The sequence below is a fragment of the Hemitrygon akajei genome, unplaced genomic scaffold (assembly GCF_048418815.1).
Source record: "Hemitrygon akajei unplaced genomic scaffold, sHemAka1.3 Scf000133, whole genome shotgun sequence".
NCBI classification, from domain to species: domain Eukaryota; kingdom Metazoa; phylum Chordata; class Chondrichthyes; order Myliobatiformes; family Dasyatidae; genus Hemitrygon; species Hemitrygon akajei.
In genome coordinates, this window is record NW_027332019.1 from 682,444 (window position 1) to 754,532 (window position 72,089).

A 72,089-nucleotide genomic window follows, 5' to 3' on the forward strand; every position below is an offset into this window, starting at 1 on the left:
CAAGTGTCTTCTTCATCTGCACCGTCCGCACGATCCTGCCACCCGTTCTGGGTTCTTCGTCGGGACCCGAACTCCATCTCCTCACTACTGGTTCTCTGTGCACACTCTCACTTTCCCCCAGTCCCTTTAAAGAGTCAATTGCGCTCCCTATTCATCAGAATTTATGTCATCCTGGGGCCAGGTCTGACACAGCGAATTGAGATTAGTTAACTTAAAGGAGTGGGCAGGCTTGGGTCTGAGACAGTTTAGAAAAGTTTGCACTGCCAGCTGGACACACTGATCTGTCCAGGGGTTTGCCGGCATTGGACTCTCACGTATCCTTAAAACGGCTATAAAGTACGCAAGGGATTCTCCTTTTTCCTGTAGTTATCGGGTAAATTCATCAAAATCCGCGTGCAGTCGGGCTGTCATTCAAATGGGTTCCCTTACCTCAGTGACCCACCGTGCCATGGCTTGTATTACATCAGCCCCTCTGGTGGCTCCCGGTCACCTTCGGGCATCTGCCTGGGAAAGGGGAACCCACACCCTATCCCTGTCCGAGAGGTTCCATATATAACCCTGAGGAGTGGCAAAAGTCCCCGGGCAGGGTCTGGAAAGGGGATCCCACTCCCTGTCCCTGTCCGAGAGGTTCCATATATAACCCTGAGGAGTGCAGGCAAGTCCCCGGGCAGGGTCTGGAAAGGGGAACCCACTTCCTTTTTCAATGTATTCAGGTAAAGCCCCTGATCTGGACAGTTATACTGCTGAATATTTTAAATCGTTTTCTTTTATACTCGCTCCTTGGCTTTGTAAAATTTTTAAAGATGCATTAACTGTAGGTAAATAACCACAATCTTTTTATGATGCCTCTATTTCTCCAATTCTTAAAAAAGATAAAGACTCCACTGAATGTGCATCCTATCGGCCAATATCCTTGCTGAATACGGATTCTAAGATTTTTACCAAAATTTTGGCCACTACATTAGAAAATGTATTACCTCAAATTATCTCTGAAGATCAGACTGGATTTATTAAAACCTGTTATTCATCTTTTAACATTAGAAAATTAATTAATATAATTGATAATTCTTCATCTAAAATAACAGAATGTCATTTCCTTAGATGCTGAAAAAGCGTTCGATAGAGTTGAATGGCTATATTTATTTAATACGTTGCAGAATTTTAATTTTAGCTTGAAATTTATATCATGTAGTAAATTAATGTATTATGAACCTTTGGCTTCGGTTCTTAACAATAATCAAAGATCTCCTTTTTTTCAGTTGTCCCGTGGTACGAGGCCAGTCTGCCCTTTAAGTCCTCTATTATTTGACATTGCTTTGGAACCTTTAACCGTTGCCATTTGTGAATCACCTAATATTTTTGGAATTACCTGTAGGGAAGGGACTTATAAGTTATCATTATATGCTGATGATTTGTTACTATACATATCTGACCCTGAGAGATCTATTCCTGCTATTTCATCCTTGCTTGCTCAGTTTAGTAGCTTTTCTGGCTACAAACTGAATTTTAATAAGAGTGAGTTATTTCCATCAAATATGCAAGTTGCAATTTATAAACACTTACCATTTAAAGTTGTCACAGATCATTTTACTTATTTGGGTACTAAAATTACCAAGAAACATAAGGGTTTATTTAAAGTTATTTTTTTACCTTTAATTGAACAAATCAAGCAACTTGTTACCAGGTGGTCCCCATTATCTCTGTCATTGGTTGGTCGAATTAATACTATCAAGATGATAGTATTACCCAAATTTTTATATTTATTCCAAGCATTACCAATTTTTATTCCTAAATCTTTTTTTGATATTATTGTCTCCAAAATATCCTCGTATGTGTGGCAGAAGAAAAATCCTAGATTAAGTAATAAAATATTTACAGTAGCCTAAGAAGGAAAGTGGTTTTGTTTTGCCAAACCTGAGATTTTACTATTGGGCAGTTAATATTCAATATTTAATATTTTGGACACAAGAATCGGTCATAGTACCTTGGCCACAATGGGTAAATTTGGAGTGTAAACCTGTACGAGACTTCTCATTGTTTTCTATTTTAGGATCTTCGCTTCCTTTTGCTTTTTCTAAACCGAATAAACAAATAACTAATCCTATAGTTAAAAATACATTAAGAAGATGGTTTAAATTTCGTAAATTCTTTGGCTTGAATAATCAAGCCCTATTATATCTAACTTCTTTTTCTAGCCCTCTTTTATGGACCAAGCCTTTGTGTTATGGAAAACAAAAGATATAACATGTTTTCGTGATCTATATTTAGATAACAGTTTTATGTCCTTTGAACAGCTATCCAGCCTAAAACTCATTTTTTTAGATACTTGTAAGTTAGAAATTTCTTGAATGTTATATTTTCTGAAATTATGTCCAATGGACATTAAAGAAAAAATTCTAGCTCTGAATCCTTGCCAGAAGGGGTAAGTAGCCATCATTTATCATATGATCATGAAAATACAGCCAGGAGTATCAGAAATAATGAAGAAGGAATGGGAAAAAGAACTTCACTGTCTTATACCCACAGAGCAGTGGGAGAAAATTTTACAATTAGTCAATTCTTCTTCTATTTGTGCTAAACATGCCTAATACAATTTAAGGTTGTTCATAGGGCTCACATGTCCAAGGATAAACTCGCTCGATTTTATTCTTATGTTAATCCAACCAGTGACAGATGTCATTCTGAAGTCGCTTCATTGACCCACATGTTCTGGTCTTGCCCCTGTTTGCAAAATTATTGGAAAGATATTTTTGGTATTATTTCAGCAGTTCTGAATATCAAATTGCAACTCCATCCTATTACTGCAATTTTCGGTTTACCAATGGTGGATAATAGTCGTTTATCCCCCCCCCCCCACAGCCCGGCGGATGATTGCATTTGTTACATTAATGGCTAGAAGATCTATCCTCTTGAACTGGAAAGAAATTAATCCTCCAACTATATTTCAGTGGTTTTCTCAAACTATTTCTTGTTCGAGTTTAGAAAAAATTACAAGTGTTGTCTTTGACCCTTCAGTTAAATATGAAGAAACTTGGAGACCATTTATTCAACATTTTCATATGAGCTAAACTGACTTTTCCTAAACCTTACTTTTATTGTCCTTGATTATTTGGATGGAGGTGCGGAGTTACTGACGCTACTGTCTATAATTGATATAATACAATGTCCCATGTCGGTTAGGAATTTTTTCATTTTTTTGAGGGGGAGGGTTTCTTATTTTCCCCATTTTTTGTAACCACTATGAGTTTGGGAGGTTATTATCATGTATTTGTATTTATACCTTAACCTATTGATTATGTACTCTCAAGCTCTTTGTATTCATGTTTCATTTATGTTTGTTTGAAATCAATAAAAAGATTTAAAAAGAAAGGACTATTCTGAGGAAAGGGTGGAATAGGCGCAACGGGCCGAGTGGCCAGGCATGCTCCTGTTACTTATTTTCTAAAGCACGAGTTTACCTTTGCGCCTTGTTCTCCCTTGGTTTTCAGCCGTTCGGATTGCACAGGGGAGCGGTGAGAGCTCCGGAGATCCATCGGCAGCCGCTGCGGGGCAGCTCCCGTCTCCCAGCAGGAAGGGACGGGTCTGGGAGACAACTCCAGACAACAGGGCCCGATCCTCGGCGGGGAAAGGCCGGGCGCCCTCCGTGTAGCTGAAACATCTCACGGAATCACCGCCAGTCTCTTCAGCTCTGCCTTCGAAAGGATTCGAGACCCGCCGGTGGTGCAGCCGAAACCCGAGGCGCAGCTCCCGGTCTCCGGCCTCACTCGGTCCCGGTTCCAAACTCCGGCCCGGCCGGGCGCTCAGCGTCCCGCCCACTGACAGCTCGTAGCCAGTGAGAGCATCTCTCTCCCAGCGGTGATCGCTGATTGGCTGCGGGTGTGTGAGGACGGGCTGCTACTGGGAGCTGGAGATGTCAGTCACAGCTTGTTCTCAGAATTAAAGGAAAATCCTCGAAACTCAAATTTCGAAATAAATTTTATTATCAGAGTACAGATAAGTTAGCACATACAACCCCGAGAAGCATTTTCATGCGGACATACTTAGAAAAAGTATCGAATAGTAACCATAACAGAAGCAGGCAGTGAAAGATCAGCCAGAGTGCTGAAGGTAACAAACTGTGCAAATGCAAATACGGAGAAACAGGATAAATAACAAGAGCATGAAATAACCACAACGGCTGCTGATGGATCTCCGGAGCTCTCACCGCTCCCCTGCGTAATCCGACAGGCTGAAGGCCAAGGGAGAACAAGGCGCAAAGGTAAACTCGTGATTTAGAAAATAAGAAACAGGAGCATTCCTGGCCATTCGGCCCGTTGCGTTGTTCTGTTCCTCACTCAGAACATGGCCAATCTTTGATCTCAGCGCCACTTTCCTGCAACATTCCCAACATCGCCGAGCCCCAAAATATGTCCGTTTAATTTAGGAAACTTGTGGAGAAAACTCCAAATATGCACCGCACTGTGTTGGGGAAATTTCTCCTCATCTCAGTCCTGCTGAGGTGACCTCGGATTTTGAGTCTGTGACCCCTGGTTCCACTACCCAGCCAGGAGAATAATAATTCCTGCCCCTACCCTGTAAATACCCTGTGAGACTGTGTCTGTCTCCATCAGGAAGTTTCTCCATGTGAACCTTGTGTTAATGAAATTGGTGACAGTTCTTTCAGACCAGCAGATTTGACCACAAGAACACCAGACAGTGGTCAGCACGGAATGTCCTGCAGTTGCTGCAGGAGAAGGACTGGATGGACACAGTGGAGTGGTTCCCTGAGCAGACAGTCCAGACCATCTGGCCGAATGCCTCATCACCAGATCTCACCAACAGGCAGCAAAACCTCACCTGTCTGGCCGTGAGAGGGGCCCTCCCAGTCTGATCCTTGCTGCATGCCCGGAGATAACTCCCACAGCGCGCTGCCCCGAGATTACTGCAGTGGAGACGATACGGTCACTCACCTCTTTGCGGACTGTGGGCTGACGAAGATATGTGGAGGAACATTCAAGGGCCTGTGCCACAGCAGCTGCGTGACAGAAGGCTCACTGATCCTCGGGCTGTTCCCAGGACACGCAGGAAAACGGACAGCGAGTGCTGCTGGAAGATCATCAGCTCGGGGAAAGACGCTCGAAACTTGTTGGCCTGCCATCACACCGAGATGTCCGGAGAGCAGCGGTTCCCAACCTGGGGTCCACGGTTACTGGTGTTGGTCTTTGGCATTAAAAAAGGTTGGGAACTGCTTTCGTACAGGAATACTGCCGACTGACACATTCCAGTCTACAGGGACAACACTGGGACTACAGGGATCCTCTACACTGGACAGGGAGTGGCCGGGTTGGCTGAGGACGCCTCACAGTTATTGTAGTAGTGAACCACCCCAGGGGGACACATGGCTTCTCCTTTCAGCGCAGGACTTCAATCGTCTTCCAAGGGAAGGTCCTTCCGAACGCAGGGATGAGGCCTTTGGAGATTCAGCTGACGTTTTTGTCACACTGCGTTTTTAAGAGATGGGTTGGTCGCCATACGGTCAACCCTCCTCCGCTCGTACCCGGGCTTAGACAGTCCATGGCCGCGTTTTCTTATCTGTTGCCTGTTTAATGTGTTTTTGATCCCACACTCAACATAGAAATGCCCAAAATTTGCACTGAACACATCCAGCAAAACCATGTTCATTCCCTGAGACTGCAGCGCGCGTAGTGGACAATCGCGGTACTGCAGGGGATCAGCAGCTCCCCGAAAGTGAAAGCATTCTGAATCAGGAAGTGCCGGGAGTTAACATGGCTTCGAAAGGAACGGCCGAGAGTTGGACCGAGGAGACAATTTGCGCCATCTGCCTGGATTTCTTCACCGATCCGTTATCACTGGAGTGCGGACACAACTTCTGTCGCTCTTGTATCATACGGTGTTGGAAAAGGGAGGAGAGAAACTCCTGCCCGGAATGTAGAGAGGTGTTTGCTGACCGCACCCTCAGGGTGAATCGGGCCTTAGCAAATCTGGCTGAAAAAGCTCGAAATCTAAACCGGAATCCGAAAGGGAAGGAAAGTAAACTTCACTGCGAGGAACATGAGGAAGAACTGAAGCTGTTTTGTGAAGCGGACAAGACACTGATCTGTGTGATCTGTAGAGACGCGCAGGAACACAGAGAGCACCGCGTCATGCCGATTAAAGAAGCTGTTAAAAACTACATGGTAAAAACTAACGTTAATTTAATGCTTCACACATTTCCTTTGTCCTACATAGCATCACACGAGCCTCCATAACCAACTCATTATTCTTTGCAACTTTCGCCTTCTCCAACGGGATTCTAGCATCTCTCCGTCCCACAGCCCACCTCCGCACCCCGCAACTCTCCGCTCTCTATTCGGGTCGTGGTCCACGTCCTGTATCGCCCTGATCCACTCGCTCCTCCCCACTGATCTCCCTCCGGGCACCGACACCTGCAAGCGGGACAAGTGCTACACCTGACTCCTAACCTCCTCCCTCCTCACCATTCAGGGCCGCAAACAGCCCAGTTCCTCCCGTTTCTTCCATGGTCGATTGTCCTCTCGTATTAGATTCCTTCTTCTCCAGCTCTTTACCTCTTCCACCTGTCCCCTCTCAGCTTCTCACTTCATCACCCTTCCCCACGTTCCCCCTCACGTTGTCTCACCCATCACCTGTCAGCTGGTTCTCATCCCCAACCTTTTCATTCTGGTTTCTGTCCCATTCCTTCCCAGTCCTAATAATGGGTCTCATCCCGAAACACCGACTGTTTATTTCCCCTGAATAGATGTTGCCTGACTCACTGAGTTCCCCCGGCATTTTGTGTGATAATCGGGTTTGATCACCTGTTTCTTTTGATGCATCTTTGTTTCTATTTCCTTCACTCTCTGACTTCCAGGATCAGCTAAAATCTTCCTTAGACTCTCTCACAAAAAAGAAATCAGACTTCCAGGAAAAGGAGCAGCAACAGAAAGAGAAGATTTCCGGAGTTCGGGTGAGGCTTCCTGAGCAGAATTTCTGATATTACTGTCGAGTTTTGCTCCATTTAATGCAGAATTGCCGAGTATCGCAGCTCCAGTGACCTGGGTTCGATCCTGACTTCTGCTGCTGTCTGTGTGGAGTTTGCATGCTCTCCCTGTGGCCATGACAGTTTCAGACACATTCCAGAGATATGCTGGATGAATGGTTAATTACAATTAACCCTGTGAAGGTGGGGAGCGTGTATGTGAATCAGGTGGGTGTTAATGGGTCAATGGGGAGAATAGGTTTCAGGAGGGAATGGGGTTGATGGGAATGTTTCAGAGCTAGCATGGACATTAATGGACCAAATGGTCTCCTTAATGTCATAAGGAAATACACACAGCAATACAGTAAATTAATCTTCACTTTTCATTCGACAGGAACAGTCACACAGCGTTCAGACCCACATCACATCCCAGTTTGCTGAACTGCGCCAGATTATCACTGAGAAAGAGCAGAGCTTACTCAGGGATCTCAGGAAGGAAGAGGCGAGGATTCTAAATCCAATGGAGAAAAATCTTCGAGAGATTCAAGAGAATATAAGGTTTATTCAGGAGAAAATCACTAAGTTAAAGGAACAGATGGATCAAAAAGACAGTGTGATATTTCTCAAGGTGAGGAATTATATTTCAATTTGTTTCTGTCAAAGGGCACTGAATGAACAGCGGTATATTTCTCTGAAATTATTTACTCTGATCATAACACAGAGCTGCTTACTGTTTCCTTAATTACCGCATTAAATATCCTCTAAAACTCCCATCAACACCCAGTTCCAGTCCCAGGCTGTGAGTGTGTCTGGTGCGGTGGGTGTGAGTTCTCTCTGTCAATCAGTGAGAACCAAGAAAGTGACCCACACATCAGACTTAACCTCCATATCCAGTTTCCATCAGATGGGAATCTTTCACTGTCTCTTTATTTTTTGGATACATTTCACATGGGATTATATCCCATTCTCTATCATAAACAGGCCATTAGATCCATCTTCTATCAGTTCCCCTGCTTCACAATCCTCCTGCCACCTACTCACCGCATCCAGCAACAGTGCACCGAACTCCCTGGTCCCTCACGTGTTTATCCAGCCTCCCCATTACATTCAATCTCTGCTGTTCCATTTCAGCCACTCCTGTGGCACTGAGTTCCACATCCTCTTCACTAAATTTCTTGTGGAATTTGTTAAAATCCATCTGGAATTACATCTCCCCACAAGTCTCCCCATAAATAGTCTCCACCCGCACACAATCACATACATCACTGATCTTAGATTCCTCCATCCTATCAGCCTGACGTCATATCCAGATGATAATGCACACCCTGTCCTGTCTTCCCTGTAAGTTTCATCCTCTCAGTAATGGTCTGACATTCAGAAACGTTCCCAGTAATTTACCCCGTGGTTCTGTATTGTCCGTGTGTGTGAGTGATTGCGGGAGTGGGAATTTTCAACACCTTGTAATGATTTGGATGAAATTCAGGATGTGGACAGTAAGTCCAAGTCTAATCGGATTTGTGTTTTATTTATTTCAGGAGGAAGCTCGTCGGAACAGAAGGTAGGATAGGCTCTTTACTGAAACCCTGAATGGATTTGTAAAATAGTTCAGAATAGCAATTATAGCAATTTATAACCAGCAGTTTAATATTTACAGGATTAACGACGCTGTCCAGGAATTGTCAGTGACAGATGAGACCCTACCGGTTGAAAAATTCGATCACCCCTATTTGTTCAACACAGTGCTGAGAGAAACGCTTGATGCTATTAATCGAGGTAAAACTTACAAAGATTCTTTCCTCCCCATTCATTAGTTCCAATTTGAGGCAAAGATTGTCTGTAATACTGGGCTGAAGGGGAACTGAAGTTTATTCCACATCAACCCCACCGACTGGGAGGCATCACTGTCACATCGTCAGCTGGAGATGTCAGACCCCTGAACACACCAGCACAGGGTCACAATACAACCAATACACGGGACTGTCAAATGAACCACTGTGTTCCGATCCCAGGCAAATGCACTAACACACCAGGGCATGAGTTTGGATCTACCAGAGGAGCTGGGAATTTAATACTGACAATAATATTGTAGGGAATAAAAGCGGGTATCAGTGTGGTGACAGGGATTGTCAGGAAAATACACAAGTCCTTCATGTGCCCTGTGAGTGCAGACTCTGACTGACACAGGTCTTCCCCCTTCCGGATCAGCATCTCTCACTGTTGTTAGAGGCAGAAGAGGGGAGTGGTCGTGATCGGGGACTGAATCGTCAGGGGAAAAGACAGGAGAATCTATTGATGTGAACGGGACACCCGAATGGTATGTTGCCTCCTGGGTGCCAGGGTCAGGGATGCCTCGAATCGTGTCCGCAGCATTTTAGAGAGGGAGGGAAAAGAGCCAGATTTCTTGGTAAATTTTGGGACAATGACATTGGAAGTAAAAGCAATTAGGACCTTAAAATAGAATTTGGAGAGCTTGGTCGAAAGCTCAGAAGCAGTACCTCCAGGGTTGTGATTTCTGGATTGCTGCCTGTGCCACGTGCTGGTGAGGGTAGAAACAGGATAATTTGACAGATAAACATGGCTGAGAAGGTGGTGCAGGGGACAGGGATTCAGGTTCTTGGATCATTGGGATCTCATTTGGTGGAGGAATGACCTGCTCAAAAGGGATGGGTCGCACCTCGACCCGAGGGAGAACAATATTCTCACAGAGAGGTTTGATAGAGCTGTCGGGGAGGGTCTGAACTAATTTGGTGGGGTGGGGGTTGGAAGTGGAGTGAAGGGATAGGACTGATGGTAAAAATGCAAAGATAGCGTACAGTCAGACTGTCAGATAGGGCGGACAGATCCGAGGACAAAATTGCAGCCAGCAGGGTGAGTATCAGTGCATTAGGGATGCAGAATTAAAAAGGGTAGCAGATACAGTACACAAAGCGTATTATCTCAATGCAGGGAGTATGAGAAATAAGGTGGATGATCTTGTTACTCTATTACAGATTGTCAGGTATGATGTTGTGGCCATCACGGAATCGTGGCTGAAGGATGGTTGTAGTTGGGAGCTGAATGTCCAAGGTTACACAATGTATCGGAGGAAGGAAGGAAGGCTGATGGGGTGGTGTGGCTCTGCTGGTAAATCAATAGCAAGATGTGACCTAGGATTGGAAGATGTTGAATCCTTGTGGGTTGAGGTAAGGAACTGCAAAAGTAAAAATGACACTGACACCAGTGATATACAGGCCTTCCAACAGTCAGTGGGTCGTGACCCACAGATTACAACTGGAAATAGAAAAGGCTGATGAAAAGGACAATGTTATGATAATCATGGGAGATTTCAACATGCAGGGCCGTTGGGAAAATCAGTTTGGTAAAGGATCTCAAGAGCGTGAGTTTGTTGAATGCAATGTGATGGCTTTCTAGAGCAGTTAGTCGTTGAGCCTATTCGGGGAACAGCTCTACTGTATTGGGTGTTATGTATTGAACCAGAGGTGAGTAGTTAAAAGAAACCTTAGGAAGCAGTGCTCACAACGTCACTGAGTTCAACTTGGAATCTGATAAGGAGGAAGTAAAGTCTGATATTGTAGTATTTCAGAGAAGTGAAAGAAATTACAGTAGTCTGAGAGAGGAGTTGGCCAAAGCAAATTGGAAGGAGATGCTGGCAGGGATGAGAGCAGAGCAGAAATGGTGTCAGTTTCTGGGAAAGTGAGAAAGGTGAAGGATAGATGTATTCCATAAATAAATAAATACTCAAATGGCAAAATAGTAAAACCGTGGCTGACAAGGGAAGACAAGTTACTGTAAAGGCAAAAGAGAGGGTATACAACAAAACAAAAGTTAGTAGGAAGACAGAGGATTGGGAAGCTTTTAAATATCTACAGAGAGGAAATAAAAGGATGATTGGGTGGGAAAAAATCAACAAGAAATTGATTTGAATTGAATTGACTTTATTACTTACATCCTTCATATACATGAGGATTAAAAATCTTTACATTACGTCTCCATCTAAATGTGCAATGTGCAATTTATAGTAATTTATGATGAATTATATGTATAACATACTGATCAATATAACATAGAAATACAGTTGTCTCAGCACGAGTTAATCAGTCTGATGGCCTGGTTGAAGAAGCTGTCCCTGGAGCCTGTTGCTCCTGGCTTTTATGCTGCGGTACCGTATCCTGGATGGTAGCAACTGGTACAGTTTGTGGTTGGACTGACTCTGGTCTTCAATGATCCTTCAGGCCCTTTTTACACACCGGTCTTTTGTAAAACAAGTTAGCAAACAATATCAAATTGTTTTTCAGGTATTGTAAAAAAAAACAGAGATGAGACTGGATATAGGACCGCTAGAAAATGAGAATGGATATATAATAACACAGAATAAAGAGATGGCAGATAAACCAAATATTTTGCACCAGTCTTCACCGTGGAAGACACTAGCACTGTGCCCGGTGTTGAAGAGTGTGAGGGAAGAGAAGTGAGTGCAGTTACTGTTACAAGGGAGAAGGTGCTCAAAAAGCTGAAAGACCTAAAGGTACATAAGTCACCCGGACCAGATGAACTGCACCCTAGTGTCCTGAAAGAGGTCGCAGTAGAAATTATGGAGGCATTTGAAATGATCTTTCAAAAATCACTGGAACCTGGCATGGTGCCAGAGGACTGGAAAATGGCAAATGTCACTTAGCCCTTTAAGTAAGGAGGAAGACAGCAGAAAGGAAATTATAGACCAGTTAACAATCACCCCTGTGGTTGGGAAGAAATTGGAGTCAGTTGTTAAGTATGAGGTTATGGAATACTTGGTGACACTGGACAAGACAGGGCAAGTTAGCATGGCTTTGTTAAGGGAATATCCTGCCTGACAAACCTGTTGGGATTCTTTGAGGAGATTACAAGCAGGATAGATAAAGGGGATGCAGTGGATGTTGTATATTTGGAATCTCGGAAGGCCTTTGACAAGGTGCCACACATGAAGGTGGTAACCAGGTTAAGAGGCCATGGTATTACAGAAAAGTTACAGGCATGGTTAGAACATTGGCTGATTGGTAGGAAACAGCGAATGAGAGTAAAGTGATCCTTTTCTGGTTGGCTGCCAGTGACTCGTGTTCCACAGGGGTCAGTGTTAGGACACCTTCATTTTACGCTGAATATCAAGATTTAGCTGATGGAATAGACCATAAGATGTTGGAGCAGAAGTAGGCCATTCGGCCCATCGAGTCTGCTCCACCATTCAGTCATGGGCTGAGCCAATTCTTCCAGTCATCCCCACTCCCCTGCTTTCACCCTATACCCTTTGATGCCCTGGCTAATCAAAAACCTATCTATCTCTGCCTTAAATATGCCTTGGCCTCAACGGCCACTTGTGGCAACAAATTCCACAGATTTTCCACCCACTGACTAAAGTAATTTCTCCGCATCTCAGTTCTAAAAGGACGTCCTTCAATCCTGAAGTCATACCCTCTTGTCCTAGAGTAGATGGCTTTGTTTCCAAGTTTGCAGATGATACAAAGATTGGTGGAGGGGCCGGTAGTGTTGAGGAAACAGTTAGGCTGGACAAGGACTTGAATGAGGAGAATAGGAAAGAAAGTGGCAAATGATATACAATGTTGGAAAATGCATGGCCATGCACTTTGGTCGTAGAAATAACGTGCAATTTTTTTTTCAGATGGGGAGAAAACCCAAAAGGCTGAGATGAAAATAGACTTAGCAGTCATTCTGCAGAACACCCTAAAGGTTAACTTGCAGGTAGAGTCAGTGGTGAGGAAGGCAAATCCAACGTTAGCATTCAATTCAAGGGGTTTAGATAGCATTCAATCCAAGAACAGGGATGTGATGCTGAGGCTTTATCAGGCACTGGTGCAGCCTCACCTTGAGTATTGTGAACAGTTTTGGGCTCCTCATCTAAGAAAAGATGTGCTGGCATTGCAGAAGGTTCATTTCATAAGGATGATTCCAGGAATGAAAGGGTTATCATACGAGGAACGTTTGATAGTTCTGTGTCTGTACTCGCTAGAATTTAGAAAGATGAGGGGGGGGGGGGATCTCATTGAAACCTTTCGAATGTTGGAAGTCCTAGACAGAGTAGATGTGGAAAGGATGTTTCCCATGGCGGTGGAGTTTAGGACAAGAGGGCACAGCCTCAAGATAGAGAGGCATCTATTTAAAACAGATGCGAATAAATTTGAGCCAGCGGTTGGTGAATTTGTGGAAACTTTTGGGTGTATTTAAGGCAGAGCTTGATAGGTTCTAGATTGGACACAGCTTCAAAGGTTACGGGGAGAAGGCCAGGTAGTGGGGCTGACGAGGGGAAAAAAGGATCAGCCATGATTGAATGGCGGAGCAGACTCGATGGGCAAATGACCTAATTCTGCTCCTATGTTTTATGGTTATCAGACCACTGCATTGAAGCATTGTGAGAATGAGCTCGGACACACCAACAAGCATTGACATGGGTCAATATTTCATCTCGGGAGAAGCACACACAGCATAACCGGCCTGGCAAAGCTCCCTCACACACATACACAGGAAGGACTGGCAGATTGTAGTCAGAGCCTCAGCAATGTACGTTGATATTTCCCTCAGTAACCTGGAAACCAATCTCTTCAGAGACAGTCATTTATTCATTTAAACAACTCAATCACGTGTGACACATTATCAACACACTCCAGACATGTGATGACACACTGTAACATACAAATTCTTCAATGTGTACACTCTCCTTCAAAGTGTATACACACCACACGGATATTTACCACAATCAACACAAACACACACACACACACACACACACACACACACACACACACACACACACACACACACACACACACACACACACACACACACACACACACACACACACACACACACACACACACACACACTATCACAGTGTGTCACACGGCCACAGAAATAGGCCCAAATTTCCATTTAGGATTGAAATCTGCAGTCCTTACCCAGTCTGTCTGTTCTGTGGCACTGAGCTGCCCTCTGACATGACGTCACATCAACACTTCACAGACAGACTCCGGGGTGAGATTCCTCAGGAGGATGATCTGGGAGGGTTTAACGGATGTTGAACTCACGGCCCACTTCATCAATCTGCAAGATTCTTGAGCATGGCCCATTTGTGTGTGTTTGCCCCCCCCCCCATCCCTCTAACCATTTCCCATCTGTGTTCCTGCCCTAATTTATTTTAAAATATTTTATTTTTACCTGTTTCTACAGCGTCTGGGGGCAAATTCCATTTACCAATCGCCCTCTCTATGAGAATGTTAGCCGATAGACCACTCAGAAAAATTTCCCGTCTCACTTTCAATCTGAGGCCTCTGGTTCTGTACTCCCATTTCTTCGAAAAAGAAATGTTATTTAAGCTCCTTATGAATTATTTACTTTGATAAGGGGTCATACCTGAACATCCGACACTACAGCTGAATAGTCCAAAGCTTATCCACTCTCTGCTTTTAACCCAAGCCCCCAGTCCTGGTAACATCCTCCTGAAGCCTCCTGTCCAGTGTAATGACATCCTCCCCATATTCGGGAACCGGAAATGCAGACAATGCTCCAAGTGTGGTCTATCATCGACATCAAAGGCCTTGCTGAATTTCATGTGGACAGTGTGGAATAGGCTGATGAATACAGGACTGAAGGTGTTTTATTAGATTGGGACAAGAAGGGCGGCGTGGGAGCTAAATTCTGAAGGGAGGCAGTTTTTTTAAAAGCTTCGCGTACAAGATCGGCGAGACTGCGCAGGACAGCGCGGAGAGTTTAAACAGATGACCACCCTATACAGCGGGCAGCGGAGTGGGAGGCAGCAGAGTGTAGGGCTTTGGCTCAACGGGCTTAGGCGGTAATGGGAAGAGCCGAGAGCGAGGCACCGACTCTTTTTCTCCCCTTGGCAAATCGGCCTGGACGGACGGGGGAACAGCAGGGCACATTAGCTAACTGTTTAAAAAGTTCGTGTGCTTGGCAATGTAAGTGGGTGAGTTGACCTATCTTTCTTTGTTTCATTCCTGTAGAATTAGGTAGCATGTCTGCAGGGTTAGTGCTTTGTTCAGGGTGTCAGATGTGGGAATCCTGGGAGACCTCCAGCCTCCCTGATAGCCACACCTGCACCAGGTGAACCGAGATTCAGCTCCTCGGAGACCGTGTTAGGGATCTGGAGCTGCAGCTTGATGATCTACTGCTTATTAGAGAAAATGAAGAGGTGATAGACAGGAGCTACAGGGAGGTAGTCATCCCTAGGCTACTGGGGTCAGAAAACTGGGTGACTGTCAGGAGAGGGAAGGGAAATGCCCGGATAGTGGAGGACACCCCTGTGGCTGCCCCACTCAGCAACAAGTATATCGTTTCGGATGCTGTTGAGGGGGATGACCTGACAGGGGACGGCCACGGTGACCGGGTCTCTGGCACTGAGCCTGGCGCTGTTGTGCAGGGGGGAAGGAGGGAGAAGAGGAATGCGGTAGTCATAGGGGATTCCATAGTCAGGGGAACAGACAGGATATTCTGTGAGCCTGGTAGAGATACCCGCATGGTGTGCTGCCTCCCAGGTGCCAGGGTACGGGATGTCTCGAATCGGGTCCAGAATATTCTGAAGGGAGAGGTCGAGCAGCCAGCTGTCTTGGTACATGTTGGTACCAATGACATAGGGCGGAAAAGGGAGGAGGTCCTGAAGAGAGATTTCCGGGAATTGGGAATGAAGCTGAGAAGCAGGACATCCAGGGTAGTAATCTCAGGATTGCTACCTGTGCCACGTGCTAGCGAGGGCAAGAATAGTAGGATCAGGCAGATGAATGCGTGGCTGAGATACTGGTGCAGGGGGCAGGGCTTCAGATTCTTGGATCATTGGGATCTCTTCTGGTGGAAGTATTACCTGTTCAAAAAGGACGGGTTACACCTGAACCCGAAGGGGATCAATATCATAGCGGGAATGTTTAATAGAGCTGTTAGGGAGGGTTTAAACTAATTTGGCATGGGGATGGGAAAGCGGAATGATAGAGCGGAGGAGGGGGAAAACAGAAATAAATCTAAGATAGTGATCAGTAAAGATGTCAGGAAGGACAGGCAGGTGATGGGGCAAATTTGCAGCCACTGGGATGAGTTGCAGTGCAATCAAAACAAAAAGTACCAAATACTGGACTTAAAGTATTATACTTAAATACACACAGCATAAGGAATAAGGTGGATGATCTTGTTGCACAGCTACAGATTGGCAGGTATAATTTTGTGGTCATCACTGAGACGTGGCAAAAGGATGCATGTCTCTGAGAGCTGAACGTCCAAGGATACACGGTGTATCAGAAGGACAGGCAGGTAGGCAGAGGGGGTGGCATGGCTTTATTTGTAAGAAATGATATTAAATCATTAGAAAGAGGTGACATAGGATCGGAAGGTGCAGAATCTTTATGGGTTGAGCTGAGAAATAGCAGGGTAAAAGGACCCTGATGGCAGTTATATACAGGCCTCCTAACAGCTGCAATGAGGTGGACTACAAATTACAACAGGAAATAGAAAAGGCTTGCCAGAAGGGCAGTGTTATGATAATTGTGGGGGATTTTAACATGCGAGTGGATTGGGAAAATCAGGTCGACACTGGATCTCAAGAGAGAGAATTTGTAGAATGTCTACGAGATGGCTTTTCACAACAGCTTGTTGTTGAGACCACTAGGGGATCAGAGGTACTGGATTGGATATTGTGTAATGAACCTGAAGTGATTAGAGAGATTGAGGTGAAGCAACCGTTAGGAGGCAGTGATCGTAACATGATTGAGTTCACTGTGAAATTTGAGAAAGAGAAACTGAAATCCAACGTGTCGGTATTGCAGTGGAGTGAAGGAAATTACAGTGGCACGAGAGAGGAACTGGCCAAATTTGACTGGAAAGGGACACTAGCGGGAGGACCGCAGAGCAGCAGTGGCTGGAGTTTATGCGAGAAGTGAGTAAGGTGCAACATAGATATATTCCAAAAAAGAAGAAATTTTCGAATGGAAACACGATGCGACCGTGGCTAACAAGAGAAGTGAAAGACAAAGTAAAAGCAAAGGAGAGGGCATTCAAGGAAACAAAAATTAGTGCGAAGACAGAGGATTGGGAAGTTTTTAAAAGCTTACAAAAGGAAACTAAGAAGGCCATTAAGAGGAAAAAGATGAACTATGAAAGGAAGCTAGCAAATAATATCAAAGAAGATACTAAAAGATTTTTCAAGTATATAAAGAATAAAAATCGTGTGAGAGTGGATATAGGACAGATAGAAAATGATGCTGGAGAAATTGTAATGGGAGATAAGGAGATGGCTGAGGAACTGAACGAGTATTTGCATCAGTCCTCACTGAGGAAGATATCAGCAGTATACCAGAAACTCAAGGGTGTCAGGGAAGAGAAGTATACGCAGTCACAATTACGACAGAGAAAGTACTCAGGAAGCTGAATAGTCTAAGGGTAGATAAATCTCCAGGACCAGATGGAATGCACCCTTGTGTTTTGAAGGAAGTAGCTGTGGAGATCGCATTAACAATGATCTTTCAAAAGTCAATAGATTCTGGCATGGTTCCGGAGGAGTGGAAGATTGTAAATGCCACTCTGGTATTTAAGAAAGGGGCAAGGAAGCAAAACGTACATTATAGACCTGTTAGCTTGACATTGGTGGTTGGGAAGCTGTTGGAGTCAATTGTCAAGGATGAGGTTACCGAGTATCTGGAGGCATATGACAAGATAGGTCAAACTCAGCATGGTTTCCTTAAAGGAAAATTCTGCCTGACAAACCCATTGAAATTTCTTCAGGAGATTACAAGTAGGCTGGACAAGGGAGATGCAGTGGATGTTGTGTATTTGGATTTTCAGAAGGCCTTTGACAAGGTGCCTCACATGAGGCCGCTAAACATGATAAGAGCCCATGGAATTACGGGAAGTTTAGATATCTGGATAGAGCGTTGGCTGATTGGCAGGAAACAGAGAGTGGGAATAAAGGGATCCCATTCTGGTTGGCTGCCAGTTACCAGTGGCGTTCCACAGGGGTCCGTGTTGGGGCCGCTTCTTTTTACATTGTATATCAACGATTTGGATTATGGAATAGATGGCTTTGTGTCTAAGTTTGCTGATGATACAAAGATAAGTGGAGGGGACGGTGGTGCTGAGGAAACAGAGAGTCTGCAGAGAGACTTGGATAAATTAGGAGAATGGTCAAAGAAGTGGCAAATGAAATACAATGTAGAAAAGTGTATGTTCATGCACGTTGGTAGAAGAAATAAACGGACAGACTATTATTCAAATGGAGAGAGAATTCAAAGTTCTGAGATGCAACGGGACTTGGGAGTGCTCGTGCAGGATACCCTTAAGGTTAACCTCCAGGTTGAGTCGGTGGTGAAGAAGGCAAATGCAATGTTGGCATTCATTTCTAGAGGAATAGAGTATAGGAGCAGGGATGTGATGTTGAGGCTCTATAAGGCAATGGTAAGACATGACTTGGAATACTGTGTTCAGTTTTGGGCTTCTTATTTAAGAAAGGATGTTCTGACATTGGAGAGGGTTCAGAGCAAATTCACTAGAATGATTCCGGGAATGAGAGGGTTATCATATGAGGAACATTTGACCGCTCTTGAATTGTACTCCTTGGAGATTAGAAGAATGAGGGGGGACCTCAGAGAAACATTTCGAATGTTAAAAGGCATGGAGAGAGTGGATGTGGCAAAGTTGTTTCCCATGGTGGGGGAGTCTAGTACGAGAGAGCATGACTTAAGGATTGAAGGGCACCCATTCAGAACGGAGATGCAAAGAAATTTTTTTAGCTAGAGGGTGGTGAATTTGTGAATTTCTTGCGGCAGTGGAAGCCAAGTCATTGGGTGTATTTAAGACAGAGATTGATAGGTATGTGAGTAGCCAGGGCATCAAAGGTCATGGTGAGACGGTGGGAGAGTGGGACTAAATGGGAGAATGGATCAGCTTATGATAAAATGGCGGAGCAGATTCGAAGGGCCGAATGGCCGGCTTCTGCTGCTTTGCCTTATGGACTTATTTGAATGCACCAGTATACGTAAAAAGGATCTTGTAGCACAGGTAGAGTCGAAGGAATAAAGGCATAGACAATTCTGTAAACAGGGCGAAATTCAAAAATCAGAGGTGCAAAGGGACATGGGTGTCCTTGTGCAGGATTCCCTGAAGGTTAACTTGCAGTTTGTGTCAGTGGTAAGATTGGTAAACTCAATGTTTGCTTTCATTTCGGGAGGATTAGAGTAGAAGAGCAAGGATGTAATTTTGAGGTTTTATAAGGCATCGGACAGACCACATCGAGTATTGTAAGCAGTTTTGGGTCCCTTCTATCGGAAAACAAGTGCTGGCATTGGAGGGGGTGCAGAAGATTCACAGGAATGATTCCGGGAATGAAAGAGTTAACATATGAGGAGTGTTTGTTGGTTCTGGGTCTGTACTCACCGGAGTTTAGAAGAATAACTGATTTATTATCCCCTTCAACCCTATTCTCCCGCCTCCTCCCCATAACCTTTGAGACTCTGACTAATCAAGAAGTTTACTTATTAACTTCTACTTTAAAAATCAAACAAGAGAAAATCTGCAGATGCTGGTAATCCAAGCTAGACAGGTCCTGAAGAAGGGTCTCGCCAGATCTCTCTGACACCTGTCTGGAGAGAGTTGATGTTGGGAGGATGTGGGTGGGTCGAGAACGGTAAGCACAGCCTCCGACTCTAGGGATGTCCATTTAGGACAGAGATGAGGAGGAATTCCTTTATCCACAGGATAGTGAATCTGCCACAGGCAGCTGTGGAGGCCAAATAATTGAGTATATTTAAAACAGAGTAACACACACAAATTGTTGGGGGAACAGCAGGCCGGGAAGTTTCTATGGAAAAGTGTAAACAGTCCACGGTTCAGACTGAAACACTTCATCAGGACCTGTGTTGCTTAAGGGTTCCTGCAAGTTCATCCCCTGTCCTAATGAGGGGCTGCGGGGGATGGGGTCGTGGAAAAGGGGACAAAGTCATTCTCATCTCCCATCTTTGCCCCCTCCAGCTTCTCATTACGTCTACACACACAGTTCACCCACGGTCTTTCCACCCCTCCCCCACCTGGTTCAATCTGCCATTCATCTCTCCCCTACTGGTTCCTATTATCACCGCCTTTACTGTCTCAAACCATCACACTCCCCCACTTCACACTCAGAAATGAATGTGAACATTGTATGACGGGCCTGTTCCTGTGCTGTACTGCTCTATGTTCTCTGTTCCCAGTTTCGAAGAATGAGAGATCTCATGGAAACACAAAATTCTTTCAGGGGTCAACAGGCAGGGGTGAGGGAGGATGTTTCCCCTGTCCAGCGGAAAACCCTTGGGGAGTCCATCCGCTTTTTTCTCCCCCCGATCCCCGGGTCCCCGCTGCCCGAGTCTCCCCCCCGATCCCCGGGGCCGCGCTGCCCGAGTCTCCCACCGATCCCCGGGGCCGCGCTGCCCGAGACTCCTCCCGATCCCCGGGGCCGCGCTGCCCGAGACTCCTCCCCCGATCCCCGGGACCGCGCTGCCCGTGGTTCCCCGCGATTCCCGGGGCCGCGCTGCCCGAGTCTCCCCCGATCCCCGGGGTCGCGCTGTCCAAGTCTCCCCCCCCCCCCCACGATCCCCGGGGTCGCGCTGCCCGAGTCTCCCCCCGATCCCCGGGGCCGCGCTGCCCGAGACTCCTCCACCGATCCCCGGGGCCGCGCTGCCCGAGTCTCCCCCGATCCCCGGGGTCGCGCTGTCCAAGTTTCCCCCCCCCCCCCGATCCCCGGGGTCGCGCTGCCCGAGTCTCCCCCCGATCCCCGGTGCCGCGCTGTCCGAGTGACTGCCGAGCGCATCATTGGAGCCTCCCTGCCCTCTATTGTGGACGTGTACTCTTCCAGGTTGAAGAAGAGGGCGGGGAACATCATAAAGGACTCCTCCGATCCTGCGCACGGACTGTTTGATCTGCTTCCGTCTGGGAGGCGCTTCAGATCCCTCCAGACTAAGACTAATAGGCACTGGAGAAGTTTTTCCCTACTGCGGTCACTCTGCCGGTTAACTGTCGACTAACTATTACTTGGATTGCACTACCTGTATGTATAATCTATATTTTCATTTATATTTATCATTATTATTGTTATGAGCAGAGAGACAACATCTGCCGGAAGTAAATTCCTTGTTTGTGCATAGGTACTTGGCGATTAAAGTCTGATTCTGATTCTGATTCTGATTCTGACTCTACCCCCAGCCTCTGTCACCCTGGATGTGGAAACGGCGCATCCGGAGCTCGAGGTGTCTGAGGATCGGAAGAGTGTGAGACGGTCCGGGACCCGGAGGAATCTCCCTGACACCGGGAAGAGATTCACAGACTGGCTTTGTGTGCTGGGATCGGAGAGATTCACATCGGGGAGACATTACTGGGAGGTGTGGGTGACGGGGAATCGTTTCTGGTGTCTGGGAGTCGCCGCAGAGTCTGTGGAGAGGAAGGGATGGGTCAGACTGAGTCCGGAGACCGGATTCTGGGTCATCGGGCGGTTTGGTGACGTGTTACATCGGGATTATGACGTGGACCGTGGTCCCCGCTCCCCCGAGTCCCGTCTCGCTGCCGGTCCCATCCCCGGGAGGGTGGGAGTTTATCTCAGTTATGAGTCCGGGACAGTTTCATTTTACAACGCGGAGACCAAGTCCCATCTCCACACCTTCACTGGGAATAAATTCACGGAAAAACTTTATCCTTTCTTCCGGACTGTGGATGAAAACCAGTGGCTGAGAATCTGCTCCGGATCCGCTCCGGGTCTGTAAACGAGTCGGGTCCCGGGACCGGAGTCAGGAGTAAAGTCCCTGTAAATATAAATGTGCGGATAGTGCAGCTAAATACGTGGCCAAGGAGACGGTGCAGGAGGGAGGGCTTCATGTTATTGGACAATTGTGCTTTGTTCCCGGGAAGGTGAGCCCTGTTCCGGCGGGATGGTTTGCCCCTGAACTGGAGGGGAACCAACATTCTTGCGGGTAGATTTGCCAGTGCTGCTCGGGGGTGGGGGGGTGGGGGGGCGGGGGAGGGGGTTAAGCTAGATTTGCAGAGAGAGGGGAACCAGAGTGTTAGAGCAGATAGTGAGTTGGAGGAGGATAAAGGTCATGCGAGCACTGCATGTATAGACAGAAATCAAAGCTTTGTACATTAGGTTGTAAATTAATTTTCAGAGCTTTAGAAATTGTAGAAAATAAAGATTTCAAAAAACATTTTGATGAAGAACATGACCAGAACATATGTGAAAAAGTGGCTACTTCAGTTTTATACCAATCGCAATAATTGTCTATGTTAGGAAATATTTTGGATAGTCTCTCCTTTGTTAAATAGTAACAGTGAACAATTTTAAATTGAATTAAACACTGATTGGCACATATTAAAGAAGAATTGACCATCTTCATTAACAAAGGTCATATTAAGTTCTCTCTCCCAAACTTGTTTAATCTTTAGTGATTAAGGGGATCTGTTTTTTTTTTTGCAGATTTATTTATTTTTATTTTCATTTATTTTGTCATGGTTGATTGATGACTTTTGAAGTTAATTAGCAAAAATTCTCTCTCTCATACACACTTACTGCAATATCTTCAGGTTAGACATTTTTTTACAAAAAATAATTATCTAAGTTCCCATATATGCAAGAATCTGATTTGTTGGATACTATTTTGAATATGAATCCTTCAGTAAGAGAATTTGTAATTCTCATTGGTAGAATTTATAATTTATTTTTAATACATTAATACAAAAAGATAACCTCTCACCTAAGGTTTATACATGATAGAAATATTCCTTGTTTCAGACGTGATAGAGGGGGAGGGATGAAAGGGGGAGGAGTGGCATTACTAGTCAGGGAAAATATCACAGCTGTGCGTGGACAGGACAGACCGGAGGGCTTGTCTACAGAGGCCATATGGGTGGAGCTAAGGAATGGGAAAGGTGTAACCACACTAATAGGGGTGTATTATAGACCGCCCAAAAGTGACCACACTAATCTAGGAAGAGTGGATTAGGATAATTTCTTTCTGGCAAGGATGTGTTCAGTAAGTGGACGGCCTTTAAAGGTGAAATTTTGAGAGTGCAGAGTTTGCATGTTCATACCAGGAACAGGCAAAGTTAACAGACACAGGGAACCTTGGTTTTCAAGGGATATTGGCGATCTGGTTAAGAAAAAGAGAGAAGTGTATAGCAGGTAGAGGCAACAAAGAGCAAATGAGTTACTTGAAGAGTATAGATAACATAAGAAAATACTAAAGAAGGAAATCAGGAAGGCAACAAGAAGACATGAGGTGGCTTTGGCAGATAATGGGAAGGAAAACCCGAAGGGTTTCTACAAGTATATTAAGAGTAAAAGGATAGTAAGGGACAAAATTGGTCCCCTAGAAGATCAGAGTGGTCGTCTATGTGTGGAGCCTCACGAGATGGGGGAGATCTTAAACAGTTTTTTTGCATCAGTATTTACTCAGGAAACTGGCATAGTGTATATGGAAGGAAGGGAAACAAGCAGTAGTGTCATGGAACATTTGTAGATTAAAGAGGAGGAGGTGCTTGCTGCCTTACAGCGAATAAAGGTAGATAAATCCCCCGGGCCTGACTTGATATTTCCTCGGACCTTGAGAGAGACTAGAGTAGAAATTGCAGGGGCCCTGACAGAAATATTTAAAATGTCCTGAGCCACGGGTGCAGTGCCAGAGGATTGGAGGGTAGCTCATGTTATTTCATTGTTTAAAAAAGGCTCCAATAGTAAACCAGGTAATTACAGGCCAGTGAGCCTGACATCAGTAGTAGGTAAATTATTGAAAGATGTACTGAGAGATCGGATGTACAAGTATTTGGACAGCCAAGGGCTGATTAAGGATAGTCAGTATGGTTTTGTGCATGGTAGATCGTGTTTAATGAATCTTGAAGACTTTTTCGAGGAGGTTACCAACAAAGTAGGTGAAGGACAGGCTGTAGATGAAGTCTACATGAACTTTAGTAAGGCCTTTGACAAGGTCCCACATGGGAGGTTAGTTCATAAAGTTCAGACATGAGGTATCCATGGAGAGGTTGGAGAGATTGAACGAGTGCAGAAATTTACTAGGATGTTGCCAGGTCTTCAGGAGTTGAGTTACAGGGAAAGATTGGAACAGGTTAGGACTTTATTCCTTGAAGCGTAGAAGAATGAGGGGGGATTTGATAGAGGTTTACAAAATTATGAGGGGTATAGACAGTAAATGCGAGCAGGTTCTTTCCACTTAGATTAGGAACGATAAATACGAGAGGACATGGTTTTAGGGTGAAAGGGGAAAGCTTTAGGGGGAACATGAGGAGGATCTTCTTCACTCAGAGAGTGGTGGGAGTGTCGAACGAGCTGCCATCTGAAGTGGTAAATGTGGGCTCACTCTTAAGTTTTAAGAATAAATTGGATAGATACATGGATGGGAGAGGTCTGGAGGGTTACGGACTGGGTGCAGGTCAATGGGACGAGCGGAATAAAGTTTCCGCACAGACTAGAAGCGCCAAATGGCCTGTTTTCTGTGCTGTAATGTTCTATGGTTCTGTGGGGTGAAAACAAACACGAGATGAGAATTATCGATCGATTAATTTTAACTCGTTCACCGCATCCGTCAACCGAACAGAAACACCGGGAATTCAGCAGCAGCTACGGGCGGCGGGTCCTGAGCCCCCCCGGGTCCTAAAGTCCACCCGTAATGAAACAGGTTAAATGGGACAAGTGGGGACGGTGCTGACCGGAAAAGACAGTGAAGATTGTTCATTAAGTTCATCTGCCATTTCTTTGTCCCCCATTACTACTTCACCAGCATCATTTTCCAGTGGTCCACTATCAACTCTCATCTCCCTTTCACTCTTCATGTAACTGAAAACTAAACTTTTAGTATCCTGCTTTATATTATTGGCCAGTTTGCCCTCATATTTCGTCTTGACCATTCTTATGGCTTGTTTCGTTGCCTTTTGTTGGATTTTAAGAACATCCCAATAATCCAACATCCCACTCACCTTTGCTACCTAATATGTCATTTCCTTAGGTTTAACACAATTATTACATGCCTTTTCCAGCTCAAACTGTGAATTGATTTAAAGTCAGTCCCATAATTTAATATTTTTTATCTGAAAACTATCTACCCTCGCAAAGATTGTACTGAAGACTGCATTTGATTTTTCTTCAGCCTTATACGCTTCACATTGAAATAGTATGTGTTTCGACAGTTTCATAATGACAAAATGTACACGACACAGAATGAAATTTTCCAATTAGATACAAGGCATAATTAAGCACAGTGTGGTCATTTCTATGTCATGTGAATATCATTCCTTCCCTTGTTTTAAGCCCTTCTTCTATAAACCCAATAGGTTTATGTATTCTGTAAAGGTGTCTGTCCTTATGTCCATTATCCTACGTCTTGTCATAAGCCCCTAATTCTTAACACTACCAACCCTTTAGCTTCTAATTTGCTAAATGGAAGGTCTATATCCACAGCTTAACATTTAACAGCTTTTGGTGCTAAACAGTCAACATCATCATTTCCCTCAACAGTGTGATGTGCAGGGCCCATAATGTGCAGACATATAAATCAAACTTTATATATGAAATACTGTTTGACAAAAACCGAAATGTATTCTGAGCAAATTATAAGGACCAATTTCCTCCACCCACTGTAAGCCAAAGCTGTTGGCAAAGAATTCTACTTCCTATGCTGATAAATGACTATAGGTCATTTCTTTATCATTACCTGCAATTCAGGCACACAAAAACAGCCACACCAACATCCCCAGTTAAATTATCTTCTGATTCATCTGTAAAAATTGTTACTCTAGGATAATAACTTTCATTAATATACTGATGAACCAACAGACTCTCAGGCATAACCGAATCCGATCGTTTAACCTAAAATCAACTGAAGTCATTGGAAAAAACAAGGTGGGGTTACAGAGAAAGCTACAGTGGGACATATTGTATCATCAAATACACCCATATTCCCAGCGTGGTAAGAACCCAGCCATCCAAAACAAAAAAACACTCTTCTTGTGATGTCCCCAACCGTCCTCCAGCACACCTTTAACAGGATGATCATTTCCTTGCCCCCGCAAATTAATCCAGTAATTTGACATCAACTTGAACCTCAGTTACTTTGAGGGCAATTGTCCCATTGCACTCAGTTTATCCAAAACAGGAGATAACAATACTGCACTGGAAAACAATCTTAAAGTCTGTAATTGTATCACATACAAATATTTTTAATTTGAAGATGAAGCTGATCCATAAGCCACACAGACATAATCAAGAACAGATCAAATTAAACAAATATAATTGGTCAACAAAGATTCTCATGTTGCACCCAAGAATACCCACATAGATGTCTGAGGAGATTTAAAGCTCCTTTACATTTATCAATTATTTTACTGATAGGTGCTTCCATGTCAGCTTATTATCCATCCACATACTGAGAAATCTTCCCACTGACACTTCCTCAAGATATTAATCATATAATTTAAAATCACGTTCAAGTTTATTAATGCTGTTTGTAAACGATGTTATGTATTTTAACGACTGAAAGCTTAAAATCCTCATCAATCTGCCCACTGTTTGACCTATTAATTGTAAATTGTAATTAATACCTCTAATCTATAAAGCTACGTCATCTGTATATTGTGATTTACCCAGGGTATCCCATTTTCCCATCTCAGAGAAAATATCATTAATCATAATATTAAATAATGAAGGGCTACAAATACTGCCTTGTGGGATCCCATTCTCTATCTCATAGAAACACAAACATAACATGCCGACCGGTACTTGGACAGTCCATCCAAAAAAAAAACTCAGAAAAATTATACAATGTCCCCCTCACTCCTAATTTAATCAAAAGTCCTTTCTTCCATATCATTTCCCTTTTCAGTATCAAGAAATACTGCTATTACAACATCTTTATTTAATTGTGCTTTCCGAATATCATCTTCCAAACCTAAAACTGAATCTAATGTCATTTCACCCTTCCAAAATCCACTCTAATAAACCACTTTATCACCACTCTTTCCAAAATATAACTCAAGCGCTCGATTACCATACATTCCATAAGGTTACATAAATGAGACATTCACGATATAGGCCCTTAACTAGAAGGATCAAATGGGGATCTGCCAGGATTTAGAATAGGCACTACTATTTCCATTTTCCATGAGGAAAGTAGATGCACAATTCAAACATTTAATATTTTCACAAAAGAGAAATATGTACATTTACAATTTCAAATATCACTCTTTCCTGGGGATACCTGACCTGCATTATTAATAAACTTCTTAAATTCATTGGGAGTCATGTGTTCAGTTCTAGTGGCCTCACTGCAGGAAGGATGTGGATACTATAGAGAGTGTAGAGTAGATTTACAAGGATGTTGCTCTTGGAATGGAGAGCATGCCTTATGAGAATAGATTGAGTGAACTTGGCCTTTCCCTCTTGGAGTAACGGAGGATGAGAGGTGAACTGATAGCGGTGTATAAGATGATGAGAGGCTTTGATCATATGGATAACCAGAGGCATTTTCCCAGGCTTGAAGTGACTAACACGAGGGGACGTAGTTTTAAGCTGCTTGGAAGTCGGTACCGAGGGAATGTCAGGGGTAAGTTTCTTACACAGAGAGTGGTGGGAGCATGGAATGGGCTTCTGGCAACGGTGGTGGAGGTGGATACAATAGGATATTTTAAGCGACTCTTAGATAGGTTCATGGAGCTTAGAAACATAGAGGGATATAGGATCAGGAAATCCTAGGCAGTCTCTAGAGTAGGTTACATGGTCGGTACAACATTGTGGGCTGAAGAGCCTGTAATGTGCTGTAGATTTCTATGTTCTGTGTCAAAGACAGGCAGTGGAATTAGTTTAAATGGACTGGAGGACAGCATGGAAAGTTTGGGCCGAAGGGCCTGTGTTAGTGCCGTAAGGGAGGGGTTCTGTCCCAACCATCGACTCTATTCCCCTCAACAGATGCTGCCTGACTTGACAACGTTCTTGAAAAGTTCCATTCAGTTCCGCTTAGCATTCTGTACAAAGGATGTTTTGTGCTGGAAGAGTGCAGAGGAGGTTCATCATGATTGAGGGGGCTTCTGTTCATAAGTCCATAAGGCATAGGAACAGAATTAGGCCATTCAGCCCATTGAGTCAGTCACCTTTCCATCATGGCTGATCCAAGATCGCACTCAATTCCAGATATCTGACCTCCCGCCATATCCTTTGATGCCCTGACCGACCAGGAAACGATCAACTTCCGCCTTGAATATACCCACACACTCGGCCTCCACCGCAGTCTGTGGCAGAGCATTCCACAGATCCAATACACCTTGGCTAATAAGAAAATAAGCTGCTTACCTCTGTTTGAAAAGGTGGCCGCTCAACTTTGTGGCTGTTCCCCACCATAGAAAATACCTTCTCCACATCCACCTTATCCAGTCCTTTCAACATTCGGTAGGTTTCAATGAGATGTCCCCGCATTTATCTGAGTTCCAGTGAGCACAGGGTCAAAGCTGCCAAGTGCTCCGCATATTGTAACCCCTTCATTCCCAAATCATCCTAGTGAACCTCCTCTGGACTCTCTCCAATGACAACACATCCTGTCTGAGATGTGGGGTCCAACACTGTTGACAATACTCCAAGTGTGGCCTGACTAGTGTCTTATAAAGCCTCAGCATTATCTGTTTGCTGTTATATTCATGGGGCGAGATTGGACTGTGATGATCTACAGGGGGATGTTGGAATCCGAGTTCATATCTCCCAGATAGTGGTTCCATTGTCAGGCAGTTATGTTGCAGTTGTATAAATCTCTAGTTTAACCACATCTGGAGAATTACATTCGAAGACAGGAATAAGGCGAAGGTTTCGGATGGTGAGTGGAAGACACTTAACAGGATGCTGCCTGGATAAAATGAGACCGGACAATCTCGGGGAATTTTCTCCGGAGCGGCAGAGGCTGAGGGAGGTCTGACAGACGTTTACAGGAATGTGAGAGACACAGACAGAGTGGACAGCTGGGATTTTTTCTCTAAGGAGGAAATGTCCAATGCCAGTGGGCATGCACTTCAGGAGAAAGGGGGAACACATCCTCATTGGTCCTTTTTGCACTATTGAAGTATTTTGTAATTTAGTGTAATTTTGTATCTTTTCTCTGCATAGCTGCAGTTAAACAAAAACAATTAGAAAAGACAATGATGTCAAAAACCTGACTCAGAATGTTTAAAGAAGATTTGCGTTTCAAGTTTTGTTTTTCATTCCCATTGTGGTGGGTGTCTGGAGTGAATATCGGGTGGTGATGGAGGCAGACGTGAAAGAGGCTATTAGATCCCACGTGGATGTGAGGAGAATGGAGGGATGTGTTCCTTGTGTAGGCAGAAGGGATTGGTTTAGTAAGGCATGAAGTGACCAGTTCAATGGGTTCAGAACAACACAGTGAGCAGAAGGGCCTGTTCAAGGACAAGTACAGCAAGCAGAGCAGGTAAACTGGATAAAGTGATCCCTCTCAGGGAACAGACTGTGACGTCAGTGGATATATGCCGGCATCACAGTTCTCTCACCAAAGATACTTCACTGCTGGATAAAATGAAGTTTGTGATGTTTATAACCGATGTGGTGAATTGTACTGCTCAGACATCTCATCCTACTGAGGAAATTAAAATTATTGTGAAAGCTGCAGAAAGGTATCTTGGTGTAACTGGTGTTTTGTGGGAAGCTTTAAATGAAGTTTTGTTGGGTGGGGCCTCTGTATCCCAGTCTACTTGGGAGCATACACAATAGGATTAAAATATTGCAATGAAATGCGAGAACTCTGATTTATAACGGTCAAGACTTTAAGAAGTTCATTTCTGATTTTCAGTTTCTTCGGATGTTATATCTGTTCAGGAAACCAGCACATTTTAAGTTTTTATTCCTGTGCAGGATTATATTGTCGTTAGGCTTGACAGGTTAGCTGGTAGAGGGGTGGTGTTGCCAGTTTTATAAGGAAAGGGATAGGGTATAGAGTTTTGAATGGGAATAAAATAAATGACGAACTTGCAGTATAAATTCTTGATTCCACAGTATGTATGCAATTTTCTTTTGTGAAAATATTAACTTTCTGAATCGTATTTAGAGGTTTGGCCACCAACTTTCCTGATGGAAAATGGTTGTAGTAGTGCCCATTCTAAAACCTGGAGCTCCCCGTCTGATCCTCCTTGTTATAGGCCAATACCATTAACGTCTTATTTATGTAAACTTGTGGAATATTTTGTGATATTGAAAAGGCAAATGATATTTATTGCAGGATGGACTTCTGATTAATTTTTGGAAATGCAATTGAGGGGGCTATTGTACAATTTATCCTGATTGTCTTTATTTGGACGTCTTGTAATGGTATGGGTGTGCAAGTATGACATTGAATTCATTTTTATATTTAGATGATGGTATTAGGAAAGCACAGTTAAATATAGATGTTGTAACAGCAGTATTTTTACTATTCAAAAGGCAGATGGTATTTATGGAAGGAAAGAATTTTAATGAAATTGTGGAAGTGAGGATGGAGGGACGATTATCTAACTTTTTCTGAGGGTTTTAATTGGACGTCTTGTGTCAGGTATGGGTGGGCAAGTTATATTCCGGTTGTTATGAGATAGAGACTGGGATCCCACAAGGCTGTATTTATTATTTCATATTATAATTAATAATATTTTTCTCTGAGATAGGTTTTGGAGTTTGTAAATCACTATATGTAAATGATGGAAGTTTATGGGTTCGAGGTAGAAATTTCAATTTAACTGTGTATAGGATGCATTAGCAATTAGTAAGGTCAAACAGTCGGCAAATAGATGGGACAAGTTATGAGTTTTACAGGCAGGAGTAATGGACCTGCAATTGATTGGAAATGATAGGAACTGATATGGTCAAACTCCTGAAAAGCTGTCAGTGGTGAGATTTCCAGGCATGTGGACGGATAATAAGCTGACATGGAAGCACCGGATCAGAAAATAATTGATAAATATAAAGAAACATTAAATATTCTCAGCTATCTCTGTGGGTATTCTGGGGTGTTACATGAAAATATTTGTTGACCAATTTTGTTTGTTTAATTGGATCTGTTCTTGATTATGGTTGTGGTTTATCGATCAGCTTCATCTTCAACTTTATTATGTTTGGGTGTGATACAAGCACAGGCTTTGAGATTGTGTCGTGGTGCAGTCAGGTCGTTCCCTGTTTCGGCTTTACTGCTTGAAATTGTGGAGTTAACATACTGGATTAATTTAAGGGGGAAGAAATGATCATGCTGTTAAAGGTGTGTTGGAGGACTGTTGGGAACCTCACAACAAGAGTGTTTTTAGTTTGGGGTGCCTGGGTTCTTATCATGCTTGAAATATGTGTTTGTTGGTGTTAAGGTCGAACCTGTTTCACCGTCTCAATCGACTTTCCTCCATCTTTTTGCTCCCGAACTCCGATCTTCACTCTCCACTGATTTTTAACTGGCAGTATTATAACGAAACTGCCGGCAATGACTTTTTAAACTTTAGGCACTAAATAAAACTCCACCTTTCAACAGAACTGCGTCATAATATTGGACCACGCAGTAGCATGGAGTCAGAAATGGAAAATCCATCAACGAACTGCCCCTACTTTTATACCCTGTTGAAAAACTGTAACGCGACCTCTACTGGCAGGAAATGACGTCACTCCACCATCACAAGACCACTCCCTTAAGTCCAGTATATCTGCAACACCACTGTCACGTGACGAGTACAAGATACCCACGGGTAGGTAACAGTTGGGTTATGCAAATTGTCCCACAGTCACATTCTCGGTAACCCCACTTTGTTTCTTTCAATGCCTTTATTTGATTATAGGACACACGATTTAATGAAGTCTAATGACTCTGTTCTGCCTGAGAATTTGTTGGTTCAGTATATATTAAGAAAATTTATTGAGATAGTTTAACCGTTTTCCCAGAAGAATCAAAATATAATTTAACTCGGAATGTTGGTGTTGCTGTGTTATGTGTGAATTATTGGTAACAATAAAGAAACGACTTAGCAACCATTTATCAGGACTTACATCAGAATCACTTGCCATCATTTCGTGCTTACAGTGGGTGGAGGAAATTTGTCCATGCGAAGGTGTAATTTGTTCAGATTCCCTTTTGGTTTGAATAGTCTTTTGAAGAGTCTGTCATTCTCGCAGCAGGTCAGATTTACTGCTGGAAACTCATCAAACATTGTTTCATATTCAGAGGATTGGATTCGGGGTGTGCACTGATTTGGGGTGCATGAAGACACGGTGAGCAGTCGGGTCCTGAGGAGTCGGTGGACCAGAGGGATCTGGGAACACAGATTCATAATTACTTGAAAGTGGCGTCACAGGTAGATAGCGTCGAAATGAGAGCTTTTGGCATATTGGACTTCAGAAATCAAAGTATTGGGCACAGGAGATGGGATGTTACGTTGAAGTTGTATAAGACGTTGGTCAGGCCTAATCTGGAGTATTGTGTGTAGTTTTTGTTACCGGCCTGAAGGAAGCTTATCAACAACATTGAAAGAGTGCAGAGAAATTTACAATACGTTTGCTGGGACTTGAGGACTCGAGCTTTAGGAAAAGCTGAGGACTTTATTGCCTTTAGTGTTGGAAAATGAAGGGGGATTTTGCAGATTTATATAAAATTATGAGTGTTGTTGACAGGGTAAATGCAGGCAGGATTTTTCCTCTGAGGTTGGGTGAGATGGGAACTGGAGGTCGCAGTTTAAGGGTGAAAGGTGAAATATTTATGAGGAACCTGAGTGGGATTTCCTTCACTCAGAGGGTGGTGAGGGTGTGGGAAGAGCTGTTAGTGGAAGTTATGGATTTCACTGCAGAGAAGTTTGGATCGGTACATGGACGGGAGGGGTATTGAGGGCCATGGTCCAGCTGCGGTTATGGGACTCGGCAGAATAACAATTCGGTACGGACCAAATGGGAAAAAGGGTTTGTTTGTTTGTTATAGTGCCCTCTGACTCCAAATAAAGTGTCGATGAAGGGGAACTGGTTGTGTCTGTTGTCAGGAAGCAAGCGATGTGTTTTAAGGCTTTCCTGCTAGGGATAGAAGTGAATAGGTGCTAGACATCCAGGTCAAAGTGAGGCGATTGGGGCCCGGGATATTAAAGTTTTTGAAGAGCAAAGAGACACAGACGTCCACATAGGTACAGGTAGGTTCTCGTTCTCTTTCTCTCTCTCTCCCCCTCTCCCCCATCTCTCTCTCTTCTCTCTCTCTCTCTCTCTCTCTCTCCCTCTCCCTCTCCCTCTCCCTCTCCCTCTCCCTCCCTCTCCCTCTCCCTCTCCCTCTCTCCCCTCTCCGCCCCCAGGTCTCCACTCTGTTCGGTCTGCATTCAATATTCGGCGGGTTTCAATCCGATTTCTCCCTCACTTTTCTAAGCTCATCGAGTTCCGGCCTGGAGCCATCAAGCGCTCCTCATAGGTTCAGTCTCTCCTTCCCTTTTCAGCCTCCCCAATGCATTGCGTAGAGACTGTCCGTGCTCTCCCCTCTTCAGAATTAAGCCCATGCTATCTCTGTATCATTGACAAGCAATAGAATGTTATCCAGTTCCCTGAGCCAGTGTCCACACATCACTCTGGTGTCCTGAAGGGTTTCCTCCACACTCGCCATTTGTTCTCAGTAGTTACACCATCACGACAAAGACTAAGAGCTGTCTGCTCGCTGGTCTCCGACTCAAACATTCACACACACAAAGAGATGGACAGACACACATGTGGACACATACAAACACCCAGAGGTGCAGACGCATATAGATATTTTAATAAGGAATGCATTTGAAACTTTGAAATTCCTAAGATGGAGGCAGTTATTTTGCAAATTGTTTGAAATTAATCTTGCTCCTGGAAAATCTAATGTGCCTGTAGGGATATCGTCGGGTTTGGGGGTGCACATGGAAATGGGTCACACTGATTCGCGGATGTGCGCATATTTCAGGATGTGTCGGTGCATTTGGGGTCCGCACGGATTTCGGAGCGTTGATGAATTTGGGGGTGACATGTCGCCTGCGCGTTTCAGGGTGCACATGGATTTGGGTTTGCACACGGATCTGGGTGTGTCGGCGGATTTGGGGGTGTACAATGTTTTGGGGAGTCCGTCGATATGGGGGTGTGATGATTCTCAAGGTTGTTTCATTTATCAATAATTTAATAACGAATGCACTTTGAACTGTGATTTTTCTATTTAATTTAAGCTTCTATTCTGTGAATTGTTTGAAGTGAGTCTTGTTCTGGGATAATCTAATGTGCATGTGGGGGTGTCGTTGGGATGGTGTGTGAACAGAGTTGTTTATGTCGTTAGATTTTAGAGTGTTGGCAGGTTGGGGTGAGCATGGAATTGGGGGTGCAGACTGATTAGAAGATTGCGCTGACTTAGGGGTGTTTTAGCGATTATGGGGGTGCAGAGTTATTTGTGGATGTGTGCAGAAATAGGGGGTTGTCAGCGAATAGGGGGGTGTCAGTGGATTTAGGGGCATCTACTGACATGAAGATGGGTTTGCGGACGTGCGAAGATTTGGAAATGTCAGAGGATTTGGGGTTCCACACGGATTTTGGGATTTGGTAGACTTGGAGGTGTTCATAGATTTGGGGTGCGCGCGTATTTCACGGTACTCAAGATGTGGCGGTGTGGTGAATAAAAAGTTGTTTCATTTATAGATGATTTTGACAATAAGTGCAGTTTGAACGTTGAATTTTTTTCTTGCTAAATTATTAAGGCGGACCTGTTTGAAATTATGCTGGCTCTGGTATAATCTGATGCGTATGTCGGGGTGTTGGCGGGTTTAGGATGCACATGGAATTGGGGTGCACACTGATTCGGTGGATACAGATTTGGGATTTGCGCTGATTTAAGGGGACGTCAACGAATATGCGGGTGAATACACATGTGGATGTGGTTTTGAACTTTGTTCTTGCTATTTTTAAGGTGGAGGCAGCTATTTTGAGAAGTGTTTGAAATGCTTCCTGCTCTGGGCAAGACTCATGTGTAGGTGTACCACGGATTTGGGATGAGCTAGGATTTGGGGATGTGAGAATATTTCGGAGTTTGTCAGCGAATGTGTGAGTACACAGGGATTTTGGGGTGTCACTTGTTTTGGGGGTGCACACTGATTTGAGGGTTGAATGAGGGTTTGCCGGTGAGCAGAGATTTATGGGTGTACACTGATTTGCAGGTTCATGTAGAGTTGGGTGTGATGGCGGATTCGGGGTGATCACTGACTTTGAGGAGCTGTTGGATTTGGAGATGTGTCGAATCTCAAGGCTGTTTCGTTTATAGAGAAACGCAACATGAACTTTGACCTTTGTGCTTGTTTTTAGAAATGGAAGCAGCCATTTTGTGAACTATTTGAAATGATTCCTTCGCTGGGATAATCTAATATGCACGTGGGAGAATCAGCGGGTTAGGGTGCGCAACGGATTCGAGAGTGCTGACGGATTTGTGAATATGCGGTCAATTAGAAGTGCTTTGTAGAATATGGAGGGTGCACAGGGATTTGGAAATGTGGACAGGAACGGGTGTTTGCCAGATAATATTAGGGATACATGCGGATTGAGGGCACACATGAGCTTAGATGCACCACGGAATTGGGTTGCACGCATATTTTTGTGTCGGTGTGAATTTCAGTGTGTGCAGAGATTTGGGAATATCAGTGGATTTCAGGGTCCATACGGATTTTGGGGGTTCGCTGGATTTGAAGCATACATTGGGGTATGCATTTCATGGTTCCGAGGATTTGGAGGTGTGACGACAATCAGACTTGTTTTATTTTGAGATAATTTAACAACAAATGCATGTTGAACGTTGAAGTTTGTTCTTGATATTTTCTCAGGCAGAGGCAGTCATTTTGTGAACTATTTGAAATGATTTTGCTCTGATCCAATGTACAGGTGTGTCTGCTGATTCGGAGCTCTGACGAATCTCAATTATTTCATTTGTACATAGATTAATAATGGATGTAATTTGAATTTTGACCTCTGTTCTTGATGGTTATGGTTCAGGCAGTCATTTTGTGATGTGTTTGTAATGATAGTTCAAGAGCATCTGCAGTTTACGGAGACAGATGGGACGGTCTGAACCGAGGGGATAAATTGAACACGATGGATACGTCAGGCAGGGTCAGGCAGGTAGATCCACACAGAGACACAGAAACACGCTACACAGAACTGCACTTTCTTATCCGCCTCTCCAGTGCTCCGTCGTGTTCTTTAACACATACGTGGTGATATGATTGAAACATACTTAACCCCCTACTAGACTTTATGGCCACGTATTAGGGTTAAGGGTGGGCCCTGGACGAGCACCGAAATGTTCTGACTGTCACTAAGTCAGTGAAGATGTTGGAGGGTTTTGTGGATATGGAAATGTTTATTCACCATCACAAGCAGATCTTTTCTTGGCGACCCCCTCGTTAGAGTCCCCAAAGCAGAAACTATTTCAAGTGTTTATACTCTCGAGGAGAATGGTAAGAGTAGGTGATTCAATACAATTTTACAAGCTACAATGACACAATTTACTTCAATATTCTGTGTCTCTCAATTGGCTCCATTGAAGTACATACTTACAGTGGGAGCACATTGAATTGATAAGAAACTACTGAATGTTCAGTCACCTTTGTTGGGACAAACTAATTCACACAAACAGTCCAAACATTGCACTAGTTAATTATTTAATCATAATCTGTCACCACGGGGATTGCACACGCCTGACACAATTGGTTTGTAAGTAATTTTAAGTTATTTTAAAATCTGTTGATTTGTGTCCCTGTGGAGTCGCTAAATGGTTTTAAAACCCCCAGGCATGTGCTGCCTCAACATTTCATTCTGAGAGATCGCCTTAGTACAGGGGGTACAGTTCACGGGACAAAGAAAATGCCTGCATTGTTCGATAGGTACAGAAGTGTGGAGAAAATATTCTACGTGTTCATTGCCGTCATTGGAGTTCCTGGTGAGTGAGCAGAGCAATTCATGTTTCGTATTTCTGTGTGTGAACCACGTGAATCTGTTTATGATCATTTGACAAGCTTCTAACTTGATGATCATTGCACAAATATCCGTCAGAGATATTGATCCTGTCAGTTCAAAACTCTGATTTTTCATATTTAATGCAAGCGAAGCTAAACTCCTGTCTCTCATCAAACTCGCGGGATCGACTCGAACGTTGTTCTTGCCTTCAATGACACCTTGTCCGGAGTTGTCCCAGTGTGGGGACAGGCAGCTCCCCCGCAAACTGTGACTGGGAAGGGTTTACATCGTATATTCAACGTTTCTGAGTTATTGATCAGAGTGAAACCCCGGTCCTGTGTTTCACGTCTCCCGGTGGAGTTTGTCACAATCGGATCTCAGTCTGTCGGTCAATAATTGGGTCTGATCACCTGAACCAGTGTCCACGGATCTGCTGACGAGAGTTATCGAATTGAGCTGTGCTGTAGAATTAATCCATTAACGGAGCCGATCAGCCTCAGGTTACTAAATCGTTCCTGCTTTGCCTCTGAGACGCGTCGTAAATTGGGGCACCACTTCCTCCTGTAGAAAAGTCTCGGCCCAAAACCGAAGTTTGTTCAATTCCACGGATGTTGCCTGACCCGCTGAGTCCCTCCAGTATTTCGTGTGTGTTGCTCCCCTCTGTATCCCTTCCCGGCCCCATTAGATGCTGAGTTTCCAGAGTCCTGATCAGTCACAGTTAAATCAGTGAAACCGGCCACGTTAGTGACTGGAATCGGGATCAGCACCGATCTTTGTTGTTCATGCAGATCGGTTTTATCGCCGGCGATTGCCCACACATTGTCTTATCTCCACACTGAACAAGGCAGGTCAGAGAAAGTGTGACCCATTTGATTAGCACCCGTTCATAGAATGTAGCGCTGCAGACCTTTAGCTCAAACCTGATCCATTGAGGAATGGTGTCAGTAATGCCTAGTATCTTGCGTTTTTTTCTCTCTCTCTCTCCCCCTCTCTCCCTCTCCCTCTCCCTCCCTCCCTTCCTCCCTCCCTCCCTCCCTCCCTCTTTCTCTCTCTCCCCGTCTGTATTTCTCCAGTGAATTTACTGGCGATCGTGATCCTGTCCCGAGGAAAGTGCGGCCTCTCTACCTGCACCACTCGCTACCTGGTGGCCATGGCAGCGGCCGATCTACTGACCGTTGTCACCGAGGTAATTTTCATTCAAATCAAACGGTATTACTTCCGGTGGAGTTTTCTGAGCATCACCCCTGTGTACAGCGTTACCGATGTACTGAGCTTCACAGCCACACACTGTTCTGTCTGGTTCACCGTCACTTTCACCTTTGATCGGTTTGTCGCCATTTGCTGCCAGAAGCTGAAAACAAAATATTGCACCGGGAAAACTGCGGCTGTGGTTCTAACAACAACCGGCGTACTGTCCTGTCTGAAAAACCTTCCTAGGTACTTCATGTGGGAACCCAGAGTGATCATCGACAATGTACCGTGGTTCTGTGATCTCAGGGACAATGTCTTCACTGATCCCGGGTGGTTAGCATATGACTGGATCGATACGGTTTTAACTCCGTTCCTCCCTTTCGCTGTGATTCTGCTGCTCAACGCTCTGACAGTCAGGCACATTTTAGTTGCCAGTCGGGTCCGTAAGGGGCTGAAGGGTCAGAGCAAGGGGGAGAACCGCAGTGACCCGGAGATGGAGAGCAGGAGGAGGTCTGTGGTTTTACTCTTCACCCTCTCTGGCAGCTTCATCCTCCTGTGGATGACACTGGTTGTAAATTTCATTTATTATCAGGTCTCAGGGAAAGGATTCGAATTCAATGATTCGGAATGGATCTTTATCTACGTCGGGTTTTTGCTGAGAGATTTCAGCTGCTGCACGAACACGTTTATTTACGCGGTGACTCAGTCGAAATTCAGGGAGCAGATCATTCGGGTGGTGAAATATCCGATCACCTCGGTGTTTCAGTTCGTTAATAAAGTCGCGTCCTGATCACAAGCCGCAGGCGGTCGCAGTGTCTCCAATCGGGACGTCAGCACCTCACATTCACCGCCTGATCTCTCAGTTATTATTCCGGGGTTGACTGCCCCATCGACAGACAGGTCTGGGACATTAGGATAGTGTTTTTGTGGGGAGGGACAAAGCACCGCCCTGGACTCGCCAGATGTCTGTCAACGAACGTCTCTGGAATGCCAGCCACCCATTGGTCTGTAAATATGTCCATCTATGCCCATTCCTGCCCACCAACCGCACAAACGGACTTTCCCACCAGACAGCTACAGTTCTGGTCTGATGTTGGTTGGCAAACCCAATGTCAAACACACCAGCTACCGCCTTCCCTTTGAATGATTGTCTAACGTGAATAAATAGGGCGAGCTTTGGATACATGGCGATTGACACTCTAACTTAATGCCCGTTCCCGCCACTAACTGAACTGGACTATGAAGTTTTCCAACACGACATTAGGAAAAATTCATTATAGTGGCCAATTCAGGTCGTATCCATATAATTCCTTCCATCTTGTTTTTATCCACTTCTCCCATGAACCCAAAACTGTTAGGCATTCTAAAGCTGTGTCCCCTTGTGTCCGGTATCTCACCAGATTTAACATAAGCCCCTAATTCTTAACCCTGCAAACACTGAAACAGGTTCTGATTTGCAAAGTGGTAGGTCTTTATCCACAGTTGAACTTTAACAGCTTTTCTAACTAAACAGTGAACCCGCTCATTCCCCTCAGTACGTCCATGTGCAGGAACCCATCAGAAGAAAACGTACAAACCAATACATTGCGTATGAAATGATGTTTGATGAGTTTCCAACAGTAACTCTGACCGACTGCTACTGTCCAGCTAGTTCCAAACTGACCGACCCATTTTAAAATTCATCAGAACCGAAAAATGCCTCTGAACAAATTACAACTTTGTAACTTTGCATAGGCAAATTTCCTCCACTCAGTCTAAGCCTAAAATGATGGCCACACATTCTGCTGCTAATACTGATAAATGGTTGGTAAGTTGTTTCTTTATCGTTACCTTTAATCTGGACACAAAAAACGGCCACACCATCATTCCCAGATAAATTGCCTTTTGATTCCTCTGCAACAAAGGTTAACATATCAAAATAATTTTATTTGATATATTGATGAACCAACATATTCTCAGGCACAACAGAGTCCTTGGACTTTATTAAATTTTGAGACCTAAAATCAACTGCTCACAGGCAGAACAAAGTGGGGTTTTAGAGAACGTGACAGTGCGCCATATTGGATTATCCAACAATCCCATCTTCCCAGCCTGATAGATCCCAGCCACCTAAACCTACTAACACTTATTGTATGATGTTCCCAACAGTCATCTAACAAAACTTTAACAGGATCATTTCTCTGCCCCCTCAGAGTAATCCAGTATGTTCGCATGACTGAAAAAAATCCGCAATTCTAAGGGGATTTCAGACAGTTAATCCGAAACAGGAGACGACCTTACTGCACCACCATGCAATCTTAAAGCCTGTGCTTGTATCACATCCAAGTATTTTTCAGTTGAGAATGAAGCTAATCCATAAGCCGCACAGCCATAATAAAGAACAGACCTAAGGAAACCAGGGGAATGGCCTGGTTTATATCCTTACTGTAGTGCTGTAGGTATTTCATTTAGCAGTTCGGTAAGAGCAGTCTGTTCTGCTTTCCGCCTGTCTGGGTTATTGTTGAATTTAACGGATGACGAGGAATGTCTGCTGTTCAGTTGGGATGGTAGAACTTTCGGGAGGTTTTCCTTTCCAGTGAGGGACTGGGGCTTTGTTCGGGGGGAGATGGAGAGGGAAGACGCTGGACAGAAGAGGTCGCAGGATTCGACCCAGCGTGGGACCGGGATCGATTTAGAATCAGTGAATGTGGTGAAACTTAGCTTCTGGTTATGGCGCCGTGCTGAGCAGACATGTGTCGGAGCCCCTACGAAAAGTTTTGAAATGACGCAACTAAACAACTTTGAAATATCTGATTGGAAATCGAAGGAAAGCCAAAATCGAAGGCAATAAAGCATTCGCAGAAGTCTCCGAAATTGGGCCCCTGTTGTAGCTATGCGGTGCAGACCACCGACAATACCGGCGAGGAGGAGGCTTTAACAGGTCAAAGCCAAATCCTAAACGCCATTCAAGTAATGACTTTGTGTCGAGATTTGAAGGGCTACCGAGCGCAATACAAGGAATACAAGCGGATTTGAAAGCTTCCATTTCAGAACCCGGAGAGAGAATTGACACCAATCAGGACGATATCGCCTCTTTACGTACTCAATACTACTTTGAAAGCAGCTTAGGAGGCGTTAGTGCTCAAACTGGACGATTTGGAAAACCGTAGCCGCCGTTCGAACCTTCTCTTGGTGGGACTTCCAGAGAGGGTGGAAGGGTGGGATATGGTCTATTTTTTGGAAAAATGGATTCCCGAGGTCCTGGGTGCTGAAAACCTCCCTGGGCCTTGCTAATTGAGAGAGCACACAGAATAGGCAGGGCAAACGAAACTAAAGCAAAGTCGGTCAAGCGACCCAGGGTAGTGATAATGAAGTTTTTAAACTACGCCAATAAAATTAGGGTTATGAACGTGGCCAGACTGAAATAATCTGTACTTTTCGATAATCAAAGAATCAGGTTTTTTCCCCGACGTCTCTGCCGAATTACTTAAGCGAAGGCGTGTATTCGATTCGGTGAAGAAAGAGTTGGCCTCGTTCTCGATCTCGGACTTACGATATGGTTTGATTTATCCTGCTCCACTGCTGGTAACTCATAAACGAAAACGCTACACCTTTGACAATGCACCGGCAGCGGAGACATTTGTGCAGGAGTTGAACTATAATTTGGAGGCTGCGGACAGATAAGACAATACAGCAGGTTTCTCTTTAACTTTTTGCTTAAATAGGCATGTTCATAGTGCCTAAGGGACATAAATGAAAACTAACGAATGTTAGCGGTGTGTTTATCAATACATTATTTAGGCTAATGAATTTGCATCGGTTCTCACCTTCTGCAGTGGCAATGTAACTACGATTAGGTTAAATCTGATAAAGTCTCTTGGTCTAATATAGTTGTAAGATTTTCCACTACTGATAACGTGGGGGCTCTGACCTGGTTGTTGGCTATGCCGTTCTTCAACATGATAACATGGGAGGACCAGTTGAGTTCCATAATTAGGCCCTCTCTCGGGGCCGTCAGGAAGCTTTCATTATGGGGTGGGTGGGTGTAATTCAGTTTGGAAAATACACCCAGTTATGTTCACATTTTTTAAAATTTACTTTTCACGGTTTTTAATCTATTATTTTCTTTTTTGTCACGTTGTTATCCCAGTTAGCAGTCATTCTAAATCAATTCAGCTCAACATTATAACTAATAGTCTATGTCCTGAGGACTTCAGTTTACCTCTTGGAATGTAAGAGGATTAAATAAACTTGTCAAGTTAAAGCAAGTAATGAGTAGGATAAGACAGTTAAAAGCCAAAATAGTTTTTCTGCAGGAGTCCGATTTAACACCTGAAGATATAGGTGGAGTAAGGAAGAGATGGCCGGGACAGGTTTTTTCAGCGTCTTTTAACTCGCACTCAAGGGGGTTAATTACCCTTATACATAAGTTGGTGCCTTTTCACCTTGTTAATGTTATTGAAGATCAATCTGGCAGATACCTTATTATTCAATGTGAAATTTTCTCAACCAGGCTTAAGTTGGTCAATGTGTATGGGACAAATGATGACAATCCAGCTTTTTTCAGACATCTGTTTTTATTATTAGCTGTTGTGCCGGGCTACCTTATTATAGGTGGTGATTTTAATTGTGCACTTCAACCTGAACTAGACAGATCTAAGGGGAAAGATACCTCTCACAATCAAACAAGAAAAGATTTATTGCAATGTGTTAAAGACTTTAATTTAGTTGATGTGTGGAGAAGGAAGTACCCAGATAAACTAGCTTTTTCTTGCTATTCTAGCACTTGCCAGACCTTTTCCAGAATTGATTATTACTTAGTTTCAGCTGCCTTGATATCTACAAATTCAAGCTGCTGGTATGACAGCATATTAATTTCCGATCATGCTCCAGTTTCATTTACTTGGAACCAGCCTAACGCTCCGCATTACTCCCCAAGGTGGCGGCTTCAAAATATATGGCTTAGGGATCCATAATTTATAAAGTTTATTGGGGAACAGATAGACTACTATTTTGGAATTAATACGGACCAGACATCTGCGGCTATAAGATGGGAAGCCTTTAAAGCTTTTCTTAGAGGTCAGATGATTAGCTTCACCAGCTTTGAGGAGAAATATTTTAGATTTGAAATAGAACAGCTCGAGAAAAGAATAAAAGAGACTGAATCTGAAATTTTTCAAAATCCCTCTCAGCAGCTATTTGCAGATCAACACACTAGATACAATGTATTGCTAGATATAATGTATTGTCCATTGATAAGGCAACAAAACGTTTGCTGAGATTGAAGCAATCCTATTATGAGCAGGGTGAAAAGGCTAGTAAACTCTTGGCCTGGCGTATCAAACAGAAAGGACAATAAACTCCCTACAATCAGATGAGGGGGTGACAACTGCTGACCCAAAAGAAACAAATAATATCTTTTTGATTTTTTACCAAAATTTGTATACATCAGAATATCCGGATTCAACTCCACAAATACAGAAGGAATTTCCGGATTTGCTAGAATTTACACCCCTGGATGAAACGTCCTTGACCTCGCTGGAGTAGAACTTAGAGGATAAAGAATTGTCTGAAGTCATAACTAATATGAAGGTAGGGAAAAGTCCTGGGCCTGATGGCATTCCAATTGAAATATATAAAATCTTCAAAACTAAATTAATACCACCTCTGCTTGATATGTATCAGGAGTCATTTGATACTGGATCCCTTCCCCACTCTCTTAATATGGCAGTAATTACACTACTACTAAAACCTGGAAAATCACCGTCCCTATGTGGATCTTATAGACCAATTTCACTTCTGAATAATGATCTCAAAATTATTTGTAAGGTATTAGCTAGGAGGCTGGAGCCACTCTTGCCAAAGATGGTCCACCCTGACCAAAATGGTTTTGTTAAGGGAAGACAGTGCTTCCACAACATCCGAAGAGTGCTTAATATAGTCTACAAAAAGTCTGGAAGCTCTGATAGTGCTATTCTGTCACTGGATGCCGAGAAAGCTTTTGACAGAATGGAATGGCTACAATAGGAGGAATAACTATAGGAGTTATAGAACAATACATAGCCCAGTATGCGGATGATATAATTTTGTTTTGTTCTAACTTGAAACAAACATTACCTGCCTTAATTGACCTGATAGGTACTTCTGGTACTTTTGCAGGCTATACAATAAACAACAATAAATCTGTAATATTATTCATGGATAAAGATGAGAGACTCAATCCCTCATTTCAAACTCCATTCATGGTGTCAGTACAGGGTTTTACTTATTTGGGTGTTAAAATCAATCCTACTATTGATGAAATTATCCCAACTAATTATAATCCTCTCACAGACTCAGTCGTTTAACTTATAAATAGATGGTCGAAATTGCCTATATCTCTAATTGGACGCGTAAACATTCTAAAAATGTCAATTTTCCCGAAGTTCCTGTACCTTTTTCAATCTATCCCACTTTCTCCTCCATCATCTTTCTTTTTTCTGACTTTATCTGGAATAATAAACGTCCAAGACTCAGACTCTCCCTATTTTATTTGCCGTATGATAGAGGTGGCCTACAGCTACCAAATCTTATATGGTATTTTTGGGCGGCCCAAATTAGACCAGGAATGTTCTACTTTGTTAAGGATCACTCCCCTACTTGGGTCTCAGTGGAATCCCAGTCGATCAATATCCCCCTAGATCTTTATTTGTATTCAGCAGATAAGAAAAAACTGATTAAACAAACTAAAAATCCTTTTTTAAAATATACAATGATGATCTGGCACGATGCTGTTGCATATTTGGGAGAGACATCACAGTTATCCCATTTTACCCCCATCTTTGGTAATGACGGCTTTAGGCCCGGCAGAGCAGACCCTGGTTTTAAAACTTGGTCCACCCGAGGCATAGTAAAGGTGTCTGATCTTTATAAGGGCGATACATTCATGTCATTTGAAGAACTCAAGGCCACATATGGAATTCCAACAAAACACTTTTTTAAGCACCTTCAGTTGCTAAGTTTTATTATGTCCAGGCAAGGCCACAGTTTGAAACTCCCTCCTTTATCTACCCGAGAAGACATCACTCTGAACTTATCTGAAGCTAGGGGACATGTTTCTGTACTATACAATTTATTTGCATGCAGATGCAAAGAGTAATCGAACAACATACTGCAAGCATGGAGAATTGATTTGAATGAGAATCTATCTCAAAAAGAATGGTCAGAAGCTTGTTAGATAGATAGATAGATAGATACTTTATTCATCCCCATGGGGAAATTCAACTTTTTTCCAATGTCCCATACACTTGTTGTAGCAAAACTAATTACATACAATACTTAACTCAGTAAAAAAAAATATGATATACATCTAAATCACTATCTCAAAAAGCATTAATAATAGCTTTTAAAAAGTTCTTAAGTCCTGGCGGTAGAATTGTAAAGCCTAATGGCATTGGGGAGTATTGACCTCTTCATCCTGTCTGAGGAGCATTGCATCGATAGTAACCTGTCGCTGAAACTGCTTCTCTGTCTCTGGATGGTGCTATGTAGAGGATGTTCAGAGTTTTCCATAATTGACCGTAGCCTACTCAGCACCCTTCGCTCAGCTACCAATGTTAAACTCTCCAGTACTTTGCCCACGACAGAGCCCGCCTTCCTTACCAGCTTATTAAGACGTGAGGCGTCCCTCTTCTTAATGCTTCCTCCCCAACACGCCACCACAAAGAAGAGGGCGCTCTCCACAACTGACCTATAGAACATCTTCAGCATCTCACTACAGACATTGAATGACGCCAACCTTCTTAGGAAGTACATTCGACTCTGTGCCTTCCTGCACAAGGCATCTGTGTTGGCAGTACAGTCTAGCTTCTCGTCTAACTGTACTCCCAGATACTTGTAGGTCTTAACCTGCTCTACACATTCTCCATTAATGATCACTGGCTCCATATGAGGCCTAGATCTCCTAAAGTCCACCACCATCTCCTTGGTATTGGTGATAATGAGACGCAGGTAGTTTGAGTTGCACCATATCACAAAGTCCTGTATCAGTTTCCTATACTCCTCCTCCTGTCCATTCCTGACACACCCCACTATGGCCGTGTCATCAGCGAACTTCTGCACATGGCAGGACTCCGAGTTATATTGGAAGTCTGAACTCTAAATTATTACAATATGAATGGATAACCAGACAGTACATTACTCCAGTCAGATTGCATCATTTTAACCCCAACATTCCAGACACTTGCATGAAATGTAACCATCAAAAGGGTCTTTGTTTCATTGTATGTGGGAGTGCCCCCAGATAATTTGTTTCTGGAAGAAGGTGCTGGATTTGATTACTCAGATTATTGGGAAAAAGGTGCCCCTCAATCCTAAATTATGTATTCTGAATATTTATCCAAATGACTTTGTAACCTCCAAAAATGTGAGGTCTCCGCTTAACATTTGTTTTTTGGAAGCTAAACGATGCATAGCCTATTCATGGAAGAAACCATCAACCAGTGGACTCTCACAATGGTTGAAAGGAATGACTTCTTATCTTGGTCTGGAAAAGATAAGCTACATTACAAAAAACAAACGACAAATTTTGAGAAATATGGAACATTTTCTACAAGTTCCTGGAGAATAATGTTCAAGATGATGAAAGTAATGAACTGAATTGACTGCTTCTTTTTCATGGTGGGTTGGCCACGTCTTTTTTAATATATATATATTTTGTTTTTCTTTTTTTGTCTCTTCAACTTCGTCATATTTTCAACTTATGATATATATATATATATATTGTTTTTTTTTTTCTTTTTATTCCGTAAAAACAATAAAGAGATGTTTTTTTTAAAAAGCTGTTTTTTTATCCTTCTTTACCCAGACAGAACTAAATCTGACAGAAAGATTTTGTTTTTGCCATACAGCACTAAATGTCATTTTTACTAATTGGAAGGTAGACTTTTCTTCCAAGCTTAACTCGGAAATATATTTTTGTTCCGAGTTACTAATCCTTGCATTTATATAGCAGTGTTTGGGAGATACATTCGCTCGCATTTCCTTCAACTGTACCAGGACAACGCTGGCAGTGTCATCCATGGCTGCTTCTTTACCCAGAAGGCTACACGAACGGGAAACCTATCTATCAGCCACCGAAAGATCCAGCGATGCGCATGCGCCGCAGAAATGGCGCGCTCATGAGCTGAAAACTCCCCGGGACCCGGGTACGGATCGTGGGGCTGAAAAAGAGGGAACCGACCGGGGCTGTCCTGGGATGCAGGACTAGTGCGGCAGGATATCACAGTAATAACCCTTCAATCACGTTTCAGACGCCGGAGATTAATTTCCTCCCGGAGACCTCCTACCTGCGGCCGGTCCTTCTGAGCCCCCTCGTCAACTGAGCGCATGCGCGATATTCGGGATATCTTCCGACCTCCGCGCATGCGCATGTGAACAAACAGGAGAAAATCTGCAGATGCGGAAATCCAAAGCAACAGACGGGAAATGCTGGAGGAAAATCAGAGGGGCCGGTAGCAACTATGGTGAGGAGAGAACAGTCGGCGTTTCAGACCGAGACCCTTCTTCAGGACCGGAAGGGAACGGAGGGAGTAAGAATATGAGGGGAGCTGAGATAATCGTGTGATCAGAAACGTGGACAGGACAGTTCTTTGTGAGTCTCCAGTACCACTCATCACCACTTCCGGCAGAGAACCACCGGCAGTGCAAACTGGGGTCTGTCTGTCAGGAAGGCAGTAATCCAGGAGTCAGTGTGTTTGTCTACGCCCATCATTTGCAGGTTGTTGCACTGAAGACGTGACTGGATTGTATTGAAGGCACTAGCGAAATAAAAAAAAAACGATTCTCACAATGCCAATGGGAGTGAGCTCGCTGCAACAGATAGATTATGTATCTACACCCTCATGAGGTTGATAGGCAAACTCTAGAGCGTCCAGGGTAAGTCAGGACCAACCTCTCCATCGCTTTCATCACATGAGATGTGAGGGCAACTAATCTGTCGTCATTAAGTTCAGATGGAGTCGCCTTGTTGAGCAAAGGAACCAAGCAGGAAGTCTTCCACAGCAACGGTATCTTTTCCCGACTCAGTCTCAGATTGTAAAGGTGAGACAAAATACCAGAGAGCTGGCTCACACAGGCCTTCAGTGTCCTGGGGCTGATACCGACAGGATCAGCAGATGTAGTCTCTCCGGCTGTCTCCTACACTGACCAGTCACAGTCAGACGGATCAGCAGATGTAGTCTCTCCGGCTGTCCCCTACCCTGACCTGCAGTCACTGTCAGACGGGTCAGCAGATGTAGTCTCTCCGGCTGTCTCCTACCCCGACCTGCAGTAACTGCCAGACGGGTCAGCAGATGTAGTCTCTCCGGCTGTCTCCTACCCCGACCTGCAGTAACTGTCAGACGGGTCAGCAGATGTAGTCTCTCCGGCTGTCTCCTACCCCGACCTGCAGTAACTGTCAGACGGGTCAGCAGATGTAGTCTCTCCGGCTGTCCCCTACCCTGACCTGCAGTAACTGTCAGACGGGTCAGCAGATGTAGTCTCTCCGGCTGTCTCCTACCCCGACCTGCAGTAACTGTCAGACGGGTCAGCAGATGTAGTCTCTCCGGCTGTCTCCTACCACGACCTGCAGTAACTGTCAGACGGGTCAGCAGATGTAGTCTCTCGGGCTGTCTCCTACCCTGACCTGCAGTCACTGTCAGACGGGTCAGCAGATGTAGTCTCTCCGGCTGTCTCCTACCCTGACCAGTAACTGTCAGACGGGTCAGCAGATGTAGTCTCTCCGGCTGTCTCCTACCCCGACCTGCAGTCACTGTCAGACGGGTCAGCAGATGTAGTCTCTCCGGCTGTCCCCTACCCTGACCTGCAGTCACTGTCAGACGGTTCAGCAGATGTAGTCTCTCCGGCTGTCTCCTACCCCGACCTGCAGTAACTGTCAGACGGGTCAGCAGATGTAGTCTCTCCGGCTGTCTCCTACCCTGACCTGCAGTCACTGTCAGATGGGCCAACAGATGTAGTCTCTCCGGCTGTCTCCTACCTCGACCTGCAGTAACTGTCAGACGGGTCAGCAGATGTAGTCTCTCCGGCTGTGTCCTACCCCGACCTGCAGTAACTGTCAGACGGGTCAGCAGATGTAGTCTCTCCGGCTGTCTCCTACCCTGACCTGCAGTCACCGTCAGACGGGACAGCAGATGTAGTCTCTCCGGCTGTCTCCTACCCTGACCTGCGGTCACTGTCAGACGGGACAGCAGATGTAGTCTCTCCGGCTGTCCCCTACCCTGACCTGCAGTAACTGTCAGACGGGTCAGCAGATGTAGTCTCTCCGGCTGTCTCCTACCCTGACCTGCAGTCACTGTCAGACGGGTCAGCAGATGTAGTCTCTCCGGCTGTCTCCTACCCTGACCTGCGGTCACTGTCAGACGGGACAGCAGATGTAGTCTCTCCGGCTGTCTCCTACCCTGACCTGCGGTCACTGTCAGACGGGTCAGCAGATGTAGTCTCTCCGGCTGTCTCCTACCCTGACCAGTCACTGTCAGACGGGTCAGCAGATGTAGTCTCTCCGGCTGTCTCCTACCCTGACCAGTCACTGTTAGACGGGTCAGCAGATGTAGTCTCTCCGGCTGTCTCCTACCCCGACCTGCAGTAACTGTCAGACGGGTCAGCAGATGTAGTCTCTCCGGCTGTCTCCTACCCCGACCTGCAGTAAATGTCAGACGGGTCAGCAGATGTAGTCTCTCCGGCTGTCCCCTACCCTGACCTGCAGTAACTGTCAGACGGGTCAGCAGATGTAGTCTCTCCGGCTGTCTACTACCCTGACCTGCAGTCACTGTCAGACGGGACAGCAGATGTAGTCTCTCCGGCTGTCTCCTACCCTGACCTGCAGTCACTGTCAGATGGGCCAACAGATGTAGACTCTCCGGCTGTCTCCTACCTCGACCTGCAGTAACTGTCAGACGGGTCAGCAGATGTAGTCTCTCCGGCTGTCTCCTACCCCGACCTGCAGTAACTGTCAGACGGGTCAGCAGATGTAGTCTCTCCGGCTGTCTCCTACCACGACCTGCAGTAACTGTCAGACGGGTCAGCAGATGTAGTCTCTCCGGCTGTCTCCTACCCTGACCAGTAACTGTCAGACGGGTCAGCAGATGTAGTCTCTCCGGCTGTCTCCTACCCCGACCTGCAGTAACTGTCAGACGGGTCAGCAGATGTAGTCTCTCCGGCTGTCTCCTACCCTGACCTGCAGTAACTGTCAGACGGGTCAGCAGATGTAGTCTCTCCGGCTGTCTCCTACCCTAACCTGCAGTTACTGTCAGATGGGCCAACAGACGTAGTCTCTCCGGCTGTCTCCTACCTCGACCTGCAGTAACTGTCAGACGGGTCAGCAGATGTAGTCTCTCCGGCTGTCCCCTACCCTGACCTTCAGTCACTGTCAGACGGTTCAGCAGATGTAGTCTCTCCGGCTGTCTCCTACACCGACCTGCAGTAACTGTCAGACGGGACAGCAGATGTAGTCTCTCCGGCTGTCTCCTACCCTGACCTGCAGTCACTGTCAGATGGGCCAACAGATGTAGTCTCTCCGGCTGTCTCCTACCTCGACCTGCAGTAACTGTCAGACGGGTCAGCAGATGTAGTCTCTCCGGCTGTCCCCTACCCTGACCTGCAGTAACTGTCAGACGGGTCAGCAGATGTAGTCTCTCCGGCTGTCTCCTACCCTGACCAGTCACTGTCAGACGGGTCAGCAGATGTAGTCTCTCCGGCTGTCCCCTACCCTGACCTGCAGTCACTGTCAGACGGTTCAGCAGATGTAGTCTCTCCGGCTGTCTCCTACCCCGACCTGCAGTAACTGTCAGACGGGTCAGCAGATGTAGTCTCTCCGGCTGTCTCCTACCACGACCTGCAGTAACTGTCAGACGGGTCAGCAGATGTAGTCTCTCCGGCTGTCCCCTACCCTGACCTGCAGTCACTGTCAGACGGGTCAGCAGATGTAGTCTCTCCGGCTGTCTCCTACCCCGACCTGCAGTAACTGTCAGACGGGTCAGCAGATGTAGTCTCTCCGGCTGTCTCCTACCACGACAGTCACTGTCAGACGGGTCAGCAGATGTAGTCTCTCCGGCTGTCTCCTACCCTGACCTGCGGTCACTGTCAGACGGGTTAGCAGATGTAGTCTCTCCGGCTGTCTCCTACCCTGACCAGTCACTGTCAGACGGGTCAGCAGATGTAGTCTCTCCGGCTGTCTCCTACCCTGACCAGTCACTGTCAGACGGGTCAGCAGATGTAGTCTCTCCGGCTGTCTCCTACCCCGACCTGCAGTAACTGTCAGACGGGTCAGCAGATGTAGTCTCTCCGGCTGTCTCCTACCACGACAGTCACTGTCAGACGGGTCAGCAGATGTAGTCTCTCCGGCTGTCTCCTACCCTGACGTGCGGTCACTGTCAGACGGGTCAGCAGATGTAGTCTCTACGGCTGTCCCCTACCCTGACCTGCAGTAACTGTCAGATGGGCCAACAGATGTAGTCTCTCCGGCTGTCTCCTACCTCGACCTGCAGTAACTGTCAGACGGGTCAGCAAATGTAGTCTCTCCGGCTGTCTCCTACCCCGACCTGCAGTAACTGTCAGACGGGGCAGCAGATGTAGTCTCTCCGGCTGTCTCCTACCCTGACCTGCAGTCACTGTCAGACGGGACAGCAGATGTAGTCTCTCCGGCTGTCTCCTACCCTGACCAGTCACTGTCAGACGGGTCAGCAGATGTAGTCTCTCCGGCTGTCTCCTACCCTGACCAGTCACTGTCAGACGGGTCAGCAGATGTAGTCTCTCCGGCTGTCTCCTACCCTGACCTGCAGTCACTGTCAGACGGGTCAGCAGATGTAGTCTCTCCGGCTGTCCCCTACCCTGACCAGTCACTGTCAGACGGGTCAGCAGGTGTAGTCTCTCCGGCTGTCTCCTACCCTGACCAGTCACTGTCAGACGGGGCAGCAGATGTAGTCTCTCCGGCTGTCTCCTACCCTGACCAGTCATTGTCAGACGGGTCAGCAGATGTAGTCTCTCCGGCTGTGTCCTGCCCTGACCTGCCGTCACTGTCAGACGGGTCAGCAGATGTAGTCTGTCCGGCTGTCTCCTACCCTGACCAGTCACTGTCAGACGGGGCAGCAGATGTAGTCTCTCCGGCTGTCTCCTACCCTGACCAGTCATTGTCAGACGGGTCAGCAGATGTAGTCTCTCCGGCTGTGTCCTGCCCTGACCTGCCGTCACTGTCAGACGGGTCAGCAGATGTAGTCTCTCCGGCTGTCTCCTACCCTGACCAGTCACTGTCAGACGTGTCAGCAGATGTAGTCTCTCCGACTGTCTCCTACCCTGACCTGTCACTGTCAGACGGGTCAGCAGATGTAGTCTGTCCGGCTGTCTCCTACCCTGACCAGTCACTGTCAGACGGGTCAGCAGATGTAGTCTCTCCGGCTGTCTCCTACCCTGACCAGTCACTGTCAGACGTGTCAGCAGATGTAGTCTCTCCGACTGTCTCCTACCCTGACCTGTCACTGTCAGACGGGTCAGCAGATGTAGTCTGTCCGGCTGTCTCCTACCCTGACCAGTCACTGTCAGACGGGTCAGCAGATGTAGTCTCTCCGGCTGTCTCCTACCCTGACCAGTCACTGTCAGACGTGTCAGCAGATGTAGTCTCTCCGACTGTCTCCTACCCTGACCTGTCACTGTCAGACGGGTCAGCAGATGTAGTCTCTCCGGCTGTCTACTACCCTGACCTGCAGACACTGTCAGACGGGTCAGCAGATGTAGTCTCTCCGGCTGTCTCCTACCCTGACCAGTCACTGTCAGACGGGTCAGCAGATGTAGTCTCTCCGGCTGTCTCCTACCCTGACCTGCAGTCACTGTCAGACGGGTCAGCAGATGTAGTCTCTCCGGCTGTCTACTACCCTGACCTGCAGACACTGTCAGACGGGTCAGCAGATGTAGTCTCTCCGGCTGTCTCCTACCCTGACCAGTCACTGTCAGACGGGTCAGCAGATGTAGTCTCTCCGGCTGTCTCCTACCCTGACCTGCAGTCACTGTCAGACGGGCCAACAGATGTAGTCTCTCCGGCTGTCTCCTACCCTGACCAGTCACTGTCAGACGGGTCAGCAGATGTAGTCTCTCCGGCAGTCTCCTACCACGACCTGCAGTAACTGTCAGACGGGTCAGCAGATGTAGTCTCTCCGGCTGTCTCCTACCCCGACCTGCAGTAACTGTCAGACGGGTCAGCAGATGTAGTCTCTCCGGCTGTCTCCTACCCCGACCTGCAGTAACTGTCAGACGGGTCAGCAGATGTAGTCTCTCCGGCTGTCTCCTACCCCGACCTGCAGTAACTGTCAGACGGGTCAGCAGATGTAGTCTCTCCGGCTGTCCCCTACCCTGACCTGCAGTAACTGTCAGACGGGTCAGCAGATGTAGTCTCTCCAGCTGTCTCCTACCCTGACCTGCAGTAACTGTCAGATGGGCCAACAGATGTAGTCTCTCCGGCTGTCTCCTACCTCGACCTGCAGTAACTGTCAGACGGGTCAGCAGATGTAGTCTCTCCGGCTGTCTCCTACCCCGACCTGCAGTAACTGTCAGACGGGACAGCAGATGTGGTCTCTCCGGCTGTCTCCTACCACGACCTGCAGTAACTGTCAGACGGGTCAGCAGATGTAGTCTCTCCGGCTGTCTCCTACCCTGACCTGCAGTCACTGTCAGACGGGTCAGCAGATGTAGTCTCTCCGGCTGTCTCCTACCCTGACCAGTCACTGTCAGAGGGGACAGCAGATGTAATCTCTCCGGCTGTCTCCTACCCTGACCAGTAACTGTCAGACGGGTCAGCAGATGTAGTCTCTCCGGCTGTCTCCTACCCTGACCAGTCACTGTCAGACGGGTCAGCAGATGTAGTCTCTCCGGCTGTCTCCTACCCCGACCTGCAGTAACTGTCAGACGGGTCAGCAGATGTAGTCTCTCCGGCTGTCTACTACCCTGACCTGCAGTCACTGTCAGACGGGTCAGCAGATGTAGTCTCTCCGGCTGTCTCCTACCCTGACCAGTCACTGTCAGACGGGTCAGCAGATGTAGTCTCTCCGGCTGTCCCATACCCTGACCTGCAGTCACTGTCAGACGGGTCAGCAGATGTAGTCTCTCCGGTTGTCTCCTACCCCGACCTGCAGTAACTGTCAGACGGGTCAGCAGATGTAGTCTCTCCGGCTGTCTCCTACCCCGACCTGCAGTAACTGTCAGACGGGTCAGCAGATGTAGTCTCTCCGGCTGTCTCCTACCCTGACCTGCAGTCACTGTCAGACGGGTCAGCAGATGTAGTCTCTCCGGCTGTCTCCTACCCTGACCAGTCACTGTCAGACGGGTCAGCAGAAGTAGTCTCTCCGGCTGTCTCCTACCCTGACCTGCGGTCACTGTCAGACGGGTCAGCAGATGTAGTCTCTCCGGCTGTCTCCTACCCTGACCAGTCACTGTCAGACGGGTCAGCAGATGTAGTCTCTCCGGCTGTCTCCTACCCTGACCAGTCACTGTCAGACGGGTCAACAGATGTTGTCTCCCTGGCTGTCTCCTACCCAGGAGTATTGAGAATTAATTCCTGACCCTCGTGCCAGTTAAATATCTGTAATGGCCACTACGTCATAATTCCACGTGTGTATCCAAGCTCTCAGTTCATCACCATTTTTCCAAGAAGTTTGCATTGAATTACAGGCACTTTAGCCCTTCTACCTTAGTACATTTACACCCTTTTTCCTCTTTCTTTTTCCTCAATGCTTCTTTATATGTTAGATCTGACTATTTCTCCATGCACTATATTTGCAGTTCTCACATGACCTTTATCCACCTCCACCTCACTATCTGCTCTGACTCTCTGGTTCCCCGCCTCCTGCAAATCTAGTTTAACGCCCCACCCCGGAGCAGCAGTAGCAAACCTTCTGGCAAGGATGTTAGTCCCCCTCCAGTTCAGGTGCAACCCGTCCCGTCGGAACAGGTCCCACCTTCCCTGGAACAAGGCCCAATTATCCAGAAACAGGAAGCCCTCCCTCCTGCACCAACTCCTTAGCCACGTATTTAGCTGCATTATCTTCCTATTTCTAGCCTCACTAACACGTGGCAGGTGTAACAACCCTGAGATTGCAACGCTGGAGGCCCTGTTCTTCAACTTTACACCTACCTCCCTAAATTCTCTTTGCAGGACCTTCTCCTTCTTCCTATCCACGCCATTGGTCCCTACATGGACCACGACATCCGGCTGCTCTCCCTCCCTCTTGAGAATACTGAGAATTCGGTCCGAGATATCACGGACCCTGGCACCAGGGAGGCAACAGACCGTCCGGGATTCGCGATCCCTTCCACAGAACCTCGTATCTGTCCCCCTAACTATCGGATCCCCTATCACTACTGCTCTCCTCTTTACCTCCTTCCTTTCCGAGCAGAGGGCCCAGTCTCGGTGTCAGAGACGCAACCACTGCAACTTGTCCCTGGTAGGTCGTCCCCACCAACAGAATCCGAAACGGTGTACTTATTATTGATGGGAACGTCCGCAGGGGTGCTGTGCTCATTCTGTCTATTCCCCTTCTCTCTCCTGACAGTCTCCCAGCTACCTGCCTCCTGACTTTTAGGGGTGACTATCTCCCTGTAACTCCTGTTTATTTCAGCCTCTGCCTCACGAATGATCCGAAGTTCATCCAGCTGCAGCTCCTGACAAACCGAGTTATTTTCACCCGCTCCCTTAATCTATAGGGAGAAGCACTGTCGACATTTCGGCCGAGCCCCTTCGTCAGGACTAACTGAAAGGAAAGATAGTAAGAGATTTGAAAGTGGGGAGGAGGGGGAAATTCGAAATGATAGGAGAAGACCAGAGGGGGTGGGGTGGAGCTGAGAGCCGGAAAGGTGATTGGCAAAAGGGATACAGAGCTGGAGAAGGGAAAGGATCATGGGACGGGAGGCCTAGGGAGAAAGAAAGGGGGAGGGGAGCACCGGAGAGAGATGGAGAACAGGCTGTGATGGGCAGAGAGAGAGAACAAAAATAACTAAATATATCAGGAATGTGGTGAGAAGGGGAGGAGGGGCATTAACGGAAGTTCGAGGTCAATGTTCATGTCATCAGGTTGGAGGCTACCCAGCCAGTATATAAGGTGTTGTTCCTCCAACCTGAGTGTGGCTTCATCTTGACAGTGCATAGACATCAGAATTGGAATGGGATGAGGAATTAAATTGTGTGGCCATTGGGAAAACCTGCTTTCTCTGGCGGACAGAGCGTAGGTGCTCTCGTACCGGCTGGGTAGCCTCCAACCTGATGGCATGAACATTGATCCTTCTAGTTATGATCCTGGTGGTGATGGACCTAAGGAGGGCTAAGGCACCGCTGGCCCCTGTTTCCATCCAAGGGGTCAGTGTGGACATGGTGGAGGATTACCAATACCTGGGGATACGAATTGACAATAAACTGGACTGGTCAAAGAACACCGAGGCTGTATACAAGAACGGTCAGTGCCGTCTCTATTTCCTGAGGAGACTGAGGTCCTTTACGAGTCTGTGGTGGCCAGTGCTGTCATGTTTGCTGTTGAGCGCTGGGGCAGCAGGCTGAGGGTAGCAGACACCAACAGAATCAACAAATTCATTCGTAAGGCCAGTGATGTTGTGCGGGTTGAACTGGACTCTCTGACGGTGGTGTCTGAAATGAGGATGCTGTCCAAGTTGCACGCCATCTTGGACAATGTCTCCCATCCACTCCATAGTGTATTGGTTAGGCACAGGAGTACATTCAGCCAGAGACTCATTCCACCGAGATGTGACGCTAAGCGTCATAGGAAGTCATTCCTGCCTGTGTTCACCAAACTTTACAACTCCTCCCTCGGAGTGTCAGACACCCTGATCCAATAGGCTGGTCCTGGACTTATTTCCACTTGGCATAATTTACTTATTATTATTCAATTATTTATGTTTTTTCTTGCTATAGTTCGACCTGTTCTTGGTTGGTGCGAATGTAACGAAACCCAGTTTCCCTCGGGATGAATAAAGTATGTCTGTCTGTCTGTCTGTTTTCTAGTTATGGACCAATATGGTTAACCTCTCATTTATGTAAACATATGGACGTGTAGTACTGGAAAGGTTGAATGACAGTTTTGAAGAAAGAGGCAATTTATTGTTTTATCAGAGTATATTTTGGAAGGACAGAATGACATTGGATTCCGTTTTATATTTGGGATACGATATTAGGAAAACACAGTTAAAATATGTTGTTGCACTGACAGTTGTTTTGATATTGAAAAGGCATGTAATATTTATGGAAGGAAGGACTTTTGGAAATTAGGAGACGGGAGATTGCAGCATTATTTTTCTGATTTTTCTTTTGTCATTTGGATGGTCTCTGCAAGTAAGGGTGGGAAAGATATATCCTGGTTTTTATGAGATAGCGAATGGGAGCGTACAAGACAGTATTCGTAACCCTTTATTATTTAATAATATGATTAATGATATTTCCCGAGATAGCGTCGGTAAATTACTATGTACAGATGAAGGAGCTTTCTGGATGAGAGGTAGAAATTTGAATTTTAGTGTATGGAGTTGCAATTATCTATTAATCTGTTTGAACAAAAGGGAAATAGATGGCGATGTAAGCTTTCAGTAGCTGAATATAAGTTATGTGTTTTACAAATAAGATTAATTGATCTGCAGATGATTTGCATTTATACGATCAAACTCTTCAAGACGTGCCAGTACAAAGATTTTCAGGCATATGGGTGGACAATAAGCTGACTTGGAAGCATTACATCGTCATAATAACTGATAAATAAAAAGGAGCATTAAATATTCTCAGCTGTCTATGTGGATAATCTTGGGTGGTAGACGAAAGTCTTTGTTAATCATTTAGAATTGTTTAATTAGATCTTTTCTAGATTCTGTCTGTGTGGCTTATGGATCAGCTTCATCTTCAACTTTAAAATGCTTGTATGTGATGCAAGTATAGACTTTAAGATTGTGTTGTTATGCAGTAAAGTCGTCCCATGTTTCGGTTTTACTGGGTGAAATGGGATAATCACCCTCACAATTGCGGCGGCTGAAATTGATATTAACATACCCCATTAATTTCAGGGGGCAGAGACATTATCATGCTGTTGAAAGTGTGTTAGAGGACGGGTGGGAACACTCAGAAAGAGTGTTTTCAGTTTTGGATATCTGGGCTCTTATCACGCTTGGAGTATGGGCTTGTTGTATGATGCAATATGTCCCAGTGTCGCGTTCTCAGTAACTCTACTTTGTTTTTTTCCCAATCACATTAGTCGATTTTAGGTTGAACAGTTTAATACAATGTAAATATTCTGTTCAGCCGGAGAATCTGTTGACTCATCAGTATATAAAGGAAAATTATTATCTGTGAACCACCAATCGTTACTAATCATGTCAAGTTTTTAACATTTTTCCAGATGGAACGAAAGATAATTTAACTGGGGAAGTTTGTGCCTGAAGTATAGACAATGATAGAGAAATTACGTTGCAACCATTTATCAGTATATACAGCAGAACTGGTCGCCATCATTTTAGGCTTAAGGTTGGTGGAGAATTTTATTCCCACGTAACGTTATATTTGTTCAGATTACTTTTATGTTTTGATGACTTAAACACGTTATTCTAGCAGTCGGCCAGTTTTGCTGTTGGAAACTCACCAGGCATTAATTCATATTCAAGTACTTGTTTATATATTTTCTACTTATAGGTTCCTGAACACAGAGGTATTGAGGGGAATGAGTGGGTTGACTGTAAGTTACAGAAGTTCAACTGTGTATAAAGAACCTTCACTTAACAAATCCTAAGTTCAGAGTTGGTATGTTGAGAATTAGGAGCTTATGGAAAGACTGATGGAAAAATGGATTCACCTTCAGAGAATACATAAACGTGTTGGGTGTAAGGGGGAAAAGGGGTAGAACAAGAAGCGACGGAATTATATGGACATGAACTAGACTGGGAACATAAAAGTGCTGGGTTTATGGGAGAAACAAGAAGGGAAGGAATTATATCGCCATGACTTACTATGCTTAATTATTCCTTTGTCATGTTGCAAAACATGCTTCCGGATCGTGTAAGTTTATTTTTCATTATGAAACAATTGAACACAGGGCATTTTAGCGTGAAGCATATCGGGAAAGAAATCATGCAGGCTTGATTGGAATTTTGGGGAGCCTTGATTGGTTTCATTTAACCGCTTTCTTAAGTCATGGGAGTGACTTTAACTAAATTCGCAGTATTGTGCTTCATTGCGTATAATCGATAGCATTTGTTGGGGGTAACTTAGCTTTCATTAGAAGACAGAAATAGACAAGGTTTTATTTCACAATTGACCTCATCACAGTCCAGTCCAGTTGACAGCGGGAAAGCGCCTTTAAGTTGCAGTGTCAGCCGCCGTTTATCCAAATCCTGACTTAATTCCTTAATTTAGCCACTCATTAAACTAGATAGCGGAGACTGGTGTGATACACATTGGGTTAGTAAACGAGCATCTGAGTCGACCCCCGCCGTCTTGTGGGAATGTCTGACAGTGAATGGGAATAGATGGACATATCCGCAGACGAATGTGAGCCTTGGCGACTACTCAGGTCGCGGCTTTATTAATGAACTGAAGCACCGCAGTGACCGGATATTTCACCGCGCTGATCGCCTGATCCCTGAATTTCGACTGAGTCACCGCGTAAATAAATGTGTTCGTGCAGCAGCTGAAATCCATCAGGAAAGTCCCGACGTAGTGAAAGATCCATTCAGAATCATTGAAATCGTTTCCTTTTCCTGAGACCTGATAATACATGACATTTACAACTATTGTCATCCACAGGAGGATGAAGCTGCCGGAGAGGGTGAAGAGTAAAACCACAGACCTCCTCCTGCTCTCCATCTCCGGGTCACTGCGGTTCTCCCCCTTGCTCTGACCCTTCAGCCCCTTCCGGACCCGACTGGCCACTAAAATGTGCCTGACTGTCAGAGCATTGAGCAGCAGGATCACAGCGAAAGGGAGGAACGGAGTTAAAAACGTATCGAGCCAGTCATATCCTACTCACCAGGGGTCAGTGTAATAATCGTCCTTGGTAATACAGGACCACGGTACATTGTCAATGATCATCCAGGGTTCCCATATGAAGAATCGGGGAACGTTTCTCAGACAGGACAGTACGCCAGTTATTGTTAGAACCACAGCCGCAGTTTTCCCAGTGCAATATTTTGTTTTCAGCTTCTGGCAGCAAATGGCGACAAACCGGTCAAAGGTGAAAGTGACGGTGAACCAGACAGAACAGTGTGTGGCTGTGAAGCTCAGTCCATCGGTAACACTGCACACAGGGGTGATGTTCAGAAAACTCCACCGGAAGTAATACTCTCTGAATCGATTCAAAATGACGCTGGTGACAATGGTCAGTAGATCCGCCGCTGCCATGGCCACCAGGTAGCGAGTGGTGCAGGTAGAGAGGCCGCACTTTCCCCGGGACAGGATCACAATCGCCACTACATTCACTGGAGAGAGAGAACAGACACTGGGCATTACTGAAAACATTCTCTGGGAATTCACATGGGATCGGGCTTTAGCTAAATCTTGGGAGTGCTGGAGTCTGTAAAAGGCTGCGAATCTAACACCAGAGGTGGGTCGCACTCTCTCTGACCTGTCTTCTTCAGTGTGGAGATAAGATGATGTGTGGGGAATCGTTGGCGATAAAAACGATCTGCATGAACAACAACGATCGGTGCTGATCCCCATTCCAGTCGCTGATGGAGCCGGTTTCACTGAATTAACTGTGACTGACCAGGACTCTGGAAAGTCAGCATCTGATGAGGCCGAGAAGGGATACAAAGAGGAGCCACACATAAAACTGAAGGAACACACTAGGTCAGGCAGCATCCATGAAATTGAATCATCTTTCGTTTCGGGTCGAGACCCTCCCTCAGGTCGAAGCGCTGCCCCGATTTATTTCGGGTTTCAGAGGGAAAGAAGGGACCACTTAGTGACCTGTGGCTGAGTTGCTCCGGTAATGGATTAATTCTGCAGCGCAGTTTAATTCGATAACACACGGCAGCAGATCCGTGAATGCTGGTTCAGGTGATCAGACCCAATTATTGACCAACAGACGGTGGGATCCGACTGTGACAGACTCCACAGGTAGACCTGAAGCGCAGGACAAGGGTTTCCCTCTGATCAATAACTTAGGAAAAGTCACAACTTCCTGAAGAGATCCCTGGTCCCAGCACTGGGACATCTCCGGCCAAGGTGTCATTCAAGGCAAGAACAGCGTTCTATTCGATCCCGTGAGTTAGAGGAGAAACATGGACTTAGTTCCACTTGTTATTAAATATGAAAATTCAGAATGTGAAATTGACAGGATCGATATCTCTGATGGATATTTGTGCAATGATGATCAGGTTGTAAGCTTGTAACATTATCTTAAACAGGTTCACATCGGTTAACACACAGAAATACCGAACATGAATTGCTCTGCTCACTCACCAGGAACTCCAATGACGGCAATGAACATGTACAATATTTTCTCCACACTGATATACCGATCGAACATTGCAGACATTTTCTCTGTCCAGTGATTTGTCTCTTTGTGCGACAGGCGATCTCTCGGAATGAAATGTTAAGGCAGCACGTGCCTGGGGTTTTTAAAGCCATTTAGCAATTCCACAGGGACAAATTTCAAAAGATTTAAATAGAAAGGTTTCTAAATTATTTACAAACCAATTACGTCAGACAGCTACAGTCCCTGCGATGACAGATTGTGATTAAATTAATGAATAATTTTTAGATAATTTGTGGGAGTTAAATGTGAACCGTGCAAGATGCCTTCCCAATTAAATGTGCTTCCACTGTAAATATGTACTTCAAAGGAACCAGTTGTTGGACACAGAATATTGAAGTAAATTATGTCATTGTGCCTGTGAAATTGTACTGAATCACCTACTGTTACCATTCTCCTCAAGAGTATAAACTCTTGATGTAGATTGTGCTTGTGGGACTTTACTGAGAGGGCCTCGAAGAAATTGTCTGTATTGATGGATAAACACAATTTCATATCCACTAAGTCCTCCAATTGCTTCAGTGACTTAGTCAAACGCAGATCGTTTGGGGGCTCATCCAGGACCCATTCCTAACCCGATCACATGCCATGAAATTGAGCAGTCTGGTGTGTGGAGGGGTATGTTTTAATGATGTCACTCCGTATGTGTTAAAGAACAGGGCTGAGAGCTGGAGAGGCGGATATGGAAGTGCAGTTTTGAGTGTGTGTGTGTGTGTGTGTGTGTGTGTGTGTGTGTGTGCGTGCGTGCGTGCGTGTGTGTGTGCGTGAGCGCGCGCGCGCGCGCGCGTGTGTGTGTGTGTGTGTGTGTGTGTGTGTGCGTGTGTGTGTGTCTGTCTATGAGTATTAGTGTGCGTCAGTGTGTTTCTGTGTCTGTGTCTCTGCTTGTCCCTGCCTGACTATACACGTGCCCGTACACCTCCAATTCAGTTCATCCCCCTTGGTTCAGCCCCTTCCCATCTGTCTCCGCAATGCAGATGTTCTCGAACTCTCATTTCAAACGCTTCACAAACGGCTGCTAAACCGTAACAAAGCAAGAACAGAGGCCAAATTTCAAATTGCATTTATTATTCATGTATGTAGAAATAAATCAACCTTGAGATTCGTCACAGCTCCATTTCAGCAGACAACCCCACATGCACATTAGATTATCCCGGAGCAAGAATCATTTCACAAAATAGCTATCTCCATTAAAAAAAAAACAAGAACAGAGGTTAAAGTTCATATTGAATTAATTATTATTACATTAAAACGGAACAACCCTGAGATCTGACACACCTCCAAATACACCGGCTCCCCCAAGCCAGTGCTCACCCCCGAATCCGCCAACACCCCCAACTCTGTGCAAATCAGTGCGCATCCGCAAATCTGTGCTCACTGGCAAAACCTCATTCAACCCTCAAATCAGTGTGCACCCCAAAAGTAACCGGCACCCGAAAGTTCCACTGGAATCACACGTTCTCCGACATTCCCTTAAATCTGTGCACTTCCGCAAAGTAACATTCGCCGCCAAATCCGTATGCACCCCCAGATTCACCGACAGGTCCCGAAATATGGGCACATCCAGAAATCCATGTGGACCTCAAATCCGTGCGCACACCTGCACATTACACTATCACAGACCAGGATTCACTTCAACTACTTTACAAAATAGCTGCGTCCACCTTAAAAGTAGCAAGAACAAAGTTTAAATTGCAACCACCCGCCCACATGCATGTTCCTCGTGTAATTATAGACATCCTCTTAAATCTTCACGCCTCCCCAAATCCATCTTTATCCCCTCATCAAAATGAATGACGAAGGGTCTCGGTCCGAAAAATCGACAGTGCTTCTCCCTATAGATGCTGCCTCGCCTGCTGTGTTCCACCATTATTTTGTGTGTGTTGTTGTTTGTCCCCTCATCAGTGGGTTTCCCAAATCCACCGAATCCCATATTCGCTGACAAACCCCTACGTCTGCTCACATCCACAAATCCCTGTGCACCCCCATATTCAGCAAAACATCCCAAAGTCAGCACAATCCTCAAATCTGTGCGCACTCCCAAATCCGTGCCCACGCCGAACCCGCAGACACACCCAAATCCACCTACATACCCGGATCAGTGCTCACCCTAAACCTGCCGACACTCCCGAATCCACCTATATACCCAGATCCGTGCGCACCCCAAACCTGCTGACAACTCCACCTGCTCATTAGATTATCCCAGAGCAAGAATCACTTCAAACAAATCACAAAATAGCTGCCTCCACCTTAAATCAAATAGCAGGAACACAGTTCAAAGTGTATTTGTTATTAAAGTAAATGAATTAATCTTGCGATTCATCACACCCCTAAATTCAAGAGCACCCCAATCTGTGTGGATCCTCAAATCCGCTGTGCCTCAAATAGATTTGCACTCCTAAATAGCTGCCTCCATCTTAAAAAGTTCGAAGTTCATAATGTGTTCATTATTAATGTATCATTATGTATATGCATCTCTGAGTGTTTACATGCGTTCGTGTGTGTGTCTTTGTGTCAGAGAGTAGCTGGCAGACAGAGCACGCGCTTTGTCGTGACGGCTTGGCTACTGAGAACACTTGGCGAGTACAACAGAGGGATGTGTGTACACTGGTTCGGGGAACTATATAGCATTGCATTGTTTGTAAGGGATACAGCAATATCATGGGCTTAACTCTGAGGAGGTTCAACAGGGAATGAAAGGGTAAACCTCTGAGGAGCGTTTCATGGTTTTGGGAGGAAAATGAGGGAGAAACCCTATAACCATATAACCGTATAAAAATTACAGCACGGAAACAGCCCATCTCGGCCCTTCTCGTCTGAGCCGAACTCTTGCTCTCACCTAGTCCCACCGACTTGCGCTCAGCCCATAACCCTCCATTCCTTTCCTGTCCATATACCGATACAATTGTACTTTAAATGACAATATCGAACCTGCCTCTACCACTTCTACTGGAAGCTCGTTCCACACAGCTATCACTCTCTGAGTAAAGAGGTTACCCCTCGTGTTACCCCTAAACTTTTGCCCCCTCTCAACTCATGTCCTCTTGTTTGAATCTCCCCTGCTCTTAGTGTAAAACAGCCTATCCACGTCAGCCCTCTCTATCCCCCTCATACTTTTAAATACCTCAATCAAGTCCCCACTCAACCATCTACGCTCCAAAGAATAAAGCCCTAACTTGTTCAACATTTCTCTGTAACTTAGGTGCTGAAACCCAGGTAACATTCTAGTAAATCTCCTCTGTACTCTCTCTATTTTATTGAGAATTTTCCTATAATTCGGTGACCAGAACAGTACACAATACTCCCAAATTTGGCCTCACTAATGCCTTGTACAATTTTTTACATTACATCCCAACTCCGATACTCAATGCTCTGATTTATAAAGGCCAGGATATCAAAAGCTTTCTTCACCACCCTATCCACATGAGATTCCACCTTCAGGGAACTATGCACCATTATTCCTAGATCACTCTGTTCTACTGCAGTCTTCAATGCCCTACCATTTACCATGTATGTCCTATTTTGTTAAGTCCTATCAAAACGTAGCACCTCACACTTAACAGCATTAAACTCCATTTGCCATCTTTCAGCTCACTCTTCTGACTGGCCTAAATCTCTCTGGAAGCTTTGAAAATCGACTTCATTATCCACAACGCCACCTATCTTAGTATCAGCTGCATACTTACTAATCCAAATTACCACCTCATCATCCAGATCATTAATGTATATGACATACAACATTGGACCCAATACAGATCCCTGAGGCACATCACTAGTCACCGGACTCCAACGTGACAAACAGCAATCCACCACTACTCTCTGGCCTCTTCCATCCAGCCACTGTTGAATCCATTTCACTAGTTCAATATTAATACCTAACGATTGAACATTCCGAACTAACCTTCTGTGTGGAACTTTGTCAAAGGCCTTACTGAAGTCCATATAGACAACATCCACTGCTTTACCCTCGTCAACTTTCCTAGTGACCTCTTCAAAAAATTGAATAAGATTTGTCAAATATGACCTTCCACGCACAGATCCATGTTGACAGTTCCTAATCAGACCCTGTCTTTCCAGATAATTTTCCATACCATCTCTAATAATGCTTTCCATGAATTTATCCACCACTGATGTCAAACTTACAGGCCGATAATTTCTGGGATTACTCTTAGAACACTTTTTAAACAATGGAACCACATGAGCAATACGCCAATCCTCCGGCACCATCCCCATTTCTAATGACATTTGAAATATTTCTGTCAGAGCCCCTGCTCTTTCTGCACTGACTTCCTTCAAGGTCCTATGGAATATCCTGTCAGGATCCGGAGATTTATCCATTTTTATATTCTTTAAAAGTTCTAGTACTTCCTCTTCTTTAATCCTCTTAATTTCGATAACTACCCTACTTGCTTCCCTTACATTACACAATTCAATATCCTTCTCATTAGTGAATACCGATGAAAAGAAATTGTTCAAAATCTCCCCCATCTCCTTTGGCTCCACACATAGCTGCCAACTCTGATTCTCTGAGGGACCAATTTTATCCCTCACTATCCTTTTGCTATTAATATACCTGTAGAAGCCCCTTGGATTTATTTTCACCTTACTTGCCAAAACAACCTCATATCTTCTTTTAGCTTTTCTAATTTCTTTCTTAAGATTCTTTTTACATTCTTTATATTCCTCCAGCACCTCATTTACTCCATGCTACCTATATTTATTGTAGACCTCTCTCTTTTCCGAACCAAGTTTCCAATATCCTTTGAAAACCTTGGCTCTCTCAATCTTTTAACCTTTCCTTTCAACCTAACAGGAAAATACAGATTCTGTACCCTCAAAATGTCACCTTACAATGACCTCCAATTCTCTATTAAATCTTTCCCATAAAACAAATTGTCCCAATCCACTCCTTCTGGATCCTTTCGCATCTCCTCAAAGTTAGCCTTTCTCCAATCAAAAATCTCAACCCTGGGTCCAGTCCTATCCTTCTCCATAATTATATTGAAGCTAATGGTATTGTGATCACTGGACCCGAAGTGCTCCCCAACACATACCTCCGTCACCTGACCTATCTCAGTACCTAACAGGAGATCCAACACTGCCCCTTGTCTAATTGGTACCGTTATGTATTGCGGCAAAAATCTATCCTGCACACATTTTAAAAACTCCAAACCTTCCAGCCTTTTTACAGAATGGGCTTCCCAGGCTCAGTGTGGAAAATTAAAATTTTCCACAATCACAGCTTTGCTTACTACAAATATCTGCTATTTCCTTACAAATTTGCTCCACCAATTCTCTCTCCCCATTCCTCAATTCCACCTAAACAGTCTACCTAGACGAGCTCTCTAATCTATCCTGCCAAAGCACCGCTGTAATATTTCCTCGGACAAGCAATGCAACACATCGCCCTCTTGCCCCCCTCCCCCGATTCTATCACACCTGAAACAACGAAATCCAGGAATATTTAGTTGACAATCACACCCCTCCTGCAAGGATGTTTCACTAATAGCTACAATATCATATTTCCAGGTATCAATCCATGCTCTGAGCTCACCCACATTTCTTACATTGCTCCTAACATTAAAATAGATACTTTTAAGAAACTCTCTACTTCTTCCTCTCTGTTTAACCCTAACGGTGCAAACAACTTTATTGTCTTTTTTTTTTACTTCTCCCCTCCATCTTCGGTTTGAGCTCTCCCCTTTTCTGTCAACTGCCTATCCTCCCTTACACACTGTCTACCAGCTTTCTCTATTTGTGAACTAACCTCCTCTCCTTTTGTCTCTTCAAATTGATTCCCACCCCCAACCATTCTAGTTTGAAGTCTCCCCTGTAGCCTTAGCAAATCTCCCCGCCATGATTTTGGTCCCCCTAGGATTGAAGTGTAACCCGTCTTTATTGTACAGGTCACACCTGCTCCAAAAGAGGTCCCAATGATCCCGAAGCTTGAATCCCTGCCCCATGCTCCAATCCTTCAGCCACGCATTTATCATCCTCCTCATTCCATTCCTACTCTCACTGTCGCGTGGCTACCATTGCGGTCCTTCTTCTCAACTGCCTTCCTAACTCCCTATATTCTTCTTTCGGGACCTCTTACCTTTTCCTACTTATGTCATTGGTATCAATATGTACCACGACCTCTGGCTCATCACCCTCCCACTTCAGGATATTTTGGACGCGATCAGAAACATCCCGGACCCTGGCACCAGGGAGGCAAACTACCATCCGGGTATCCTGACCGCGTCCACAGAATCGCCTATCTGACACCTAACTATAGTGTCCACTATCACTACTGCCTTCCTCTTTCTTTCCCTACCCTTCTGAGCTACTGGGCCGGTCTCTGTGCTGGAGGCACGGCCACTGTTGCTTCCCCCAGGCAGGCTGCCCCCTCCCCAACAGTACTTAAACAGGAGTACTTATTGTCAAGCGGTACAGCCACTACCCTACTTGTTTCCCTTACCTTACACAGTTCAACATCCTTCTCCTTAGTGAATCCCGAACAAAAGAAATTGTTCAGAAAGATAAATTCTGATAGTCTTGTGTCTTGTAAAATTTGCAAAAATAGAAAATATTCTGTGAACAATGAATGAAAATAACACAACTGCAAGAAATGGCACAAATTGTCAATGGTGGGAACGGAGACGGGCTAATGTGTCAGTGGTTCATTAGGTAATTTATCTGTACATTTGCTGAAATTGTTTGATGAAGCCGACTCACAGATGACACCCATATAACTGTGGATTCGGTGACGTCCAACGGGTAACGTAACGATGCTAATCGTTTATTAAGTTATTTCTCATCCACGTTGACGGTTTTGTGGCACCAAACCAAACTAAAACCAAGCAGGCCTGAACATTCCCTACCGAGGGAAAGGATTATCGAATTTAAGAGCCAAATCAAATGCCTTTTCAAAACTTAAAAAAAATGCTTCGCCTACTGTTAATTATTTGGAGTTGTTTCATTTCGAACCTGCAAACTCTGTGTCCGATATATTGCAGTGATATTAAGCCTGATGCAGGTTTTGATTCCGAATCTCAGCTACTGACGTTCACCCACCTGGGTATTTGAATATATGGCGTATTTACAAGAGATATGAATGAGTCAGCAATTTATTTGATCTACCAAGAAGACTTACAATTGGATTTGTGTTCGATCCACAGTGTCGACCAGAAAACGTCACTACATGTTTGACTCAATTCCGCAGCCCCTCCCTGAACTTCCCTCGTGTCACTGTGTAGATAGTTTGAAGTACGCGGGAAACAAAAGGACGAAACGTGAAATGCAGCGAGGTGGTAAGTTTCCGTCCAGAGGAAGTGGAACTGCTTCTGCACGCGGACATTGTTTATTTTAAATCTCTCTCGTTTAACGATATAGAATTCAGCACCTGTGCCGTGTGAATTATTGGTCGGTCCTGTTTCTAGATCATTGCAATTGGCTACATTTTAAATTTTAAAAACACACGATATTAGATCCAATGCTTCTGCAGAGCGGGCATTTTAATTACGTGGAAAAATTGACACAAAAAATGAACACCCAGGTTACCGTTGAGGGTACAAGTAAATTCACAGCTATTTTCCATACCTGGATTCTGGATGACATTACACGCTGATCATTTTCCCTGGTAAACGGATGAATCTACAACTGCAGTTTACCACTCTAACGCAATTTCTTCTCCCATAGACAACCGGAAACACGTCCATGTGCTGTGTTTCTTACAGCATCCCCTTTCCGAGGAATCTATCCCCCCCCCACCCCTCTCCATTCTCAGTCGGATTCGGTTCTCTTTTTTTTCTGCACAAGCCGCTGCCCTCTCTTCATTCAGTACCTCAGTCATCCTCTCTGCACCACCTGAATGTCAATCTGTCCGGACCTAATTTCTGCCGTAAGGCCATAAGACATAGGGGCAGAATTTGGCCTTTCGGCAAATCATCTTTTCCGCCATTTCATCACAGCTGATCTAATCCCTCTCAGCCTCAATCTCCTGCCTTCTATCCGTATCCCTTCATGCACCAAACAACCAAGAATCTATCAACCTCTGCCTCAACTGTACTGTAGATAAAGACTTGGCCTCCACAGCTGCACACTCAAGTACCTATCCAGCATTGCAGACATTTTCTCTGTCCAGTGGTTTGTCCTCCTGTGCTACAGACGATCGCTCGGAATGAGATGTTGGGATTACACATGCCTGAGGTTTTTAATATCATTTAGCGACTCCACGGAGACAAATTTCAACAGATTTAAAAGAAAAAAAATTAAATTTATTTACAAACCAATTACGTCATCCTCGCTGTGACAGATTCAGAATAAACTGATGAATTTATATTTAGACCATTTGTGGGAGTTAGTTTTTCCCAACAATGGTGACTGAACCTTCCGAGGTGTCTTAACAACTAAAGGTGCTCCCACTGTACATATGCACAATTTGTCAGACATAGAATATGGCAGTAATTTATGACATAGTAGCTTGTGAAACTGTATTGAATCACCGAATCACCGACTCTTACCAATGTCCTCAAGAGAATGAACTCTTGATGAAGGTTATGTTTAGGGGTCTCCACCGAGGGGGTCTCCAAAATAATGTCTGTTTGTGGTGATGAATAAACACTTTCCTATCCATGAAACGCTCAACGACTTCAGCGACACAGTCGTACTCAGAACATTTGGGGGCTCGTCCAGGACCCGCCCCTAACACTGACATATCGCCATCAAACTCACCACTCTCGTGTTGGGGAGGATGCTTTAATCAGGGCACCCTGTATGTTGTAAAGAACACGGATGAGAACCGAAGAGGCGGTAAGATAGTGTTTGTGTGTGTGTGTGTGTGTGTGTGTGTGTGTGTGTGTGTGTGTGTGTGTGTGTGTGTGTGTGTGTGTGTGTGTGTGTGTGAGTGTGTGTGTGTGTGTGTGTGTGTGTCTGTGTGTGAAGACCCATTGTCTTTGCCTGACGCCGCATGACTTTTCGCGTCTCTTACTCCAATTCAATTTATCCCCCTTCGTTCGTGCCCCTAATATAATCTCCCTAGGCATTTGATAAGGTGCTCCATGCAAGGCTTATTGAGAAAGTAAGGAGGCATAGGATCCAAAGGTACATTGCTTTGTGGATCCAGAACTGGCTTGCCCACAGTAGGCAAAGTGTGGTTGTAGACGGGTCATATTCCGCACGGAGGCCGGTGACCAGTGCTGTGCCTCAGGAATCTGTTATAAGACCATAAGACCAAAAGACTTAGGAGCAGAAGTAGACCATTCTGCCCAATAATCCAGAACAGAGGGCAAAATTCAAATTTCATTTATTATTATTTTCTGTACAAATGAAACAGCCTTGAGGCTCGTCACCTGCCCAGATCAGCGGACACTCCCACATGCACAGAGCAAGATTAATTTCAAATAGTTCACAAATGGGCTGTCTCCTTTTAAATGAAACAAGAAAAGAAGTCAAAGTTCATATTGCATTTATTATTGAAGTCTGTATAAACGGAACAACTTTGAGATTCGATACTCCTCAAAATCCAACGGCTCCCACAAGTCAGTGTGCACCCCCAAATCCGCCGACACACCCAAATCTGTGCAAATCAGTGTGAGCCCACAAATCTGTGCTCACCGGTAAACGCGCATTCCACCCTTAAATTAGAGTGCATCCCGAAAGCAACGGACACCTCAAAATCCATGTGCACCCACCCATTCGCTTCCATACCCCTAAATCTTAGCACATCCGTAAAGCAAGATCAGCAGCCGAATCACTCCTGCCTCCCCGGGTCTCCACTGTGTCCCGTCCCGTGTGCATTCAATATTCGATAGCTTTCAAACTGATTTCTCCCTCATTTTTCGCACAGAACCATAAAACGCTCCTCAAAGGTTCACTCTTTCATTCCCTGTTCAACCTCCTCAGAGTTAAGCCCATGATATTGCTGTATCCCTTACAAACAATGCAATGCTACATAGTTCCCCGAACCAGTGTACACACATCTCTCTTTTGTCCTCGCCAAGTGTTCTCAGTAGCCAAGCCGACATGAAAAAGCGCCATAGCTGTCTGCTAGCTACTCGCAAAGACACATACTGGAACTCATATAAACACTCAGAGATGCAGACACATTAATGATTATTAATGCACATACATTAATAATGAACACATTAAGAACTTTGAACTTTTTAATATGGAGGCAGCTATTTCGCGAACTGTTTGAAATGAGTTTTGCTCTCGGAAAGTCTAATGTGCCTCTGGCGATGTCAGCGGGTTTGGGGGTACACATGGAAATGGGGCTGTACATTGATTTGCGGATGTCCGGACGTTTCAGGGCATGTTGGCGAATACCGGTGTGCACACTGATTTCGGAGTGTCAGTGAATTTCGGGGTGCCCACAGTTTTGACATGTGAGGGTGCACAGGGTGTGCAGATCTATCTGAGGCACCGCACAGAATTGGGTGTGTCGGCG

At 45.1% G+C, this 72,089-nt stretch overlaps 1 protein-coding gene across 1 annotated transcript; it reads left to right on the forward strand.

The window, feature by feature from the left end:
* The first annotated feature begins 5,668 nt into the window (after positions 1-5,668).
* LOC140723759 (zinc finger protein RFP-like) lies at positions 5,669-41,162 on the forward strand. Its single transcript, XM_073038299.1, has 4 exons — positions 5,669-6,176; positions 6,869-6,964; positions 40,296-40,348; positions 41,018-41,162. The coding sequence occupies exons 1-4, from the start codon at positions 5,766-5,768 to the stop codon at positions 41,160-41,162; spliced, it is 705 nt and encodes a 234-aa protein (XP_072894400.1). The 5' UTR covers positions 5,669-5,765.
* Positions 41,163-72,089: the final 30,927 nt, after the last annotated feature.

Excerpts from the sequence above, each read along its gene's own strand:
- LOC140723759 (XM_073038299.1), top strand. The coding sequence starts at position 5,766 with ATGGCTTCGAAAGGAACGGCCGAGAGTTGGACCGAGGAGACAATTTGC. Across the intron at positions 6,177-6,868 it reads AAGCTGTTAAAAACTACATG|GATCAGCTAAAATCTTCCTT; the intron begins GTAAAAACTAAC and ends TCTGACTTCCAG. Across the intron at positions 40,349-41,017 it reads TGCCCCCTCAGAGTAATCCA|CTATGCGGTGCAGACCACCG; the intron begins GTATGTTCGCAT and ends CCCCTGTTGTAG.